Genomic DNA, 72089 nt, shown 5'->3' with positions numbered 1-72089 from the left:
ATCAAGCAAACCGTCTTCCTAGAGTCTCCATGTTGAATAAATTTAAAGGAATTGGTTAAGAATAAACTGCATTTTCTGTGAAAGTCCAGCTTATAACTCACATGTGTTCGGTTCTAAACTCTGGAAGAAAACACTTCCTTTTTCTTGCCCTTAAAGCAAATCAACTGGCTAGAGCATTTTTTTTATTGGTAAGAGCCACCTGAAGCAGTGCTCCAAGATTCCTGGATGCTTTCTGAAATGCTTTCTAAGATGGGAAATACTGGTAACTTTAAAAAAAATTCAATTGCGCACACAGCTACTCTTTTAACACCATTCATTATTGCTTCTAATTGTTTGGTTAGACAAAAAAAAAGTGAATAACCATCTTCAAAGGCTATAGAGAAAAGTTATATCATCTTCAAACTATTTTATGCTAACTAGAAAGCTGAATAAATATCACTAAACTTGAACTCATTTAAGTTATAACTCTCTCTCTCTCTCTCTCTCTCTCTCTCTCTCTCTCTCTCTCTCTCTCTCTCTCTCTCTCTCTCTCTCTCTCTCTCTCTCTCTCTCTCTCTCTCTCTCTCTCTCTTCTTTTCTTTTCTGTTTTTTTCTTTTCTTTTTATGTTTAATTCGTTAATAGCTGAATTACTTTTTTTTTGTGATTGACCCTTAATGTATTTTCGGCAGAGTTTGAATCTAGTTCTAGTGTAGTCTACCAATGCTCTTTCGTAAATTATTATTTTACTTAGGGAATTGTCTGATGTAACCAGAGACGGTGCACTATCCCTTGAAGAATTCCTGGTTGCTATGCACCTTGTCGTTCTGAGACGAAATAATATTCCTGTACCTGAAATTCTCCCCCCATGTCTCACCATTCCTGTCCATAATTCTGGCATCACTCTGTCAGAGAGAATATCCAGCGAAGTACTTATACCAGATCTTGAACCTGTTCCTATTAACTTAGAACCAAAATATAGAGAACCTCTTGTTAAAAGTCAGGTAAGTTTAACACAAGAAGGTAGTATAGGGGGCTTAAACTCTCCGAAAATTCAAGTTGAACTTAGTTTTTCTGAATCTTCTTTTCAAGATCTGTTTGTTTTCTATTCAAGTTGTCCTATTTTTTGTGGGGTAAAGGGCTCAATATTTTTTATATGAATGTCAGTAGAAATTGTAGAATATAAAAATTTACAGATATCAAGGGGTCACCTTTTCGCCCCATTATTTCTTCTAGTCTATCCTTCTATCAATGACCCTCTTCACTTTTAAAACACCTACTGCTGATTTCTGATTTTGTAGTATGAACTTTACAAGTATGCTTTTTCGGTAAGTATAAGTCTACTGTGCACAGCATTTGACATGTACTTATAGACAAAATCAATTGCACTTCTATGAGAATCCAAGTCACAGAGGTTAATTGCTCATTTCCTGACCTGAGAGCGAAATTATCTTGTTCCGTAAAAAAACAAACTTTTGGAGGTCTTTTGCAATGTAGCACGATTTTTCCCGCTCCTTCAAATGGCCTATGTGGGGCTCTGTACAACCCTCTGTTGCTTTATTAAACAGAAAATTTATTTTTATCCTAATCGACATGTCAGTCCTTTTTCTGAGGAGAAAGCTATCCTATGAGCAAAATTATTCCATCTCATTTATTTGTTTTCACTCATTACTGGCGAAAGAAAAATTAAGCTGATAGAAATTTATTTGGTAGACAATGAAGCGTTCGTTATATTTAATCGCTTTTTTACTCGAATAAGTTTTCGAGCAGAAGGACATTTTCACTCTCAGGTTTTGACCGATTAGTTAAAAAATAATAATTCTTAATGGCCTGAAAAAAATTAAGCTCCCTATTTATTTTGAACTAACTGTTCAAATAAAAATTAATAGGAATTTCAGTATTGATTAAAAATAGGCAGCTTCAGAATAACTACTTTGCCTTAACAACTTATTAGCATAGCCATTCATCAGGAAGCGTTTGCACCTGGTGCTTGTACTTAGAAACGTATTGCTAATCTCTCCTGGAAACTGATGATTATTTTTTTCTGGTAGTCCTACTGAGTATGCTTAAAGGTCTATCAGCTATTATTGAGGGTGTCAAAACCTTCTCCCATTTTTTTTTCTTTTTATGCTCCGAGTTTAATCCTACTGAGTATGCTTAAAGGTATATGCAGCAATTTTTATGGGGTGTCAAAACTTTTTCCCGTTTTTTTTTTCTTTTTATGCTGCGAGTTTAGTCCTACTGAGTATGCTTAAAGGTCTATGCAGCCATTAAAGTGGGGTGTCAAAATTTTTTCCCATCTTTTTTTCTTTTTATGCTGCGAGTTTAGTCCTAATACTCTGTATGCTTAAAGGTTTATGCAACTATTATTGTGGGGTGTCAAAACTTTTTCCCTTTTTTTTTTATATCCTCTGAGTTTATTCCTACTGAGTATGCTTAGAGGTCTAGGATACTATTCTTTTTCCTCTTGTGTTTCTCTGCTCAGACGGTGACAGAGAGGTCAAATGTTTAAATTGTTTGCCTAGGATATGTTGTATATTTCAAATCTTATATAAACAAAATTAAATTCTTATGTATTTTTTTGGAACTGCTGAAGTTTTTTTGCCATTTAATCGGTGGTTGCATTTTTGTAGGTGAGAAATCGGTGTATTTTCCTTGTATGAGGAAGGTAGGCCAGCCTTGAGTCGTAAAAAAATGTTTTAGTGCCTTCAGTCTCAAATGTCCTAGTTTAAATCTTCGAAGACAAAATTAGCGTGTGAAAAGCTTCAAAATGCTGTTTTCCCTTTCATGTAAACTTATGAAAACCTGAGCTGCATTTTTTTTTTTTTTTTTTTTTTTTTTTTTTTTTTTTTTTTTTTAGGGAATAGTACATCGATTATAGATTAAATAGCTTAAAATCGTGACAGCTTAAATGAGCCGAAATTACCCATCGTTAGAGGGGTTTCCTGTCATCTTTAACAAAAAAAAACTTCCCTGCGACTTATGTGCAGGTGTCATTAGATGAAGTGTCACTTAGATGAAGAGTCCGAGGGAGGTACTATCACCGGTATCTTTTAGATCTTACCTATTAAAAACTCATCTATTTTCATAAAAATCAATCAATTATATTTTTTCATTTCGTAGTTTTTATTTCAATGCTGTGTTTTAGATTTTATTTCCTAATAGGACTGGCAGGGGGACTGTACAAAAGAAAGGGTGTCTCTGTAGATCTTCGGTTAAGGGTTTTCAACAACAGAGAATACAATTGTAATTTGTTATGCTCCCCAGTCTTAAAACTTCAAAATGGCATTGAAGAGTACCAATTTTGGCGTACATGGCTCTTGACGATGAAGCTGTTAAGACGAATTGACAATACAGTCTAAAGAAACACGGAGTAGTAGCTTTCAAATCAGCCATTAAACATCACTTGCGGTTGTGATGTTTGCATCACATGCATAAAATTATATTTCTTCTTTCAATATAGTGGGGGAAGGGAATATACCTTTGGTTTATGGTTTATAACTAGAAAAAATCGATTGCCTATCTTAGAATTGGGGTAACGGCGACAAACTTTGCTTTTCAAGACAGTAGAATCAAAACCTTAGGTCTATGTTTTAGACCTAAAAAAAATTCATTTGTTAGAAGTTGTTGCATCTCGTATTTTGATCTCTTTGGGACAAAATTGATGTTCTGTGGCACAATATGGCAGAAAACGCCAATTTATTGTGCTGTCGTCTTTTTTGTTGCTAAAAAAGATCTAAATATTGCGGTTTTCGTTCAGATGAACTCTCCCAATATTTTATGACCACTGGTTTGATACAATCACCCCTGAAAAAATAGACACTTCATTGCTACGCATACAAAAAAAAAATTGGTTTTTGCTTGTTTTTCAAGATGAGAAATGTGATTTTCTAGTGTAGGATTTTGACAATGTAGGTGATCCCAATGTTATACTTTTAATTACAATGCATTGCCATTTTGATGGGTATCAAGCTCTTTTTCAAATTCCTTTCAACTTTGTGTGAAGTTAAATCAGTGTTATAATTATCTTCACTGAATCGCCTTTAAAGAGTAAATTTTCTAACTAGAGATTTTTTTTTGGGGGGGGGTGATTTTAGTTAAATAGTTTTTGTCGTTTGGTTACTATGGGCTGTGGTTTGCTCTTTACTAGGTTGTAGCTATTGTTTTTTTTCTTTGTTTTACAGATAATTTATGTTTCGTGTTGTAAAGTTTGAACATACTATAGGTATAGCAACTGAGTTCTATTTGCAATTGCTTATATTAAGCCCCAATAGGGTACTCTTCAGTTTTGAATGATTTCTATTCTTGATCCCAAAGCTGTTGGTTACCCTGAAAATCCTTAAAACCTGGTTTTGTCTCCTTTTAAAATTATGAATAATTAAGGAAATTTTTATTCCTTAAATAATTATTTAAATTTTAGGAAATTATTAAGGAAGTTTTATCACATCATTATCATAATCGCATTATTTTATTTAGTTGTTCTAAATCACGAATTCTAACTTAATTTTCTCAGTTCAAGACCCATTTGTGTTGCATGTTGTTTGCAGATTTTTTGCCGATGTGGAATATCTTGTTATTTCAAAATGGAATTCTATACATCTGCATAAATCTTGCCCAGTGTTCTTGCAACTGCTTTTCCGTGATAGAAATGCAACTTCTGCACCCTAATACTAACAGTTTTATTTTTGTGATGTTGTGATGTTGTCTAATAATTTATATTTTATGGTTGTCTAGTGGACGAAATTTGTGGAATCGCCGACAACAGAAAGTATTTCTTCTCCTGGACCAAAGCCAGTCAACTTTGACTTTCAGAAAATTGCCATTGAACAGGTAATAGTTAGACACATTGATGATGGTTAGTGTTGGTTAAACCCCATTTTTTCAATGAGGTTGAGCTAAAACACCGAGACTTAACCTAACACCAAACCCATTCATTAAACGGTTTAGTTAAATTCTGAACTACCTAAACCCGTAAACGAAATTAAATTTGTCTGAATGTCTTGGCATATAGCTAAGGCCAGCTAATCAGAAACTTTTTTTTTTATAAGTTCTTCCCTGCATAGGAAAACTGCTTATGTATTTAACCACACGGTGAGTGTTCTAGTGGCTCAGTGGGTTTGATCGGTGCTTGATAATGCTGGATCCATTGCTCGAACTCGGTTGTAGCGGCACACTGTTGGACTGGGAATTTGATTTCGTTGATGAGATTGTGTGTCTCCATATTAATCCAAATGAGAAAGAAGAACCGCATGCTGAACGCTGTGGTGGTACAATGGGATTGATCTCTACTTGGTAAAGCGGGACTCGGAATTCGTACTCGGATACCCCAGGGTCCGATATCTTATTGAAATTAGGGGTTAATTTTCCAAATAATTAAATGAGAAGAAGAAGAACCGTTTGATGAACATTCCTTGTCTTATCTAGTTTTAATTAATCAGCGAGATCAGTCCTAATGTGAATGGGTCTGATGTTGGCTGAAGTGTGGGAGTTTAGTAAATCTTGGCATTAGTTAAATCTCATTATGAATGATACTTTAATCATCAACAGGTGGTGGTTATCTCAGCTAAAGAGCTTATATTACTATACTGGCTGAAAGCTGCTGCGTCTAAGTATCTATTGAATTTCCAGATCGCCTGCCGATCACGAAAATAAAAGACAAATTTATGCGACTGGCTCCTTAACCGATCTCCAGCATGATCTTATTAAAAAGATTTATTCGCTGCGTATGTGGTACGTAGGAAGTCGCTTGTATGAGGGAACTAAAACTGCTTTTCGCATGCTGACCAATGGTCTGCGTAGCAGATTTATTGAACTCCTGATTGTCTGCCTTCGGTCGGGAGTGCAATGCGTTGTTGGGGGCAAATTATCCTACGCTTCTCCTGTTTTTACCTAAGATTTTCCTGGGTACCCATTAAAAACTGGGTCCACTGTGCCTGAGCTTAGAGAGCCACACCGCTGACTCCTGATCCAAACCAAATAACCAGCGACACCAGGACTCGAAACCCTGTCCTCACGGATACAGGATTTCAAGTCTTACGCGCTAATAGCTTGAATAGGAGCCCTCATTCGGCTTCGATGAGGAAATAATGAAATTATTCAGTTAACAATTCTAACGGGTTTGTATGTACTCATTTTAGTATAGAAATGAAGTTTCCTTTGTTATTTAGAGACGGAATATTATGGATAGGAATCTTCTCGTTATAACCAGGGCATCTGGCATGAAAAACTATTGAATGTGCTTAAAAGCTTATATTTGCTGAAACCATACTAATCAAGGTGTGAATGCAATAGCTGTGCCCATAGATAGCCTTCAAAGGAAGCTATGCTCAACTGCTTTCGAATGGCAGCAACTACTGAAAGGGTAGGGGGGAAGCAACCTGCTTCCTAATACAAAAATAAAACAACTCTAAATTCTCAGTTGTAGATAAGGTGGATTCCCTATTGAATATGTTACCTCTGTTCCAAAGTGGTCAGGTGGGGATCTAACTTCAGTCTACTATCAGATTTCCAGAGGATTTTAGTGTCAAAGCGTTATGTTCACAACTTAATGCGGTCAGAATGACATTCCCAAAGAAATAGTGAACTTAAATTCCAAAATGTGAATTCTGATTCAAAAAAAGAATTCTAATTCAAAAATTCAATTTCAAAAAGTGAATTCAAATTCAAAGAGGAATAGTGAATAAAATATAATTGAACACCGGATACTTTTTCTAAAGCTACTTTGACCTAGTTTATTCCAAAAATTAAACTTAAAAACATTCCCTGTACTCAAAAAACAGATACACACCAAAGAATTTAGTTGATTTTTCTATAATTTGATGGGTGTACCGAAATGAAAAGAAACTCCCTTCCCTTCTTTTTGCTCTAATATAAGGAATCTTGAAGTTTAACATGGTGTTTATTCTACATAAGACAGCTGATTTTTCTTCGAAAATTTATTTTTTTGCCCTTCATTAATTGTGTTCGATTTTGTCGTTTAAAATATAATTTTCAAATAAATTATAGAATTTGACAAGTCTTTTTGAAGTTCTGTTCTGTTTTTTTCTTTTTTATTTATTCTGATTGCCACAATGATAAGTGCACTTTTCATAAAACAGTTTATAATACCGGGGGCACATCAAATACTTCATGCACCGCCATTCTTTGCCTAGTTCTAGCATTCAATTGAACCGTTCTGGTGGGATATATGGATCAGAGAGAGGATTTAATATAAATTTGAACTGCCAAGTTTTTCTGCTATTTCTGGAAGTCCTAAGTGCGCCTTTCTGCATATAATTAGTTTTGCAAGGTCTTGCAGCCTTAAAAGGGTGACACAAAAAAAGAAAACTTCTATGGAGGAGCGTTCATGCCCTAAAACATGGGTCAATCGTAAAGACTTGCGTTAGTATTGTAGCCCTAATAATCCCAGAAAGATACAAAAAGGCTTCTGTGTTGGAACTTTCATATCCTAAAACACGGGTCAGTTGTAAAGACATGGGTCAGTCTTATAGCCCTAATAGGCCCTAAAAAGACACAAAAAAAGAAAGCTTCTGTGGAGGAGCTTTCATACCCTAAAATATGGGTCAATCGTAAAGTCATGGGTTAATCTTGTAGCCCTAATAAGCACAAAAAAAGAAAGCTTCTGTGGAGGAGCTTTCATACCCTAGAACATGGGTGAGTTGTAAAGACATGGGTCATTCTTGTAGTCCTAATAGGCCCTAAAAAGACAAACAAAAAGGAAATTTCTGTGGAGGTGCTTTCACACCCTGAAACGTGGGTCAGTCGTAAATACATGGGTCAATCTTGTAGCCTTATTAAACCCTATAAAGACACAAAAAAAGAAAGCTTCTGTGGAGGAGCTTTCATACCCTAAAACGTGGGTGAGGCGTAAAAATGAGTTATTTTTTACCCTAATATCAGGTGCCATTTTTTGCACGTGTATCGTAAAATGCTGCTTGTTAAATAGTGATGTACATTTGGAGGAACCTGTAGTTGGAATTGTTAAAAAAAAATTTTTAATGCCGTCTTAGAATGACTTAGTTAATATTTGTATGCAACGCCATGTTTTTTAGGATCCGAGAATTGTGCATCCCATACCAAGACGATTAACTCCTGAAATGCAGTTAGAAAATTCATCAAAGCAACTTCGCCAAGAATTCAGACAACCTTCAGGTTTTTTTCTTTTTTTAATTTTCCTGTTTTCCTTTTTTTTTTTCTTTGTGCTCCTTTCTCTGACTTTGCTATTTGGATTATCACTTGTTAGGTTTTGTAATTGTACTGCGTGTGCTTAAATGTTCTAGAAAATGTAGTTAAACAAACTTTTCATGTGGACCTATATCAGTATTTATCTTTTAGTGTAGATAACCCCAACCCCCACCTACCCAATTACAAACAAACAAATAACCATCTACAACAAGCACAAAATTTTTATCTCATAAGGAAAAGAGTGAAGTAGTTAACGATAAAATACTAACTATAACTTGAACGAATGTCCAATCTGATGCCTAAACCTCAATCTTAAATCTCCTGTCTGAATTTTAAAAGAAAAAGAAAGAAAAAAAGTAAAGTCAAAGTTTTAAATAAACTACTAGCTGTAATTTGAGCGAAATTACAATCTGAATCTTAAATCTCCAGTCTGAATCTTAAAAAAAAAGTAAAGTCAAAAGTTTTAAGTAAACTACTAGCTGTAATCTGAGCGAAATTAGAATCTTAAATCTCCAGTCTGAATTTAAAAAAAAGTAAAGTCAAAGTTTTAAGTAAGCTACTAGCTGTAATTTGAGCGAAATTACAATCTGAATCTTAAATCTCCAGACTGAATCTTAAAAAAAAAGACGCAATGTTAAAGGTAAAGCTAAACTACCAACTATAATTTAATCAAATCTCCAATCTGAATCTCGAAGAAAGTCAAGGGTTAAGGTAAATTACCAACTATAGTTTGAGCGAATCTCGAATCTGAATCCTAAATATAAATATTAAACCTCCAGTCTGAATCTAAAAAAAAAGGTAATGTTAAGGCCTAGCGGAAGTCCAAGCATTTTACTCCCTAGTCAATTCTTTTTCAGGGGCGGCAACTACGTCAAAGACAAAGTTGTCAGTTTTCTTCGTCGTTTCAACTAGATAAACATGAGAAGGTTGAAGGGGTTTCTCACTCAGAATTACTATTAGGTGCAGGTTATCCTCAGCAATTCTTATTGTAATTATTTACAATATAATTTTATTATATATATTTATTAACTGGCAGTTTGGTGTCTGCATGCTACTTATTCTCCAGACTCTGTTTAAACCGATTACAACTAACTAATACTTCACTGAATCGCTCAAGAACAATCCGAGTGGTTAGTCCCTTGGTCTAATTTATGCATTCTCACGCGCTCCGATTTCAGCTGCATCTAGTCTTTTGAGGGGAATTTTTTACTTCGGAACACAAATATGTAAAGTATTTGAGGGGGCTGCAGGCAGCAAGTATACATTATAAAAATAAGTTTCTAATTGTTGAATAGAATATTTTTCTCTCTATTTTTTGATACCCCATAACAACAGTGTCAAGTGTAGCAATCTAGAATGCAAACCCGAACAGTTTCTATAATTATTTTAGAATAATAAAAATAATAATTGTCGGCTTTAAGACTTGATTAGATCAAAAACTCACCAGATTTTTTATATCTGTTAAAATAAAAACCGCCGAAATCACTGATTCAGGAACGTCAGGCAAACTTCAAAATGGGAGGTATAGGAAGATTCCTTAAGAGCCCGTCCGGCCTTAAAAGGTAAAGATAAACAACCAACTATATTTTGATCAAACGTCGAATCTGATAACCTTCTCTAATCCTGGTTAAAGGCATTCTTAACTATTCTGTCGCTAGGGATGGTACTGTTGATATTAATAGAAACCTACAAACATCAGGTATTATTTATACATTAACGGTTGGCTAGGCAGTTGAACTATCAAGTGAGAAAAAATGGAGTGAACACGTTGAAAAATGAAAGCAGAATTAAAATGGGACGTTATATTTTTGATTAATTAAGCAGAAGCAATGTATTTCATTGAGATGAAATGTCAGCAGAGAAGGTGGCTCGAAATGTGTGTACACAGAACAATATTTTCAGTGAGAGCGTGATAATAGTATTTAACTCTAAAAAGGGGGTGTCACAATACAACAAAAAACTGCTTTTGCACAGCTCGTTTACAGCAAACAATGCTGTTATCTGTGAAACTCAAATGAGCAAATACATTGCGTCTCGAACAAAATCTCATTTTACATTTGTATAACAGTTCTAATCATTCCTCGCAGTTTTTATAGTAACGTAAGCCAAAAGGTGTATTTTTAGATATGCTAATAAAGTGTTAAATTTAATTTTTGACCTTAGGGAGATTCGAAATATTAAAGGATCATCCTATTTCGTCCATTATAAGCTTTTTTTTCATTTGTGTTGCCGATTTATCTAGAATTAATTAGACACTCTTACAATAACTTGTAGAGCTTGTTTATGAGATCCGAAAAAACGCGATTAAACTAAAAAGCTGACACCTACTTTTCCTGAAATCTTAGAAAAAAAACATTTATTTGATCCCGTTTTGTGCCGGAGATCGAAATATGCAATTTCAATGAAACTTCCGCCATTAGAGATCGTGATTTTTTTTTTTTTTTTTTTTTTTTGCTTAAACGGAGCAGAATAAGTTCGGGGAATGGCAGTCCATAAAAATGTTCTAATATGCCTGCTAGGAAAACGCTGCAAATATATTCCACGAAAATATTATTTGGGCAAATTGGTGGTTCCAATGGTGCTACCCACTGTGGTTGGAAACACCGCTGACCAAGGGGGGCGTAAAATGCTATTGTCTTTCTAATTAAATTTCATTTTCAAGCCACCGATTCTTAATAACTGTCAATGGTGGCTAGTCGCATGGGAGAATTTACTAATGTGCCTTTTGTCTTTGGGACGGTCAGCCGACGTGGAGGCTCGAAAAATGATCTTAAGCCATCGAGTCCCCTTAAAAAGAAAACTTGTTGTTTTTTCCTTATTTGTCTTACTCTGTGCACATGTCTCTCAATTGGATAGAAGGTCCGAACCCAACCTAGATAGCTAATTACGAAAAACAAGGCAGTCAAGTGAGAACAGGCAACCCAACACAGACGTCTCAATACGATGTACATTCACAATTTAATGCATTAAACTGAGATACAGGCCAAAGCAGGAAATTCTGCAAAGCGTATTGGGAGTCGTATAGTGTTGGCAACGCTGTATTACAGGAGGAATGGGCTGTAAAGAATCTTAATCATTTGGTAATCATTTGAAATCATTTGATGTGGGACGGATTTACCAGCAAGAGTCTGGTTTTGCATGGTTCAATGAAATTTTTTCATTTTTTCGTTAAAAGGTAAAGATAAACAACCAACTATATTTTGAATTTTTTCATTAAAAGGTAAAGATAAACAACCAACTATATTTTGATCAAACGTCGAATCTGATAACCTTCTCTAATCCTGGTTAAAGGCATTCATGACTATTCTGTCGCTAGGGATGGTACCGTTGATATTATTAGAAACCTACAAACATCAGGTATTATTTATACATTAACGGTTGTCTAGGCAGTTGAAATATAAAGTGAAAAAAAATGAAGTGAACACGTTGAAAAATGAAAGCAGAATTAAACAAAAACACACAAAAACATAAAACAAAAACAGTAGAAAACCTTATAAAGCGGTCGTGTTCTTTTGATGGTCACATAAATAACACGAAAATTTACACGCAGTTAAATAACACGAAAATCTACAGAGGCAGTGCTGCCTCTAATAATTTAACAGCATCTGTTCTGCATCTTTGCATTTCTGTGGGACGCATTTACCAGCTAGAGTCTGGTTTTGCATGGTTCAATGAAATCAGTGAGCGTTGCAAAATTTGTTTGATTACTAAATCGTGTTCAGATTCAGTATAAACTTTTCTGAGAAATGCTCGAATTACCAAAAAACTCAAGTCAGTAAGCTCAAAATACGAAACCCAACTTAAATAGCTAATCACGAGAAACAAGGTAGTCAAGTCGAAACAGGCAACCCAGCACAGACGTCTCAGTACGATGCAGATTCACAATTTAACGCATTAAACTAAGACACAGGTTGAAGCAGGGAATTTTGAAAAGCGTATTGGCAGTCCTATAGTGTTGGCAACGTTGTATTACAGGATGAATAGGATTTGAAGTTTTTCAATCATTTGGTAATTATCTGATATTCATTTAGAATAATTTGGTAATTATGGATGAGTGGAACGGACATCCCAGCAAGAGTGTGGCGTTACACGGTGCAATGAAATCAATTGCAGCGTTGCAAAATTTGTTTGGTAACTAAACCATGTTAAGATTTAGTGATATTCCCTGGCTCCCAAGATTACCAGACATGTCCGTTTGTGATGTTTTGTTGTGTTCCTACCTTTAGAGTCGGGTCTTCATGGCTCATCTAGCTCAGATCCGAGAATGGAAACAAAAGATTCAAGACGATTTTCATGGCACCTAACTTGATATTTTATAGCTATCAATGTGATACCGTGACAGGAGACTAGACAACTGTATTCATAGAGCGGGGTGCCATCTGCATAAAATAATTCTCCAGATGCTGACAAGTAGGAGAATTATCTTTAAAATGCAAGGTGTTGTTGTTCAGTTGATGTCAACAAAATATTTTGTTGGACTACTTCTAATTTATTGTTTTTCAAGAGTTCTTGTTTTTTTGTATCACCCTGTATTTTGTACTTTTGCTAGGCAAATATTATTAACCCATTTTGAAGAAAATTTACCAAGATCTTACACTTTCTGCTTGTTCTTTCGTAGGAATCAATTTCAACGGGAGAAGAAAATACAAAAAAAAAATTAGAAATAAAAGAAATGTATAAAATATTACTTATAAATCATGGGAAGGTCATGGTAATATTGAAAACTACTGGTGATAGGCTAAGTGCCCGAAAAGCATGTGTATTAATGCTTTTTATGTGTATAAAATGTGTTTATGTGTTAATGTGTATAAAAATACTATATTGTCTTCATAGATGAAACTGCTCGCTATAGTCTTTTTTGGTAGATTTATCAGACGTAGACTGTGTTCTAATTTACAACATATAAACGAGAACAAGGGAAGTATCTTGCTCCAGGAATAAAGATTCGATAGCCTAACTCTTACTATATACTATATTTTTTGCACTTTAGTTTATTATATTAATAGTAAATGTGGTATAGTAGTTATATTAAGTAGTATAGAAGTTGACGTAATAAATTCTTATTAACGTAGTATAGTAATTATTTTAACTAGATAATTTGCAGTATAGTTTTTTCGTCTAGAACAGTTGTTTTGGTTTCCTGTAAAAATGCTTTTGATTTGTTCCACAATTAATATTTTTGTTTGTTTCTAGCCAGTTTTGCATGCGGTGATGAATCGCAAGGACCCACAAGTCTTCCATTCTCAAACCGGAAAGATCCACCCCCACCTCCACCTCCTCCTAGACCAACAAAAGGACATGCAAGAAGTGCCTCTTTGGATTTGAACAGCCTTGGAGCGCCAACGAGAGCCTCCGCCGCTCATGCAGCCCCTTTGAAACCAATTATACCTCCAAGAGTGTCCCCTAGCCTGACGCCTAGAAGAATAAAACAAACAAGCTTAGATGTTAACGTAAGTAGCCTTAATACCTTAGAATATTTGAAGTAAAAAGCGTCATAGGTTTCCGGATTATTTAAATGCGTAGAACAAATTTGTGATGTGGTGGGTAATGCCTAAGCAATATTAGATATACTGCATTAGCAATTGACATTGGATCAATTGACTGCAATTATTGACAATTTATTGAATCACCAATTCATCTGAGGCTTGGTGCTGCACAGCACCAAGCACCGTCTAATGTATGTTGCCAGAGCTCCTCACGTTCATTTTCCATACTATTCAGTTCAAGGATTTACCCTTAGCTCCTTTCTGCAAAGTTTCTACTTCCTTCCTGCAGCTTACAGTTTGATTTATTGTCATTCAAACCAGTGGCGGCTATGGTCTCTCTTGCGCCCGGGAGACAATTTTGATGAGCCCCCCCCCCCTCTCCTCCCTGTCTCACAAAATTCATTGGCGAAATTTTTACAAAAATGGCGTTAATGAATATTTTCTTTATTATTTTTTAATTTTTTATTTAAATTATTTAAGTGTTATTTATTTAGTTAATTAATAACTTATTAGCTATTTTCATTTATTAACTGCGTCCTTTACTTTATTCTAATAAAAATAAGCTTTTACTTTTGGCTTTTATAAACTAAAAATAAACATAAACTTTCACAAATCACCAAGTGAATTTAACCGTTAGATTATTTATTTGAAATTATGTACCCATAAAATTTCTGTGCCTGGAGCCAGTGCCCCCTCTGGCTCCACAGAAAAAAGACAATTTTGATATTATCTCATAGATACCAATCAGCTCTATTCGCTCACCGAATTATATTTTTAAAATTCGGCGTATGTGGTGTCTTAGTTCGTTATCTTCCCCAATCAAAAGTTCAAACTATGTTATAATTCTGGCTCAGTGATTGGATAGACCTGAGACTAAAGATTTCAGTGATATAAATATTTGATCCTTTTTGTGCAAGTTACAGATGTAGGATTGTCATAAGATCGCTTGTATCTGGGGGAATAAATGCCCTAGACAATGTAATCTTTGGCCTATATTATTCATATTTTACGGGTACTATATATATGGTCTTTAAACAAGTTATTTATTGATAAAATTAAAACCACAATAACATTTTAAGAAAACTATTTTAAGAACAAATTCACTACTCCCATTCCTCTTTTGACCCGTTTACAGACCAACTAGCGGACCTCTATCTTATTTGGAATGTATTAGAGAGAGAGAAAAATTTATTCATTAAACAGATAATAAACAAAATATGGCTACTTAGAGGAGGTATCCTCTAAAAAGCAAAGCTTGTCTGAGAGGGAAATAGAGAAAACAAAATACATAAAATAAAAGAACACTAGGCCACCGACACCACTAATACCACCACACTCAACTATAAATATAAAAAAAAAATATCATTACTTTACTTTTCCTCTGGAACTGCATATCATCATAACCCCCACAATAAATAAAATAAACGAATGAATCAAAACTCATCTAAAAAAAAAAAGAAGTTCCTTAATGGTTTTTCGAAATATAACAGGGTCTCCAATACTCTTTATATTACTCGTCAAACTATTCCATTTCTGTGTACCTCTACATAAAACAGAAAAACATGAACGGGAAGAAATGCCTCTAGGTACACTTAAATCAACACTACCCCTTGGATCGTGTGAATGAAGAAAAGACCTAACGCATAATAAATCACTAAAACAGCGTGGTTGAGTAGCCTGCAGTAATCCAAAAAGAAACCACAATACATAAAATTCACGGAGGCTCGCAGCTGGCAAAATTTTTAAGGTTGGATAAAATTCCCGAACAGATTGACGAGGTTTTTGACGAGATTGACGTGATTTTCTAGAACTCTTATTGGTTTAAGGATAGATGGAAAAGTGGAGAGCCAGATACTTGAACAATAAAGTATATACGGTTGTATAAGAGAAAAATAAAGATGGTGGAGAACAGATTTAGGAAAAAAATGTTTGAGTTTCTTCATTATACCTAGATTTCTTGCCAGAATTTTACTAGTTAAAGTTACATGCTGCTTAAAAGATAAAGTTTCATCAATTACAATCCCGAGGTATTTAAAAGAAACAGTCCGTTTTATAACTTAATTAGACGTATTTAACTCCTTCATCCATGGGTAAAAATTCAGCGATCGTGAGAAAATGACAAAATTAGAGTTGCTTATATTTATACTTAGTTTATTTACCCTCAGCCATGTTTCAGTTTTATCAACTGATTCCCTCATTGACTTCTCAAGCAGCTGCACTGTCTTAGCTGTGGTAATTGTTGTTGTGTCATCAGCAAAAAGCAAAACATGCATTTTAACATGGAAGGTTTGATTAAGTCTTCTCACATCGTATATGGTTTTTTGTTCTGTGAAATCGAGTGCTAGGGAGCCATTAATAGGGACTTATCTTCAGAAACCATACTTTTAAAGCCCCTGTTTGCTTTTTCATACCATTACCCGCTGTTTGAAAATATTCAAGTGGTTTGGCAACTAAATCTGGATGTTTTGATAGCAAGTGAATTTTAGATTTTGACGGTTTCATCGTGTTATTTTTGACGGTTTGACGGTTAGCTTTTGATGGTTTCATCGGTAAACTTTCATGACAAATAACACAAAGTGGCCTTGGGTCCATCTCACTTCCAGGCTCTTGAATAAATCCAAATTTCAAATAGTTGGAATCCTACTCTCTTGTATTTTGTGTTTTTTGTGGGTTTTTTTTTTTTTTTAATTTTTATCCTTTTTATGTTCATGAAATATAAAAAGGGATTATATGATGGGCTTTTTCAACGTGGGCCACCTAAACAATTTCTTGGACCACCATTGGTCCATGGACCACAGGCTGGCGACTGGTGTTCTCTAGTGGATTAGATATGTCTGTAATTATTTATTCTATTAGTATACATTATTTGTATTCCTGTATCCAGTAGTTTAGAGAGAAAGGGGTAGGGACAGCTACTCACATAAGTAATGAGGGAAGACTTATTAAGATAGCACTGGCATTAAAGGATCTGGTGACCTTGGATATCATGATAACCTTGAAGGGGAAGGTCCCAAATTTCACCTTAATCGCTTTTGGATTTTTCTATCTAATGTGGAATTGTGTATATTTTGTCGAATACATATTTTGTCAATTCTGAATTCTTCATGAACACAGTTTTGGTTTCTTCTTTTAGTATTTGTAGCGGGAAGTCAGAAGAAGGGCTATTACATTTAGACTCATATTTATTCAATCTTCAGACTTACTCCCCCTCTCTTGATAAAACACGAGAAGAGGTTCCTAATCCAGAAGAACCTTTAAAGTTATATCTATGCCCTTTTTTTTGGTAAGCTATGTTAAATGAATGCAAAAAAGACACATATGTTGGCATTTCCTTCGAGGAAGTGCCATGCTGATCAAAATAACAGTAAAAAAAAGGAAGTAAGATTTACATGGAAATTGAAAAAAAAAATAATCAAAATTTCTGGCATGGTGGATTGGGGGGGGGCTGCCCCTCTTCATTTCTTGGATGCATTGTCATGCATATTTATAGCTGTATTTGTACGGTCTTTTCCCACTCCCTCCCAGAACTTGCGTCGAGCCCTATCTTCTGCAGTTTTAATTTACGTTTAAACGAGTCTGGAAATTAGAAAAGAAAAGAAAAGTGATCTTTATAGATGAAGTTATCAATCCCCCCTTACATATTCGTAAAATCTTGACTTTGATGGTGTAATTTGGACGAAGGGGTGATTGATTTTGACCCTTACTTGCCCCATTACTCCCTCTCTTTGCAAACATGAGACTCTGTTCGAACAGAAGCACTTTTTTCATACTTTTGCCCCATCCCTTTGAACAAGGGGAAGCTTCCTCCCCTTGAATTATTTCTCTGGGTATGTTTGGTCACTACTATGTCTATTAGAAGAAGAAGATGTATGATCACTTGTTTTATTCAAAATCAAAAAATAAATAAATAGATGACATATTGCCGCTTGAACGTTGTAAAGGAGTCATTGAGGCTTAAATACGAACGAAAGATAAATAAGACAATTCGTGCTCTTAATCTAGCACTTGTAAAGGAATAAAACAAATATTTTGTTTGTATACATGTCTAACTTATCTGGGCGCAAGAATGAAATATCCGGGCTTCAATTATGCTCATATCAGCTGTGCCCTTGTTATGCTAATATTTTGAAATAAAATCTGTCTTTTAATTAAGAAAGGGGAAACTAGGTTATCTTCCAATAGAATAGAGTAAAAAAAAAGTTGTCTACAGCTTCTGGCCTTGTCTTATTTCTTCTATTTGTTTTTTTTTTAGGGTGAAAATTCTCAATCTTCAGCCATAGTTTCATCTAGTGACATGGTTCAGAATGAGGTTGTTCGACCGGGAGCTTTTGAAGTGTACCGGAAAACAGAAGTCATTGAAAACATCCCTTTCGCTAATGAAGCGTTGTCTAGTCACCCTTTAAAAGTTAATAATCCAAGGTAAGTTTCCTCTGCTATTATTTCCAATTTTTCAGTATTATTTTATTCTAGATTATCCTGAAAAGGTATTCTAGGTATGGACTTTTTTAAATTTAGCTATTCGTCTAAAAAAAAAAGTCAAATTCGAAACTGTTTATTGAGGCCAAGTTTCTATACGAAATCAAAGTGTTTGTTCCTACAAATATTTTCGGCCATAACGATGTGCTCTCAGTAATTTTCTTCAGAAGGAGGAGGGGATTGTCCTTTCTTAAGGAGAGTTTGCGTCAAAAGACCAGTCATTGAGGAAGTGTCTTGTTTGTGAAACAAATTATTTGACACTACGTTCTTGCTACTAGAAGTGAGTTAAAACCACTTCTTTAGAGCACTTCAGGGAGGGGGGGAGGAAGGAAAAATTATTAAAAACTGGGAAATAGCAGGGGAATTGTACTAGGATCTGTCTTAAGGAGAATATTTCAAAAGACCATTTATTCAGGCAACGTTTTCTATGTAAACGATTAAGATCTTATATTTAATATATTCTGCTTGCTAGAATTACTTTAAACCGCCATCTAGAAACACCCCAGAAAATGGAGTGAAAGCAAAAGAATAAGTAACTTGTATGAAAAATGGGACATTGGGGGGGGGTGAAAATCTCAAAGTTCCGTATCTTAGAGTTGCACTGGTTCCACGGGCTCTGTCTGCAGACGTCTCTCAACTATGGTAGTACAACATCTAACGTGAAAAACGAAGGATTGTTTAGTAAATGCTATGCACCCAACTGTATGTAACATCTTTGCTAGTATACTTTCTTTAGCAATTTGTATTTATTTTTCTATTATAAAATTATTTGAAATGAAATTTAAACATATACAGGGAGAGAGAGCGAAAGAGAGAGAGAGAGAGAGATATGAATAGAAGGAATGAGAGAAAGGGATAGAGAGAGGAAGTTTGAGGGAGAATGTTTGAGACAGCAAGATTGACAAAAAGAGAAATATCTTTTTTATATATAACGTTATCTATATGATTAGGGATCAGGTACCCCATGGGCCACAAGTGTTTTTCTGAGTTTGATCTACCCAGGTAAATAAAGCTATCCACGTAGTCGATTCACCCCTTACCTAACATCATCTCTACGTCCTCGTTAATTTCTAGTCTAAGCAAATTGGTCTTCTTTAACAAGACATAATCGCTTAAACGCTTGATCCTATTTTCAATAAACCCTGGGTCCTCAAAACCTCCAAAGATTCGTTTATTTGACTTGTTAAGTCAAATCATCTGCATAATCTAAATCGAGGAGAACTTACCTTCTCAAATCATGCCCTGTTCTCTTACCCTGTCACACCATATACCCCTTGGTATTAAAAGACAGCAAAGCATCTTTTACTTTTTTCCATGGGACATAAGTATTTACAGTAAGCCACATAAACGGGAATTAGATACAACCCTATTTAATTTATAATTCTACGCCTAAGCAATTACTAACATTACTTCTTGCCATAAACCGCACCAATATTATTTTCATTCATAGCAGTAAACACTTTCGTATGCTTATCTGGTAGACCCCAAAGAATTCGACAACTTTTTTTCGGCTGAATTTTTTTGTTCATAATCTATAAAACTGAGGATTAAAGGGCTCTGATCTTACAGATATTTCTCAATTATTAGTCTAAGTTTGAAAATCTGATCAATGCTAATTTCCTTCCTATAATAATCAAGCTAATTTCTATTATTACTAATTTCTAACCTCTCGAATTTCTATTCTTACACTTATAGCTGAAACAAAAATGTTCATAAAGCGCTATCAATACATTAATCATTAGTTTACTTTCAGTACTGTTTGTCAGTTAATACCACAACATCTATGGCACGTAAACATTTGGTGAATAGGGATTTATAAAAAGGGTATTTAAAACTGCATACAAATCGATTTCTTCTTACCGGTAGTTTACAGAAAAAAAAAAATTGTCCAATTTCCATGGCGTGAAACTTTATATAGGTAAAAATAAGTTCTGGAAACGTAATTTAAGACAGGTTGAGCAGCAGGTGGGACTTAGAAAACACAACTCGTTTGAGGGAAGCAGAATTTCATTTTGTTGAAGTGTAAGGAAATAGAGAAATAAAGCTAGTAAGTCTACTTCAATATCGTAAGTCACTAAGTCAGTTTATACCGCTTAAGCACCGTGTTCTTGGGCTGCTGTATTAGTCTTGGTTAACGATGGGCATGGCAGTGTTGCCGTGACAAAGTAACAAGAGAGGGTTTCGAATGTATCCTAAACAGAACCCGAACTTGTTCTAACTCTGGTATATCCAGCGTATGAATATAACACATACTATCAGGCTAGCCATGAAGATATCAATGTGTTTGTTCTCTTTCTTAGGTTTTTAACCGCTTAAGCACTGTGTTCTTGGGCTGCTGTATTAGTCTTGGTTAACGATGGGCATGGCAGTGTTGCCGTGACAAAGTAACAAGAGAGGGTTTCGAATGTATCCTAAACAGAACCCGAACTTGTTCTAACTCTGGTATATCCAGCGTATGAATATAACACATACTATCAGGCTAGCCATGAAGATATCAATGTGTTTGTTCTCTTTCTTAGGTTTTTAACCGCTTAAGCACCGTGTTCTTGGGCTGCTGTATTAGTCTTGGTTAACGATGGGCATGGCAGTGTTGCCGTGACAAAGTAACAAGAGAGGGTTTCGAATGTATCCTAAACAGAACCCGAACTTGTTCTAACTCTGGTATGTCCAGCGTATGAATATAACACATACTATCAGGCTAGCCATGAAGATATCAATGTGTTTGTTCTCTTTCTTAGGTTTTTAACCGCTTAAGCACTGTGTTCTTGGGCTGCTGTATTAGTCTTGGTTAACGATGGGCATGGCAGTGTTGCCGTGACAAAGTAACAAGAGAGGGCTTCGAATGTATCCTAAACAGAACCCGAACTTGTTCTAACTCTGGTATATCCAGCGTATGAATATAACACATACTATCAGGCTAGCCATGAAGATATCAATGTGTTTGTTCTCTTTCTTAGGTTTTTAACCGCTTAAGCACTGTGTTCTTGGGCTGCTGTATTAGTCTTGGTTAACGATGGGCATGGCAGTGTTGCCGTGACAAAGTAACAAGAGAGGGTTTCGAATGTATCCTAAACAGAACCCGAACTTGTTCTAACTCTGGTATATCCAGCGTATGAATATAACACATACTATCAGGCTAGCCATGAAGATATCAATGTGTTTGTTCTCTTTCTTAGGTTTTTAACCGCTTAAGCACTGTGTTCTTGGGCTGCTGTATTAGTCTTGGTTAACGATGGGCATGGCAGTGTTGCCGTGACAAAGTAACAAGAGAGGGCTTCGAATGTATCCTAAACAGAACCCGAACTTGTTCTAACTCTGGTATATCCAGCGTATGAATATAACACATACTATCAGGCTAGCCATGAAGATATCAATGTGTTTGTTCTCTTTCTTAGGTTTTTAACCTCAGAGTCCTTCATTGAATCCTAACTTTTGGACTAATACAAAAACACATGGAAGGGATAGATTAATTAGAAAAATTATAGAAACATTTTTATTATAACTTAATATTATAAAGATTATAATATTTTAAAAGGACACATAATATTTTTTCTTTTTTGTTTGGAAGAATATTGAGCGGACAAGTAGAATACATTAATTGAAATTTTATTTTCTCAAACACAAAACCAAGCAAAAAAAAAAAACCCTGAAGTTTTTTCCACCATATGAATCTCTGAAGAAACCCCACATTTGTTGGAAGAAAGGAGCCTCACTTTTCAATCTACTGTTTCTGGGCCTAATTTGAAAATGGTAAATGTCATTCAAGAACTCGTATGCATTTTAGAGTAAAAAAGATACGTGATAACAATGTAATAAAATCATGCATTGTACTAAAAGTATTTTGTGCAGATAATATCTTTAGTTAGTATAAAATATGGCTAGAGGACAATCCGCAAAAAAAGCGAGGAAATGGCCTTTTAAGCTTCCTTCAGCTAAATACACATAAAATTTTGAATAAAAAAAAATTAATATCACGGGGGGGGGCATAAGGATCTTAGAAATGCCTTTGGGGTATGGACCAAATTTGGTTGGGAACCACAGCGGTAGAGAAAGTTTTAAGAGAAGAATAGTGTTACTTTGGAAAAGGGGGAGGATGCTTTAATCAAATTTTGACTCTTGGATTAATAAATAAGAAGTGCTGAAGTCATCAAACCCCCTTAGTCTCCCTTAGTCCCAAGACTTCAAACTCCCTTAGTCCCCAGTTTAATAGATTATGAGCAATTATTTGATTCACCTGATAAGGGAACTTAAACAAATGTCGTATGCTTGTATGCTATACCAGATAAATACATTAAAGTTAATAATGCTGTGCATGAAAAAAATATTGCTGCAGTTAGTGTATGTAATGAGGTTAATAGCCACCTTTGTATCAAATCAGGAATTAAGCCGGGTTATGTTCTATCCCTAGTTATATAGAACATTTTATTGGTCTTTGTCTTAAGGAGTAAAGCAAAGGCAATGAGAGGACACGGAATTAATCGATGCGGGGGGAGGACAACCAACCAAGGGAAAAAGTTTATTTTAGCAATCAATTCTTGGAAAACTGTCTAATTTTGAGGTAATTTCTTGCTTTTCAAGAGTGGTGGGGGACCTTGTATCTCCTGTTGTTAAAGTTTTATGTGTTGCCTTACTTCGCCCCAAGTGACTTCTAACTGTCAAGAATACATGATTTTTTTTTTCTTTAGCTGAACTTGGAAGATATGAGTTTAAACACCAATATTAAAGTTTGACAACTTTAAAATAAATGCCTAATTTCCTTCCCTGTAGTAACAAACTTTATGACAGATGTATTAAAGGGAAGAAGAGATATTTGAGAAGTTTCTTACGTATTTAAATTCAGTTAAAATATTAATCAACCAAAATCACTATTCTTTTTTTACAGTTGAGGGCAGATTGAACTTATTATTAATCCTTTATGAGGTTATTTAAATTATTTTATCATATAAAGTTTACTTAACAAGAACCCCATTAATCGGAATCAAATAGCCAATAAAGTTTTATCTAGACAACACGGAAAAACAAAAAATGAAGGAGTTCAGTATTGAAAATAAACAGCAACTTTAAAACTCAAAACAAACGGAAATTATTCTGTATATGAGGGGCTCTGCCCTCCTCAATCCTCTGCCTTTTATTCTAATTTTATAATGCTTAACTGGAAGTATTTACAAGTATAGGAAATGTAGTTAATGGGTGATTGCAATTGTCTTTCTTACCGATTACCTTTAGAAACATTTCAACTGAAATTTTTATTGTTTTAAGCAAATGCAAAACAAAAAGCTCTTCCATTCTTGATCCATTGTAAAAGATACATTTTATTCCATTCCAGTTGCCTTTGTGTGTTGAGTATTTATTGCTCAACGATTTCTACTGTACCCCAGGTACTTCAAATATGAGAAGGGCTACTGCCCCATCAAACCCACTTTTTACATCAAAGTTTTGACTTCCTGCAAAATAATGCTTTGAGAAAAATGATTTGTTATAAAAATGTTTACTCTCTATCTCTCAAAGTAAAGGAGTCTTAAGATCTGCTTAACAGCTTTTAATATCTCCAAGTCCCAAAACAGCAGAACAAAACAGATCGGGTTTATTAACATTATTTCATGCTTTTTAATATACTAATTTAATACATCTATATGCCATTTAAATAGTTCCTCTCTTACGACGGTACTGGAATAATGGGGAATGGTAGGACAAATGTTAAAATGGGGACATTTATAAAATACTCTCCCCTTTTCAAGTGAAACGTACCAGAAAATCAAGGATCCAAAACTATTCGAGACACGGCGTCTGTGTTACATTGGATTTCCCAGGAGGAGCCTAGATTTCAAAATAGAATTGATGCTTCTCAGCTGACCATCTTGCTAGTTGTCGGTCCGTTGACTTGACGCTGTTGAGCCATTTTAGAGGACGATGACCCTTTTGTACCAAGAAACACCTTCAAGGCAGTATTCAAGTTTTTCTACTGCCCACTTTCTCCATCTTGCTGAAGTTGCGCTCCTTGGTTGCAACTTCCGTGAAGACGGGGTGCTCGCCGTTGGCAAGATCTTTCGAAAGAACGGCTCCTTGCGAAAGAACGAAATCACTTGCATCTGTTTGGAGTTTGAACAGTCTTGAATTATCTAGACTGTGGAGTATTAGTTGTGAGAAAAGTACCATCTTCAATTCGTTGAAAGCCTGTTGGTCATGTGACTGCCAGGGAATCCTGTCCGGGATATCCTTTCTAGTGAGATCTGACAATGGCTGGGCTAAAGATGCGTAATTCTTGCTGAACTTCTGGTAATAGTCAGTAAGACCAAAGAACAATCTCAGTTGTGACTTCATTTTCGGTTTCCGGGAAGATTTCACGGCCTCGACCTTGGTAAACAAAGGTTCAAGACGTCCAGAACCAACGATATGCCCCAAATACTGTACTACTTCACCAGGAACCTTGGCCTTGCCTGGTCCAACGGTAGTGCCATGCTTCCTTAGTCTCTCAAGAACTGCGCAGGGATGATCAGGATGTTCACCAAGTGACATATAGAAGATGCAAATGTCGTCAAAAAACGCTCTCACGAATTCGGATCTATCAATCAATATCTTTATTGTCCAAAAATTCACTCAAGCGTTCAATATGAAGTAGATGAAAATACAAAAGAAATAGAGAGAAAAAAACACAAGAAAGAAGGACACACTCACAAAGAAGACTATATTACCGAGAATAGATTCAAATATTTATACTAACACATAGCAGGATAGAGGCTGTTTGTTCTATCAAGCGTAGAAAAATAGCGGCCGCGACGCTGCTCAGCCACTGTTAGTGGCTCAGTTAACCCGTATCCTTTAACATTTCCTCCGTGATTTTTGAAATGAAAACGGTGCATTTTCAGCCCAGATGGTAAGACTGTTCATTCAGACAATTCAACGGGTGTAATCAATGCATACTTCACTCTTTCTTGTTTGATTAGTTTTATTTGACACTATCCGCACCTGCAGTCGAATATCGTAATTTATTGATAACCTATAACTTTCTGTGTCAACTCATCTTCTCTTGTCATTGAATAAATCTCATCTTTAGTTATTGAGTTGAGTTCTCTTCTGTCCGCACACAATCGAGTTTCTCTTGCTGAAAGGAAATTCTGGTCCTGATCTGTGAGGATCTTCCCTGATCTGTGAGGATCTTATGAGGCAAACCATATCTGCTGACATACTTGACCAATTCATCTGCAATATTCCTGGCTGTAACGGTACGGAAGGGAATCGCCTTATGGTAACGTGTACTGTTGTCGACGATCACCAAGTTGAAACGATGTCCCGCTTTGGGCTTCTCGAGTGGCCCTATTACGTCCATGGCGATACGTTCGAACGGTTGCTTGATGACTGGGATATCGATCATAGGAACTTTGTCAAAAGTGCGGCGTCTGGAGGTAATTTGGAAACTTTACATGATTTACAGAACTGAGCAATGTCTGAATTGCTGTGTGGCCAGAAGAAGAGTCCGGATATGTGGTCAAGAGTACCATTTACTCCCAGATGGTCACTCAATGGAGAGGAATGCCTTAACTCGAGGATCAACGAACGGGACTGCTCGGGCACCAAGACCTGGAAGAAAGGTTCTTTCAATTTGAGTGTCCTGCAATGTTAACCATCTCGTCACAAGATCTGTGCGGTTTGCTGACTTCTTGTACTTCTTCTTCATCTTCCATAAGCCGAAAGAGCGTCATATCGACTTGCTGTAGCGTAGCAAACTCCTCGCGCTTGACACCAAAAATACTGGAGGCATCATAAATCACGTCTGACTCTTATGAACTCCTGCTGGAGACCCCATTTGTGATGGCATGTGAAGTTGTCAAATTCACCAGAACATCACCGGTAGCTGAATCATCGAAACGCTGCACAACAGGTTTCAGTTCACGTTTTGATTGGGGGGATGGAACATCAGCTACTTATGAGAGGCTGTCTTTGAAGTTTCCGAAGTGAGGTTCGGAATAGTCAGTTTCGACTTAAGATTCATGCTGCTTGATCTGCCCTGGATGCTGGATCAGATGTTTTACCGACTGTTATAAAGTGGATGGGTTTGGCAAAAGCCTCAAAATCATACCCAAGAACGATATCTACCAGCAAATGTTTCACGGTGCTAACATCCGTTACTTGAGTGACTGTAGAACCTTATGAGAAGTGAGCTCGATCTCCACAGCTGCATTCGGGGCTCGATGCTTGTCATCAAAGGCACAGTCGAAACTACATATGCTCTTGAGGGCACAGGCCTCTGTGGGAAGCAGATCGGCTTGAACCAATGTTACATCACTGACGGAATCAATGATGATTTAAACAGGATAACCGTTCAGTCTGTATCTGACTTTACGGTTTTCCTTGTTGTGAGGACAAGCCTTCTCTGGACTTCGGTCTAGACTGCTAAACTATTTTGCCGGACTTGGGGTTGTGTGTCTGCTTCAGGCATGCAATATTGCTGTTTGAATCTGATGTAGCTCCTTTCACACCAGACTTCTTCGGGTAATTGGCAATGCGATGATCCTTCATTTGACAGAAAAAGCACTCAGTTGACGAAAGTTCTTTTATTGATCGTGGGCTTGTGCTGCGTGGCTTGTCCTATGTTCTGTCATTTGATAAATTTTCAGATGAAGACTGCTTTGGCTTCTCCTCACCCTTGTCATTTTTGGCACAAACACATTGCGGAAAATCTTTGATCGTTGTATGTCTTCTTCTATTTTCTTGACTACTTCTTTGAGGTGTTTTTCTTATTTAGTTCTTTCCTTTAAGCTATTTACTTTTTAATATGAATATCCAGTTAATGCTGATTTCTGTTCTGACAAAAGAAACATGAGAGATTTTAAGAGGCACTAATGCAAAGATCACTAAGACTAACATATTCTTTTTCTTTGCCCTGAGTGATAAATTAACAACTAAAAATTTCCATCATATAACCAATTTGTAGATATTTCAAATATTGTCAAGCCGCCTTTCCGGTTTTTTTTTTCTATTGGTTATTGGTTCTATAAGATTATTTTCCTTGATGTAGACTATTTTCTGTCTATAATACTTTTTTTAATTCTTGTTAAATCGTCAGCATCAACACTTAATATATAATCCTGACGAGGATAGGCTGGTTATAAAAGGTCGAAGCTATACTGCTGTTTTGAGACAGTTTTGGATTTCTACTTTATCATAAGCTCTTTTCTTCATTCCTGTCCTTGTCAGAGATATCCTGCTGTGTGGCCTCATGGCATCCGGGTGGATCTTTCACGAGCTATACTAACAAAAACTGTGACTGCTAAGAGTGATCCTGGGTGAACTTGAGGAGTGGCGTCCTTTGAGGAAATTATAGCCTAGTAAACGACACAGCATTTGCACTAAATTCTGATTAATGGATAATTCTTCTGGGTTCGGTCTGTTTTGACATGCTTATTTCGGCTGAGAAACTTCTTCCTACCTAAGCTATCTATTATAGGTTGCCTCCCCATAGTAATATAATAAGTTGGAGGTAATAAACTTGAGATCGCATGTGCAGGATTTTGACTCTTGTTGATAGAAGAGCATCACCAAGTATGGAAAACCATATTGTGACCAAGATGTGCCCAGGATTGCACCCAGCCTCCATTCATAGTGGAAGTTCCAGGACTTCTTAATTTTCAGTTCTAATCCAGCTTAAGTGCTTTGTGTAGACTTTGTGTAGAAGATGTGTTAGTCCCCGTCCTGCACTGGTTCTGGGACTATTGCTTTTCTTGAGGCCATAAACATTTCAAATGACTTAAAGGTATGAAAATTGCAACTGAAAATGTTACAACGTTAAAATATATATATCAAATTCAGAAGCTTCAACCTGGACTTCCTGGACTTCTGGACTTCCTGGACTTCCTGGATTGTTCTTCCGCAAATAAATAGCTGTATAAACTAATTTTTCAGATATTTTTTCCTTTAATATTGGCTGAATAGCTTCTTCCACAAATTCTCATGTTAGCCATTGTTTTTGACGTGATGGCTACGTTAAAGACCAAATGCTAAACCAAACATTTCTATGCTTCATAGGGGGATTAAAAGTTGGAACCATATTGATCAGAATATTAAAAAATATTAGTGATGTTTCTTGTTTCAAGATAAAAATTGGAGAAATCCTTATTAGTAAACGTGAATTTTATTTGATTTTTTGCGGGGGGGGGGTTTAAACAAATGAGTTTGACCTGTTGGAGTATCATTATAATAGTAAATTTAGAATCTTTGTGCCCAAGGTTTGTGGTGCCCATTAGGATGTGCGATTTGTGTTAGTTGTTTATTATTTATTTTGTCTTGTAATATTTCAGTGTATGTTTGCCACACCCTCGGACAAGTTTTTTACTTCTCGAGGTGGTTGTCAATACTGATGCTGTTGCTCGGTGGAATAAATGTCTCTGTCTCTAAAATGAAACTAAATAAAAACCAATTGAAGTATCTCTAGTTTCGGATTGAAATTATTTATTGAAATTTGGAAGTGACCCTACTTATATGAAATAAGAAGAATCTCCTTTTTCTTCGTTAAGTTTGGTGTTCATTACAATCAAAATTTATGATCGAAGACCTATTAAATTGAAAAATGTTTTTTTAGGACGAAGCGAAGTTCTCTGGCCGCCATTATTGAACAGCATCAAACTAGGAGCGAGGCATTACGGCGTCAACATAAAGAGCTACTTAGCGACTTGGCAACACTCATGGAGGAAAAATCGATTCTAGAAGTGCGATTAAATAAACAAAATAATGGCTAACCCTCGTTTTATTAGAACAAACAAATTTTTAAATGTCAGTATTAATTTCTGCCGGCCATCTCTTCTTTTCTTGTTTTTAATGGACTATTGATTGATTTCTTTTGTTTTAATTTGAGCTTGTAATATAGAGGTGCGCGATATCAATGAATATTTCTCTATAGATATTGCTTAATTCGATATTTGACACGTTTTCAGTGATGTATTTGCTATGAGGTCTGTTTGAACTTTAAATACATAATGTGGAATAGATTATCAGTATAGATATCTGGAACAGAATTATAGAAAGTATAATTTAGAATATAGCTCATTCGGAAGTATTTTGATTAACCAGAGAAAAAACAAATACCGTCAAAAGCTCTCCCGGGCTACTATTAAACTCAATCCAAAGTACTTTTATTACTGGAACTTCTTTTCTGTCATTCTTCAATGAGATATATACCTATCGTTCCCAAAATATTTTTATGGGGACTCTTTTGGCTTTATCTCAACCCAGAGTGTATTGGCCCTGCCCCGTTATAAAATAGAAATTTTAATTGTCTCAGAATTCAAAGCTGACGCTTGATGAGGGTTGACGGTTGACGATAAAACCAAATCCATAAAATATTGTCAAAAAGTTTCATCAGTGAAAGGATCAAATGAACAATAAAATTAAACTAGGTGGAAAGAAAATCTCTGCTGGTAGCTTCTGAGAGCTTTTTGCATAATATAACAGTATGCCCACTTCTTAGGTCTGTAATGCTAGAAGGGTTTATATGGTTACAGATTAACAGTTAAAGGATGACAGACTGCCAAAGATTGGGCTTTTTGGACATACATATGTAACCAATCAAAAAGTATATTGTCCTCGAATACAGTTGGAAGGGGACGTAAGGAAAGTTCTAATGGAAATCGGAACTTTATGGGAGGAGTTTAAGAGAAAAGCTTTGAATAGATTGGGGTAGAGGAGGAGTTTGTGCACCTGTTTTGGCCTTAAGGAGCTTAGGACAGCAGTGAGTTGTTAGTAGTATTAAAAGTAAACATAGCTACCATCAGGATTTTTCCCAAGCATTTATTTCCATTGGGTTATTTCTCAAACATTTATTTTTAGACCATTGTTACTTCTAGATCTATGAGAAAAATGGCTTTTTCGTCTTCCCTCTAGAGCTTAAGTGGAGATGAATGATCGTTTGTGACAGTTTTGGTGATATTTAGCTAAGGGGCTCTTTAAAGCCAGTTTTTCAAGCTGCGTCGGAAGGCTGATGATTCAAAATTTTCATAAATCTGTAGAAAAATCATTAAGGAAATAATAGCAAAGGAAAGCCACATTTTTTTAAAGTTTTATAAGTATATGACCCGTTGTGCAAGTCTTCTAAAAATTGTCTTTTTTTTCTATTAATCATTAAATTGAAGAATTCTTGAACATAATTTACAATTTCTCCATACATTAATTATATTTCTGATTAATAGACTTGTCTTCAAATAATCTTATCCATCTTTGAAAGGCCTATGTTTTTCTATACACTATATACATAGCATAATCACGGAAGTACCGCGTTTTTTTATATTCGTGCTCATAGCAGATACAGAGTCGACGCCAGGACCTTTGTAGTCAAGAGGCGTCGTTAATCCGACGTAATGCAGCAATGTTTTCTAAACTAATAAAATATTCATTAGTGTATAACAACAGACAACTTCAGTAAATAGACAAATAAATTTTTTGGGAGCAGAATTGTTTTGAAAACCAAGTTGTTGCAATCTATAGATTAGGAAAAGTATATTGCCTTTCTTTACTAAGGACTGACTTTGAAGAAGCTTACCTCCATACAAGTGGCGGTAAATTAGAGGGTCCATTTTTTATTATATTATTATTGTGTTATATATGAATCTCGTTCCATAGCTTAGTTCAATATGTGTATTCGGTTCCAGAGACCTCTCTAATTTGCTCTAACCTCTTGTGTTTTCTTTATCTGCAAAATCTTTTGGCAGTGATTTTTTCAGTCTTTATTTATTCGTTTGGTTTTTCGAGTGAAGTTATTTCTTATGTTTTGCCGACATTTTTTAGATTTTGTTTCATCATCAGAAATCTCCATCTCTAGTTTCAGTTTTGAATTCTGCTTTAAGGTGATAGACAGGAGTGATGTGAAAAAGAACACAGAAAAACTGATCTGCCCAAGCTCATTTCATATTCAAAATAAATATTCTCTTCATTCAGTGTGAATATCATTTGCACTCTTATCTACATTCAACCACGATAAGCACGGAAAAGAATTTCTGTGTTTTAATTTTTGGACAAGAATGGATCCTTCTGGGCTAATTTTGGCGGGATCCTGTCCTATTCCCTCCCCCTATACTTTTATGCTGTAAGACTTAAACTTAAGAAAATGTGATATATAGTTAGCTACTCCTATTCATTTCAGAATCTGACAAAAATCAGAAAATAAGAATAAAAAGAAAAAATAGTTAAGGAAGAGGACGAGCAACTGAAGATCAAAGACGAAAATGTAGGCGTTCATAGGGAAAACAAAAAGACTAGTGTAAAGATTTTAGGAAATACAACGAAATACGACAAAAACTAAGATAAATGGAATATATAGTTAGTTATTGCCCCTGATCAATTCAAAATTTAGCTGATTTATTGGACAGATCATTAGTGTATCAGCCCAGTTTTAAAGACAAGTCTCTTATTCATTTCAAATTGTTCTTTCTGTTTTTCAACACTGTATTGCTGAACCGATAGCTTGTTTAGTAATGTTAATCAACCCCTTTATTGAGAAACTTGTGCTGTAAAAATTGATTATTTTTGAAATTGTGTTTTTTTTTTAAACTTGGCAATTTTGTTAGGGCTGGAAAATGGAGAATATAAGCAGTGATTTTATTTGAACAAGAGATAAGCAGGCTCAGATTTACCAGTAGGCCCCAGCCTAGATGTACACAATGCCAGGGGGGGGCTATAAATTATTACCGAGGGATTTTTTTTTCTTAACAAAACCGGAATGACGTGATTTATTGTGAAGTTGCATTCTGCCGTCGCGCTGCCTTTTCACTGAAAAGTGATTTTAAAATAATACAGTTTTTCTCTCAAGAATGGCAGCTGAGAGCTTGGTATCACCTCTCTCTTTCATTACTTTTGGGTCTTAAGCTGTGTTCTGTTCAGTGTTTCCATTATCACGAAATTTTCGGAGATTTTCCACGAAATTCTTGCAAAAACGGGGTGGTAAAAATGCTTGGGTCTTAAAGCTTTAAATCCGGCCCTGGAGACAGGATTAACTCAAACTACAAAGCTACTTCAAGCATCACAAGCTAACACCTATAACTGCAGTCTTGGTCGGTCAGACCCTTTCAGCGAGTGTAGAACTGGCAATTAATAAGTGCAGACAAGTCCAAGGGATATTTACTTTGAACAAAAATATAAGTTTCTTTGCTAAATCTATGTTTTGGTTTAGGGTAAACCATCACCTTCAACACAAACTTCCTTTGATATTAAAAAAAAAAATGAAAAATAATAATTGTAGCCAGGTGAATGAGACTTTCAGGATCTAGGTTATTGACTCAGCTGCTTAACTTTAAACTATTACTTCTAACGCCGCTTTTTTTCCTTGAAATTCCTTTTGTGGAAAACATTTTTGAGATTTATAAAAATAAACGAAGTGACGAAACAATTGCTCCACCCCCTCCCTTCCATCACCAAAAAAAATATTTGCATACATACATGTATATATATATATATATATATATATATATATATATATATATATATATATATATATATATATATATATATATATATATATATATATATATATATATATATATATATATATTTAAATTGTTTCAAGATGACTTAATCCAAATTACTATCATTTGATTTTTCGGGAAAACAAACTTATTGGAGAAAATAGTAAATTCTATTCCTACAGCAAAGAGGAACTGATTAAAATTCTCAAAATATGTTAAAGCTGATTGTATTGAGAGATAATTGTTAATCCAAGTTATACATATATACATGTATATTTTTTGGGGGAAAATAATTATTTGAGAAAACAGTAGTTCCATAAATAAAATCCTCAAACAATCTTAAAGCTCATTGTGTTTGTAGATAATAGTTTATCCAAATTACCATCATTTGTTTTTTAGTGAAAACAAACTTATTGGAGAAAATAGTAAATTCTATTCCTACCGCAAAGAGGAACTGAATAAAATTCTCAAAATATCTTAAAGCTGATTGTATTGTTTTTGGAAAAACAAATTTGTTCCAGAAAACAGTAATTTCCATTCGTACCGCAAAAAAATCCGAATAAAAGCTCATTTTGTTTGAAGGTAAAAGTTAATGCAAATTACCATCATTTGGTTTTTGGGGAAAACAAACTTATTGGAGAAAATAGTAAATTCTATTTTTACCGCAAAAAGGAACTGAGTAAAATTCTCAAAATATCTTAAAGCTGATTGTTTTGTGTTTGGAAAAACAAGTTTATTTCAGAAAACAGTAATTTCCATTCGTACCGCAAAAAAAGCTGAATAAAATCCTCAAAAAATCTTAAAGCTCATTGTGTTTGAAGATAACAGTTAATCCAACTTACCATCATTTGGTTTTGGGGGAAAAAAACTTATTGGAGAAAACAGAAAATTCTATTCTTACCACAAAGAGGAAACAAATAAATCCTCAAAAAATCTTAAATCTAATTGTATTTGGAGATAGCAATTAATCCAATTTATCCCCATATTGCTTTTAAAAAAGGAATTGTTGGAATAAACAGTAAATTTTATTCTTACCGCAGAAAAACCGAATAAATCTTCAAAAAAATCTTAAAGCTTTTCGTATTTGAAAATAACAGTTAATCCAAATTACGATCCTTTGGCTTTTGGGGAAAACAAACTTATTAGAGGAAATAGTAAATTCTATTCCTACCGCAAAGAGGAACTGAGTAAAATTCTCAAAATATCTTAAAGCCGATTGTATTGTTTTTGGAAAAACAAATTTATTTCAGAAAACAGTAATTTCCATTCGTACCGCAAAAAAAGCTGAACAAAATCCTCAAAAAAATCTTAAAGCTCATTGTGTTTGAAGATAATAGTTAATCCAAATTACCATCATTTGGTTTTGGGGGAAAACAGGCTTATTGGAGATAACAGAAAATTATGTTTTTACCAAAAAGAGAAACCAAATAAATCCTCAAAAAATCTTAAATCTAATTGTATATGAAGATAGCAATTAATCCAAGTTACCCCCATATTGTTTTAAAAAAAAAAACTATTGGAATAAACAGTAAATTGTATTCTTACCGCAAAGAAGAACCGAATAAATCTTTAAAAATCTTACATCTAATTGTATTTGGAGATAGCACTTGATCCAAGTTATCCCCATACTGTTTTCGAAAAAAAAACAAATTTATTGCAGTTAACACTAAATTCCATCTTTACTGCAAAGAGGAACCGAATAAATCCTCAAAAAATCTTGAATCTAATTGTTTTTGGAAATAGTAATTAATCCAAGTTACTAACAGCTCAATTTTCTAGAGGCCAGTTTTATCAAGAAAGCTTCCTGTAAGTTCATTCCTCAATTTTTACGCTTTATTAGGGAATAATGTTAGTTTTAGTTAAATAAAAAGTTGCAAGCAAATGTTTCTTGTTTTATTAGGGAATGATTCCTTATCTGTCTAGCCTAGTTAAGTCTAGCTAAGAAATGGTATGCTACTGTAGCAACGATGATGTTAATAAAAATAAAGCCATTTCTTAACAAAACGTAGAAGGTGAGGAACGAACTGGTATTAGGCTTTTTTTAATAAAACAGAGCTTATGAAAGCAAGGTCTCCTATATTGTTCATTATATTGACTGATTTAACGAAATTTAAGTTTCAATTATATTTCATTTCAAATTAATTGTTCAATTCCCTGTGGAGGTCTTTTGCTTTTCGATGAAATCGTCACAAGCCACACTATTGGTGCCAGTGGTTTTGCATCCCTATCCTCACATATTGTGACTTGATTCTCTCAATTAATAGTTTTTCTCGTGATGAATTCAGATCCCCTTTAAAGTGGGTTTTCAGAGTCAAAACATTCATTGGTACTCGGTATCGTGTTCGAAATTTTAAAACAAAATGGAGTGCTCCATAAAAGAACAGTGATTTCAAGTTTTGTTTAATACCCTGGGTTTGTTTACAGCTGTTACCATCATTTCTTTTACCTTGGTGTGCTTTCATATACGTAGAAATAGTCTTCATTAGTGCAAAAATAGGACTCTCAGAGTCTGGAAAATGTGTTGTAGTTGAATATAATGGTATACATAATGGTAAATAAACTGATAAATGAATTTAAATGAAATAGTAAAAAAATTGAACATAATTTTAGAAAAGTTTTATAGTAAACAATAATGTTTGTCCAGGCTCATCATGGGCTTTGTGATTTTCTAAAGTAGTCGCATGGCATCGTTTAATCAATCTTTTTTGTTTGTATCGACACAATAGTACTAAAAAAATAACGAAGAACAATCCTCCCCCTCCTCAAAAAATGGATTAAAAAAGAGTAGCGAACAATTGCATGGAACTGGCGCTGTGAATGGACTAGAAAATGGACATGTAGACCTGTTGCAATTAAAAGGGTTGAGTCTTAGCAACTATTAACTCAAAGTTGATATATTAATAAGTTATTTGTTTCATTCATGTGATCGACTTAAAATTTGTTATAACTGTTTTATTAGTTGAAAATAAAACATGGCTTGAGATTTAGTTAAATGCCAAGATGAAGTGCAAAAAAAGTCTGAAGTTTGTTGCTTTTAGGTAGCTTAGTGTATATAATGTATCACATGACATTTAAGTTCTTGTGACTAGGTTTGTCACCGTTCAGAAATCCCCGCAGCAAATAGTTTGAACTTCTGGGCACCAGGGATAACCGTATCAAACATGTGGTCGTATAACTTTGAAAGAGGTCCCAATCTATTCAAAGCCTCTCTCTTTACACCCTCCCTGGAGGCTCCCATTTCCTTTAAATCTTTTCCTACGACATCCTCCCACCCCAACCGAGGACATTTTCATTCTACTGAGTAAATTTCCAAAGACTGTTTGCCGAGTCGTTTGTTCTCAAAGGGAAGATCAGCCAGATAAAATAAATTAGGAGGATAAAAGTGTCATTGAAAATAAAATGACCTGCATGGGCACATACAAGGGGGGGCCAGCCTGAATAACGCAGCCTTATATTTGTATATTTCTGTTCTGTGATTTCTACTATACAGCACTGGAAGTGTCGTTTCGACCAGGTAAGCCCCCTCCCCCTAAAATTCAGCTTATGGGTGCCCATGATGACCTGCATATCCTTTCTTTCAGAACAGGCTTGCAAAGGCAATTATATTAGTAGTGTAAAACGTTGGATAAAACGTGATAAGGACATTACGCAAATCGCAAATTTTGATGGAATTTGGATAGTACAGATGCTATATCTTAAACGGATTTAGCGAAGCTTTCTTTATGAAAATGCCATATTCTAGCTTTAGGAACTAAGTGAAAAAGCTTCGGAGAAATGTAGGGTTTTCAGAGTTTTGGAGAAAGGTGGGCATTTCGAATAGAACCGACAGACGTATAATGTGAGAAGAGAACTTCTGAGTCATAATATGTTCTTTATGAATCTGAAGTGACATGGAAGGGGGATGTGATAAAAAGGTCCATTTTACCTTATCGGCCTTTGGGGAAAAATGTAATATGAGATTAAAAGGCATATTATTCCGATAAGACTTTAGATCTTCATGTGCCTCCAGAGGCACCCAAGGCGTCTAAAAAGAGTCTCCAATTGTTTCTGCAACTGGCGGCAGCGACAATGTCTTCCCACTCTGGTTGTAGGGAGGCATGAAGTTGGCCCAGGTCGCTGTTGAAAGTACGACGGAGTGTGTTTTTGGGTCATCCACTGCGGCGAGTGCCTTCGGGTAATCAAAAGAATGCTTGCTTGGGGATTGTGGTGTCGGTCCATGACCTAGGTAGCCCCATCTGCGTCTTCATATGGTTTCGGTGAAGGATGACTGACCCATGATGTTTCTTATATGAGCGTTTGTGATTCCGATAAGAAGATAGAAATGTAAAGAAACATATTATGGTGGAAAACAGCGTCCTGTCTACGTTGGGAAGGGGGGGGGGCAGTAACCCTCAAACCCCAACTTTTACTCAAAAGTTGAATTTATTTCTACAAACACTTCAAGAATAAATATTCTATTGCAAGAAAAATATGTTTTCTTCTTAATTCCTCGATATCATTTGCTGTATACAATATGATTTTCAGTCTGATTGGAACAATCCATTATTTTCTTTTGGGAGTAAATCGTTTGTGAAGACTTTTCTTTGTATGTTCAACAGACATGACTGTCTTGATTCCTGTGTCTTTCCTGGTACGCTCAACGCAGGTAACACCTGGGGTCTAAATAATAATTTGACTTTTTCCTGTATTCTAAAAACACCCTATCCCACTTATACTAGGGACAGTGACATTTTACTTTTCAGGGATTGCAGTGGTAAGCGAAAAATTACCTAGAGCTCTACACATTGCCTTTTAGGGTTAATGACATTCTTCTAGGCATGTGGCTGACACTATTCTGTTGCTTTCATTTATATTGTTGCCCTTTTCGAGGTTGTACTATTCATGTGCTCAAAGCTGGCAACTCCCTCCTTGTGGATTTAGGACCTCCTTCAGATAGTGGGAGTATCCAAAATGCTTTCCTACATAAATTATACCTTTTTGGTCTCTTCACTAAGACTATAAAGGTTTTTTTTATTGTAATTCTATTAAAAGGACCTGATCATCGAATTTCCATGGTGCCAACTTCACGCATTTTTAATGAGATTTTATTTTTGTGGTTCTCAAAATCTAAATTGTCGGTATCAAGGAGGAACATGGAAGCTATCTGCTCCATTTGTTCACAATGTAATGGGGAGTTGATCTAAGAGGGTACATATTTCACTGGTCGCTCCTGGGGAACACGTGGTAATTAGGGCTGCTTGAAAAAGGGATACCCCTAGTTTTCATCATTTCAAGGATGGCCGGTTCACACTTTTTCAGAATTACTAATTTATAACTCAATTTTTTTTTACAATGCATACCTTTTCTCCCAGTTCAGTATCAGTGCCTGAAAAAGTCGGTTTATGGAACTAGGAATCTTCTGTTTTACTCAGAGGCTTCTCCAGAACACGAAAGAAGACTCAGTGGATTTAGTACTCTGCTACTTCAACAGAAACCTAACGATTTTCTTATCTATCCTAGTCCTCTGAGTGAATTATGAAAAGATGTTAAAAAGTTGCGTTTGTGGCAAGACGCTGCGAAAGGGACAATCGCCCTAATTAAATTTCTAATAATCTTCATTAAAAGCATACACGAAGTAAAAGGTACTGGGATGCACAGCCGGACTAGATCGGTCAAGCCGTAAAATATATTCGTAATTCAGTTGTGAAGAATAAAATATGTCCATAAGCCAAGCTGAAGATAATCGAGAGCTGTCTAATTACTGCGAAACAATAAAGAAGGTATGAAAATGTCACATGGCAAAAAAAAAAAAATTCGGAAGAAGTTTTTGATCGCTACTGATCTATCAGCTAATAATATTGAAGTTGTCATGATTCGTTCAACTTACACACACAGTGAAACAAAAATTTTGAATCCTTGCAGATTGAAGATTTAAACGGGATTATCCTTTAACTAGTTATTTCCCTAGAAAAGTTTTTACCGTAACAGAGAAAGATAAAAGCCATTCCCTTTTTGGAATCTTTTCTAGGTTTTGACTTTTGAGCAAATAAAAGGCCATAGGACAATTTGTTTCAGTAGTCATTTAAATGGTTTTCCTTATAAGATTAGGTCTTGTTATTTTTTAGTCGTAACACTCCAAATTTTTCAGCAAAAGCACGGTTCGCCATCATTCAAAGAATCAACAAGATAACACAGTAATAACTAGTATTTAAGATGGGCCTGAACAAATTCTTTTTTTATAGATCGCCCAACTGAACAATTAATGAAACGACTACTAATAACTCACTCTCCTCCACCACAATCTTTTCAAAGCTTCACTTTTTACCCTCTCCCGAGAAGTCTCAATTCTCTTTAAATGCTTCCTTATGAACTCTTTATAGTTTAGTATCAGATGGATGGCACAAACGATGGAAAGGCCTCAATTTTGAGTTTCACGCCATATTATTACATTCAAATAACTATTAAACAATTTCATTTCTGCATACACAGACCAATAATTGGAGCCTTAGACACAGTACTGTTATTTCTTGATTAGTCTAATCTAACAGAATACTTTTAATGACTTCAATTGATATAGCAGGAAAACCAACCTCGACGGTGAACTTAACTCAAAAACATTTACAATGGAGATGAAAGTTCTGATTTTCTGGCCATAGGACATTTACACACAAAAATGTCCTTAGAAAGTTTAAAGACATTGGTATAAAGCATTATTCAAAATACAGATTCCTTGCAAATGATGAGGTTGGGACTCCAGGATATTCAAGAATATATATTGAAGTGACAAAAATTTGAATTCCGACAAAAAGAGTGGAAATTCGACCAGCATTACGATAATATTGAATGTCTAAGGTAATTCCTTTTCGTGGTGCTATCAACTTTGTCCGTTCTGTGTTCTAAATTTCCCATATGGATAACGTTTATGAAGTCAGATGAACCACATTGAGCTAAATAGTCTTGAAAAAGGCTTTACTTTCTGTAAAACAATTAAAATACAAAAAATGACTAATTACTTAACATACATTTTGAAATCAGTAATTCAGACATAAATGTCAAGATTTGAAAGGCACAGTGAAGGCATTTTGGGTCTCACAACAGTGGTGAGGAACTCCACGTAACGAGATGTTTTCCAGCATTTAGTTGAAATTTGTACTCAGTGATTCCTTGGAAATTTCCATTAGAACAGTTTTTCTACGATCACTAGCACTAGATTGACGTGTATTATGTGACATACGAATATGTTTTTACATTACAATGGAATTACCCAAGTGAATAATTTGGATTAAAACTTATGAAGTGAGTAAAATAGTTTGAATTTGCTTTCTTACAGTTGGATGCTATATTCTATAACTTGAAGCTGTTACGAGTTTGAAATCATGGGCGCTTTCCAGCTTTTACATCATATAATTTTGGCGAACATGGTAACTTTTAAAATGGCTCTCCTAATATCGTGAAAAATTTCATCCTAAAGGTTCTTAGCTGAGTTATTTTTTTTTTCACGAAATTATGAGATATATACATAAGTATATCGCTTTTTATCGTGATTTTACATCGTAATAAATTAATCATGGGCGTTGTCACTTCTAAAATGGAGCTCCACATGGAGAAACATTTCGCCCAAAAGTTCGGTATTTTGTATTTTCCAAAGTTGGGAGATAAATGTAACATCAAATAGGTTCTTTTTGTGACAATATTCAGTGGCTGGAAGAGCGAAAAATTGAATAGCGTTAAGTCATAAATTAGTTACCATGGCAAAAGGTGATGAGGTTATTGTTGGGAATCTGAGGATGCAAGCTCTAACTAGCCTGCCCATTGACAGTGAGATTTTATTAATACCAAGATTTAGCTAGCGCTAGTTCTCCGTCAATCAGATTCTTATGTTCTGATTAGCTGAAAAACTCTGATTGGTTTAAATTGGCGCTAGTTAAATCCTGATATTAGAAAAATCATTGTGAATGGGTCGTTAACAATTCATCATTTGTCTATTATAAGGAACTAGTTCCTTAAACAGAATTTATTTCGTTAGTTCGTGTTAAGGCAAAATATTTTCGTTGGTCCATGATATTCACATTTAAGTACAACCGAACAAAAAATCTTATTCTATACATTATTTGATTAGATCATGTTCTCAAAACCTTGAGAAAAATTCCAGATAACTTTTTTTTTATGAGATAAACATTGCATAGCTTTTAGGCGATGCTTTCTATTATCTTCTTCTTATTAACAGAGAAAACACTTCATCCTTTTCAACCATAGACAATGTACATTTTTAAGGGTGTTTTCATCATAGATAAATACATCGAAAACATTTAAAAATAAATAAACAAGCAATGTTAAAATTAAAAAACAAAAAATTACTCCGGAGGAGAGGAACTGTCAGCGTTTCTTTATTGCTTTACTAAAAACCCAAGTCCTTGAAGATAGGTTTAAAACTGTTTTTATGAAAGTAAACTTCAGGTCTTGCCTATCCTGTTTCAAGAAGCGCACGGTTATCTAGGCTCAGGTCTCGGAGAAGAAAATTCAAGCTAAACTTATGTCTTTGAAGTTAACATAGGAATAGGACACCTATCTTCATGGGACCCTCCAAAACGCATAAGGAGGAACTAAAAGGAAGTAATTCCTTGCTCATGAACTAATTTGGCCTACAAATCTACGCTCAGAAACTTCAACAGCCTAGGACAACTAAATCTTGATTAGTCAATGAATGCCTAACTTTACAAAAGTATTCACCTCTATAGCTCTAGTTATTTGATTTATAAATTCTAAAGAAACTAAGCTTTTTCTAACCACATCTTTAGAATAACGAGTCGATTACAATCAGAATTGGCCTTTTTTTCTTCTTTTTTTTTTACAAAATTGATCTTGGATTACAGTAACAAATTGGTAAATAAAATTGACATTCAAATTATTCGTCATCTTTGTCCGAGTCAGCTTGTCCGTTCGGAGATACGGCTGGTGCCATCTTAAACCTCTTCCTTAATGGAACGTCAGTCCTCTTTGTTTCACAATAGTCAGTCGGCCTAGCCTCTTGTTTAAGAGGCTCTTTCATAGCCTCTAACTCAGGAGTAGCAGTCCGTTTTCCAGATGAAACTTCATCCACTATAGAGGGTACACCATGCAAGGTATCATCGCTACTAGAAATCTCGTGAAATGTCACTTTCATTGCAGAATCTGTATCAACATATGTTAATCGTGAACTACACCCATTCTCAGCTAGGCTTAATAATGCCTCTGCTGTAGTCCGTTCTTCTTGCTTTATGTGATTGTGTTTCAAACTCTCTAGCGTATCACTGTCATAGCCTTGATTCTCTCCACGAAGTCTATCAATCTCTTTTTGCAGTTCAGAAACTTTGCTTTTGGATTCTTTGAGCTGCTGCTGCAAAAAATAAATGGTCGACTGCATTCCCTCCACATCTTCATCAAGTTCTTGCAAATATTCATCCAATTCTGAAAATAAAAAGCATGGTTAGGTGCTATGACAAAGAGAAATGAAATACATCAAATCAATAGTTGCACGATCTAAAACCCATTGAGCTGAAAAAATAGCCATTTCATTATGGTTGTAGGAAGCTTAATTGCACATAAGGGTAAAGGAAATCTATCACGAACCCAGAGGAACGGATAAACTGAACCCCTTGTAATAAAACACTTGATCTTACTGCTCCTCCCTTCCAAGGGTCAGACCAGAGTGTATCAACGGTAGCAATAGTTTTCCTTATTTATCTTTAAGTATCCGATCTTTTTTTGTATGAAATTAAGTATCATATGTTCACAACTAGGTTGTCACCAACATCGATTGGAATATCACACATCTGTAAGAGGTGTTTGTATACACCCTGGACAACTGTTTGAATCATCATCTTTGATATTTGCTTCTTTTTTTTTACTTTGAATCTGAGGAAATTCACCTTTCCCCCAATTCAATTTTCGACTCTGAACTTAAATGAATTTCCCTATTAAGAGGAAGGGGGGTGGTTCCCGTTTAATTCAAGTTTAATTTTTGGGGAGTTTTCATTGAACAAGTAAAAACGTTACCCCTTTCATTCTAAAACAAGTTTTGCGCAACCCCTTCATTACAAAAATACGTTTTGCCCCTCCCCCTCCTCTTTCACATTTTCATGAATAGACGTCCCTATTGCTAGTATGGTAATATGCCTAAACGTTCTGCAATACAGTTTGACTGTGAAGTGCAAATCTCCAAATTGAAGCGCGAATTTTTCAAAGTTGACAAGAAACCATTCGATCATTATCAATGACAATAGGAATTAAGATTCAGGATAAATTATTCTCGAGGGATACTTATGATGGCACTTGGTTCTTCTGACATACTGCATTTTTTGAATCAACATGGGTATAAAGATTCTTGGGGGGGGGGGGGGAAGCTGAAATTTTCAAAACTGAAAAGATGCCAAATGATTATTATGATAGTCGTATTTCTTTCCTGTGGACAGGAACGAAGATTCTAAACAGATTATTCTTAAAGATAACTAACTGTGGTTTCTCTGCAGGCAAACATGAGTACAAAATGGCAAAAGTTATAAGGCTTTAAATAGGTTTTTGTAGGGGGAATGCTTCGGAATTCTGTGGAGCCATTAATTATTCAATTTTTAAGAATTAAAGAAAACTAAAAATAAATGATTAAAAAGACAAGATATTCTACTTTAAAATTGTCTCAGGATCCCTCCTCCCCACCAATAGTCAGTTTTGAAGATAAAATTTAACATCTGCGGCAACACGAGAGTTAGAGCAAGTCCAAAATTTTTAATTATGACGTTTTAATTTATAATTAAAGCATGTTGACCTTGAGCTTGTAACAATTTGCCTTGGCGTCATGGCTATTATTAAATTTTCACTACTGAATATCCTTCTATTTTTCTGGATTCTAGATCCTGTGCCAGCAACCAAAATCAGACCTTGAACTAGCCAGATTCACAACATTAAGGTGAACAGCTATTGCTGTGGAGCAATGTTTGCTTTTATATCACATTTAAAATATGTGTATATTCATTCTTATCTTTTCAGATACCTTACGTTTTTTCCTGTAATTTAAGACTTGTTGCAGCATGGATGGAGTGAGACAAACAGCTGACAAATACTCTTTTCTCAAACCACTGCAAGATGTTCTCTGCATTAAAAATTACAAAATGAGTGGAGTAAGACCTTTGTAAATAGATTTTATTCGTTTCAATTTGAAATAGTTTAAAACTAGACAACGCATAGAGACACGTTCAAATCCCATATTTCTGGAGAAATCTCAATAGCATGGAATTTACTTTTAGGGAAAGCTAAAGAAAAACGGAAGAATAAAGTATGGAAATTTTCAATTTAAATATTTATATGGAAAATAGATGCTCTACATACACGATATTTATTTATGTGAAAAGTAACTTGGTTTTAATAAAAAATTTATTTATGATGTTATCACCATAAAAGACCCTACAAACGACACTCCCAAGGGGAGCTATAGCACAGTCCCACAGCTCTATGGGACAGACAGACCCAAAGACTATGCCTAGGGATGGGGCGGTTAGCAGTCAAACAAAAAGATATGATCATCGCCAGTTGGCAGATCAGGGATTATCAGGTATCAATTATTCTGTACCAAAGTTCGATTTATGGATATTGATTACCATCTGATGATGATATCGAGCAGATGTTGCCATCTATCGAGATTGATTTGCCATCTATCGAGCAAAGAAATGCTCATTCTTGACTGACAGGTCAAGGATTATCAGACACCAATTATCGTATATCAACAATGGAATGATGCGTGCCACGACATAGTTTGTAATTTTTGTAAAATAACAATTGCTGGTATCAATATAGTTCGAGAAATATAGACAACCTTGTGAATAAGAACATGCAGAGTACTGGGACAGCCGTGTTGCTAGTTATTACAAATTGGAACCAAGGGTTTGGAATGTGCTTCTAGCCAGTATTAAGGTCATTTGATACCTTATAGAAATTCCTATCTCGTCCATTAAAACCTTTTTTGTGGTCAAACGATTCGGCGGTCTTGCCATAACTAACAGCTTGCATAAAAAATCTGAATAGCGACAGAAAACTAAAAACTGACCCCTATTTTACCACAAATCTTGGAAAAACCATTCAACTCCCTCTGCTTTGTGTGCAGATAGAGATATCCAGTTTTAAATTTACATCATCAGCAAGTGTATATTTTGTTTTTAGATTAAGTGGCGTAGAATTTTCTTTTTAAAGCTCAGGAAAGGACAGTCCATAGAAAAATTCTAGCATACCTGTTCAGAAAACGCTAAAAATCTGTTCAAAGGAATAATCATCTGAGTAAATTGGCTGCTTTGATTGAAAAACATATCGATAAAAGCGGGGTAGATTTCATTGTCTTTTTAGTCAAATTTCACAGTTAAACTACAAGTTCTTGACAGCTTTCGATAATAGCTAGTCCCTGGGAGAATTCACTAATGGACCCTTTGTCTTTGAGATAGTCTGTCGACGCTGAGGCTCACAAAATGACTCTTAAGTTATCGTATGCCCTTAAGGTTGATGAACGTCTAGCGCAATAAATGAATAGATTGAAGTATGGAGGGGGGGAGAGGAGGATAATGAAGCATAGTTTGTTCGATTTTTTAGAACGAAAAGATGTTTGATTTTAATTATTATTATCATTGAGTTTTTAGTTGAATTTATGGACATTGATTGTTGTAGTTATCTGTTTTCAGAGCTTTGATTCTTCTTGGACGGTTACTTGTTAAATGATTAAAGATGTACTGTTTTAAACAAAATTCAATTTTTTTCTGGCTCTGTGTTTTCTCAGGGAAATAAAATTCTGGTCATCAGCTGATATGCAGATAGAAAATAATGCACGAAATGAGGTATAGAAAAATGCTATTTTCACCGTTAATTGATACAAATAACGAGTCCAAACTACCTGATTGTGATTTCTTCATTTCTTCAGTGAGGTTTCTCTGTAGAGCCAGGTCGCTTTCTAGCTTGGCAAGTCTACCTGAGGCAATCATTTTACCTAATTCTTCATTTTCTTGATACAGTAGTCGACACTTGGCCATTAACCGCTTACCAGTATTGCTGTAATATAAATGGAAATCAACGCCCATTTAAGCTTTGATATAACACGAAATTTACTTGCAAGTAAATATGTTCGTTTGTCCATTTTTGCGAGAATTCAGAGACTCTTTCGATTTACTTTATTAGTTCAATAACAAGTGGGCTTTACTTCTTTTTTTCCTGTAATTCTTAGCTAACTTAGAATGTTTTTTTTCTTCTGCCGAACCAGATTCTTAGTAAACTATAAAGTTAACTACAAAACTACTATTAAGAATTCTTTGTTCTTAGATATCAACAAAGTATTTCTAGCAAGAAATTCGAACTCGACAGCACATGCTTGCTCCCATGGTCAAAGGCTTACAAACTATGATGATTCATTTTTCTAATGCTAGATGAATTCGGTCTATTTGATTGTTTTGACATTTTCAATCCTCACCTTCCCAAACCTGATGATCTGTTTCTAATTTCTTGTATGGTTCACCTTAGAGCAACTTCAAATTTTTTGCCATGTTTTCCGTTCTATTTGTGAAAGCCTGGTGAATTTCTGGCAAATAGAATGCAAAAAAACAAAATAGTAGACTTGTTAGTTAACTAAATTCCCTTAAATCGAATGCAACTCTAAATAAGGAAATTTTCAGAAAGGGTATGCCCTAAATATTTGTTTGACAGAGAACGCTTAAACAGACGTTACTTCCAGACAAATCTAGAAAAATAAAGTTCCACAAAAAAGAAGCTTTGCTTCCCACTTTTCCCTTCCATTAGGATTTTAACAGTAGCTAAATCCCCCCCCCCTAAGAATTTATGCATTTGAACCAGAACTTTTGCTTATTCTAGGTATCATTGAGTGATCTAGGCATCCGTTATCTTCTAGGAATCCAAAGATATCACAAATGTTTTCGACGCAGAAAAAAAACAATATGTAACCACAGTAACATCAGTAGCCCAATAGCGTTTTAAAATGATTCTCAAACAGAGGGATTATTTGTTCTTTTTTTTTTTTTTTTTTACAAGACATATTAATGTACTGGGCAAATGGCGAAAATCCACTGGTTGGTAGTCTCTTTGCCCAGCTGAATCACTAGGTTTTATGTATTAGCTCAATCTTTACTTAAAGTAATCAACAGTTGCCTGTGATGGGAAAATTCCACTTGGCAGTCGGTTTCACACAGGTATGTTTCCCTGAGCAAAGCTATGAATTTTCTAGACATTTCTTCTTTCGGGTATCAGACGCATTGTTTGTATGAAAAGTGACCCCAACCCAACCAATTTAAATGTAGACAAAAAAAAGAACAAACAACATTGTCACTAATTTCGACATACAACTATAACTGAAAAAGCAGTGCTTAGTTGTCGGATACTGGCAAGCCTCTCCCTCGCTTTGACGTTGTTGAACTCGTGCTTTTACCATGCCACTGCAAAGTCATTTTTCAATGTCCATTTATCTGCTATAAAATTCAAATCTACTATCTTCGTTGAAAGAAGTAAATTTACCACCATAAATAAGAAAATAGAGCCAATCTACGTCTTCGGTAGAATTATTTCCAATGAGCACTTAATCTAGATACTTTACTTAATAATACTTAATGTAAATTATGATAATCGCTATCTATGCATTACACAAAACACATATTGAAACAACTATGTTGAATCTATACATTTTTCTGTAGATTGCAACTGGAGGTTTTATAAATTCTATGCACATGTTCCCCAGCAAGACAGTGCCCCTTCTTTTTTGTAATCGTGATTATAGGGCGATTCGTAATTAAAGAGTGATCTACGGCGACTTGAGCACAAATCGCCCTAGAACAACGTGCTTAGTTAATTCTTACAATAGATCACGATCATGTCAATTTTAAGCCTTAAAACTTCAAGTTTCGCAATACAAAAATTGCAAACATTTAAAGAACAAACAATAAAACATACTATAGTCGCTAGCACTTTAAAATGGAACTAAACAGTTTATTTGTGGCCATAATTCCTGAATTGAAGAACTAAAATAGAAAGAGTAAATCAATTTTAGCATCTGGACAACAAACAGTAAAAACTAATACCAAACAATCAAGCAAACTGATCAAATATTTGACAACACTGAATTTAGACAATGACGCTCTCAATCTATATACTAGATTCTGCAACAGAAAAATGCATATTACCAGTACTTCTCAAATCTTTTCCATATCTTGGCTAGACACAATCACCATGAACGGGATGATAAAAAAAAAAACCTTTTAAAACCATATTAGCTTGATTCTTTTTTTTATCTAAGAAGATTTTTATTCTGCCTCATTATACAGCCAAACTTAGCAATGATTCAGTTTGGTAATACTATTTACTCTTCTGTCTCAAGCTATATCTTACTCTAAAAAAAGAAGAAAGAATAAAAAGAAAAAGAAAGAAAGAAGTGATGGCAAGATAAAGGCAATTACCTAATAAAATTAAAAGAAGATTTAGTTTTGCAGCTATTTTTTTGAACCTAGCTCAAGGAACCCAAAAGGCGAGAAATACCTATCTTAACATCTGACTCTGTTTTAATGTTTGGTATATGCTTATTTTTTTTTCTTCCTGGTGATGATAATCAGAGCCTCCCCCTCCCACTCTCTCTACACTTAAGAATGTTTGGATTATGGAACAAATTAGAAGCAAATAAAAATTCTAACCTGTCAGGGGTGAATTTCCAGGCACTAAGCTCATTTTGAGTTTCTTCAAGACGAGCGCGAGCATATTCAAGTTCCTTTCTCAGTTTTTGTACAAGAATATTGATGGCTGGATCTAGAAGAGCTGATCGAAGTGCAGCTGCACCTGGAGTTTGACTAGCTTTTAGTTCTTGAATCTGGGACTAAAAAAATTAAAATATATAAAATAAGTTAAAAAAGAAAAACAAACATTTGAGAAATAAAAAAAAATCCGTGGCTAAAAGAAAAAGTAAATAAATATTATCAATATATGGTCAATATACCCTGCATATCGGGAACAAACACACATAAAACAGAACTTTAAGTGTCAAAACCTAGTGAATGATAATTATCTAGTTCAAAACTAATGTTACCAATTCCAAAACCTAGCTCATTCATCTATAAGATGTTTCAAAGAGAAGAAAAAAGAATCTATTTTTATTTATTCAAGAGTTTATTTGAAGTTTTTTAAATATTTTTACTCAATTCTACCTTGGAGAAAGGGAAGGGGAGTTCAAGTTGTGGATTGTGTCAGAAAGACCTTTCTAAAGCTCACCAAACGATATTTACTCAAAGCCAATACACGTACGCCTTTTCACTTAGCACAAGTTGAGTATGTTGCTTCAGTAACATAGGTCTGATAAAGTAGAGAAAACAGGTCCTCTACGGTTGGGGTGGAAGTGTCGTAAAGAAAGATTTAATGAACATGGGGACTTCTAGGAAGGGTGTAAAGAGGGAGGCTTTGAATAGATGGGGATTGAGGAGTGTGCGTAGCTGTGTCGGCCTCAGGCAGCTTTGTGCTGCAGTGAGTAGTGGCAGCAATATTTTAGGTTCTCTATTTGATGTATTTGCCCTCCATTATGTTCTTTTTTCCTCTCTTATATGTTGTCATTTTAGAATTTGCAATTATTATCAACTTCCATTTGTTATCAAAATTTCATAAATTTCTAATTTAAATTTAGGTCAAAGTGTCAATTCGTATTCATAAATCTTATCAAATTCGTTTTAGTAACACTGAACTAATACATACAGTTAAAATTAATGAGCCACTGAATAGCTAAGACTGAAATTAATTAGTTTTACTGTACATCTAAAGAATTCTCTCTATTCACAAACCTTTTCCCATTTCCTAGAACGCAAAGTTATTGAGATGTTTTTATTTCTCATTACTTTTGTCTTATGAATTATATTCAGTTGTTTTTCTAGGTCCATTACTTCGTATTCATAAATAGGTGCTTTGAGCGTTTTTGTAATTTTATTTAGTTATCTCTAAGCTCAAGTTTGAGTGAAATAAATACAACCTGTGCAGAGACAAATCTGAAGAAGCAGGGGCAGGGCTATTTCGCACCCCACAAACCCTAGATGTTACCGATTTTCAGAGCATTTCTAGTTCAAAGTATTAAGTTTTTTTTTATAACTACCCCTCTTCCCCTCAAAATTTCGTGTTCATATCTAATCTAAGGCAGCTTCTCCAAAAAATCATACAATACAAATTACTATTAAAAAAGTGGACTGCATTTATTGAGTCTTTTATGAAAGTTATGAAGGTACTCCCTCAAATTTTCTTTTGCTATAATTCTCCAAATTTCTGTGTTTACTTGAACTGATGTTGTCATCGAAATAAATTGACCCTCTATAGAAAAACGATAATTATAAAAACTTACTGCTATATCTTGCACTTCGTGTTCTTTATTTGCCAGTCTCATTACCAGTACATTTTCTCTGCGGGTTGCTTCATTTATTTGCAGACGTAATTTCTCTTCTGTCTCCTTCAAAGTTGACAGCTCTACATAAAAAAAGCAAATATATACATGTTTTTCATTTAATTTGATATGGATTTTACAACAAATGTATGAAATAATAAGCTCAATATTTTACACTATCAGGAAACTTGGCTACCAATAAGGCTTAAGTTCTAGGGCCATTACAAAATGGAAATTTAACCTATTTTTTTATTTCATCAGGTGGAATACTTATTATACAATAATAATAGGCTAAAACAGGGTGGGCCAAAAGTCACTGACCCCTTTTGTTTTTCAATATCTTTTTTATTTCTTAATATTTTTATTTTTTTCAGATCCTGGAAATTAATTATGGAAAAATTCAGTACCATACATCGTAGGATATACGTACGTGATAGAAAATCAATCTCCATCGCCTTGATTTTATGATACTAAAGATGCATGCACATAACTGTTAAAATAAGAAAGTTGTTTAAAATTGAAATGAGTCAGTGACTTTTGGCCCATCCTCTACTATGCTCATTGACCAAGGCCGTATCCAGGGGAGGGAGGGGACAGTTAAGGGGTTTAACCCCCCCCCCCCAAAAAAAAAAAACGTTTGTTCGACTCGTAAAAACGTAATAACGCTGTTTCTATCAACATAATCGTAAAAAAGCTGTCTGACACTGCCTAAGTAAGATTTTTTTATTCCAATTTGTAGTACAGGCCAAAACTCCAACCTCTATTAATAGCGTCTTATCCAACTTAAAAGCTTGTAGAAAATCTTTGGAACAGATAGTAGCTCTTTAAGGCTATTGATCTATTCAAACATAACACTAGTGTCTGGGTCCTGACAGAAAAACTTGAATCCCTTGATTGTCACAATTTTTCTTCCCAGATCACATTTATCAGCACTAGCTATACCCATTCCATTTGAATGAGCAAAGAACCTCAATAGTTGCATCCATGATAGACCACTCGTTAGTGTGAAGTAAAAGCTCACTGATCTCAGCATCACAATTGTTTTGGTTGATTGAGTTGTCCAATGGCTCTTTTCAGGTAAAACACACATCATAGCTAGAGGAGATTCATGTTCTTTAGGATGCATTGACTATAATTTTAGGTTAAACTGATCATTGGATTTGCAAGATAATTTCAGAATTGTAACCAGTTTTCTTAAATCTGTTCAATACCTTAGTGAATCGTCCTATCTCATCCGAACTATTCAGAACTGATTGGGCGGTCTTGCCATTCCAAATAAACAACAAAACTGAATGTCAACATCTACTTTCCCAGAAATCCTAGAAAAGCATTTTGCTCCTCCTGTTTTGAGCCAGAGATAGAGGCATTCAGATTGAATGAAACTTACCTCATTAGAGAGCATACATTTTTATTGTCTTTGTTTAATGGATAAGAATTTTCTTTTTGCAGTTCAAGAAAGGGCAGTTCCTAAAAATATTTTCGTATGCCTGCTAACGGATCAGAATTTTCATTTTACAGTTCAAGAAAGGGCAGTCACTAAAAATAGTTTCGTATGAGAAAAATTAAAAATCAGCTCAAAAGAAGTATCATTGAATAATGCAACAGCTTTGAAAGTTTTCCACTATGTTAACTGCTTTGCTCTAAATCTTTGCAGACTGTGCAGGATAATAATGTGCAGGATGCACATTATTTATGATGCGTGTACTCCGATTAGACAGTGTTTAGCTTCGAAAATAGTAAGAAATTATAGGGTTTTTGTTTCAAACTAGCCTCTGGTTCGCTTTTCTACGTGCATTTCAGATCCCTTATCAATTCTTACTGAAATAAATTTGGACCCTGTGGTGCTGATAAAATTTAGTAATGGGGCCCTTGTCCATGAGACTGTCAGCCGATGCTAAGACTTGTAAAATAAAATTTACGGTATCGAGCGTCCTCGATGCCCCTTCACAATTATATTTTACTAAGACCAAGATTTAGTTGGCTCTAATTTCACAAGACAGGTGAAATCAAATCCGTTTATAATAGAAATATAGTAAGCAACCAGAAATGAATCCACCTAACACTGAAGCTTAATTGGTTTGTACTTGGTTAAGGCCAATCCTTTCAGAATTCTTCATAAAATTTTTTGATCAACTAATACCCAAATCATGCTTAAAAAATTCCACAAAAAAGAAATATGATAAAATGTAAAAGTAGAATCAAACAGAAGTGAAAGATTGGGAAGAGTTGAGGGGGCTTGTCAGAGCTCAAGAATGTTTGTACAGCAAGAAAAATAATGACTACATGATATAAAGACAAATAGATAGAGTAAAAACAGCATTCTTTGATTTTAGCATTCAAAATATTAATTGAAAATGACAAAATCTGATCACAAGCATCAACTAGTACTTGGTTTTGGAGCAGGCTCAATTTTAATATTAGCGAAATTTCACTGTGAATGGTACTTTAATTTTACCTTTGCTACACCCAGTGTCAAAGGCCTCTTCACTGGAAAAGCCTCTTTACTCAGGTCCCGAGCTCTCACTATCACTGTGGAGATATGGATGTCAAGTCCAAGCTATGGTATTCTTCACCATTACTGCAGTCAGTGTAACCAGTTTCTTCGACGTCATCGGATTGGTAATTCAAATGGGCAGCAGTCATTGACCTAGTTTCTGCACTCTAACACCATACAGACATTTGTAACACCACTATCCCGTTTTTTTTTTGCGAATAAAGTGCTTTGTATAATGCTATCATCTCAGACAGAATTTATTGTGTTAGCCCCTGAATCAGTTATAGTAAACTAAATTTTTAGTAGAATTCTGAAACTCTAGACTAGAGGCTACTACATTGGTAAAAAATGTTGGCAACAGTGTGAGCATCTTTTAGTGTCTTGAAAACAAGGATTCAATATCCCAAAGTGGTCTTGCTGTCAATGATTTTCATCATGTAATGAGCTGCAATGCCTACAAAATCACATCATATTCTTGAAATCCAGTAGGTCGCCGCCTCTCTTTAGAGTAATCCTGGAGTTTATCTTTAATCCGCTTGTCCCTTCTTTTCTTTGCTCTAACTTAGATGTTCTGCAATAGTACAAGCTGAGGGGTTGATAATGCTTCCTGAAACTTTAAAAATGAAAGCTATTGCTCCTAACTTTTCAAATATAAAAAAATTTACAGCTTTTTAATGCAAGTCATTTTACTATACAGCTTGTTCAGCTTCAGCTGCATTATGGACTTAAATGTAAAAAAAACTGACTGCTTTGTTGCATCTCATTTCTACTCTTTTAATTCAAATCTACAGACATTCATCTGACTCTAATAGTCTAGCCTCAAAGAATCTCAAAAAGGAGAAAAAAAGAAACAATTCTGTTAAAACATCCCTTTTTCTGGTATCATCACCAGAATGATCTTTTTTGCTAAAGTTCCCTCATGAAGGCATTAAAATACATAAACTTTTACAAGAAGAGGCATGCTCAAAGATTGGTTTTAAGAATCCTTCATCTGCTAAGAAAAAAATCCTTCAAACACAAAAGGATTCGTTTTAAGAATAAAATTATTTCGAAATATATTTTTTTCTATCTGTCCTTAAGACTGGATGGAAAATTTCACTTCATAAAAAAAAATAATTGAAGAATTTGTTTTATTCTTATCAGTATTCTCTACATTTTCAATGCCCAGCTCTTTATTGTGTTGCGAGAGCAACACTTTAGTTTTGTCCCGGTTTTTTTTTTCCTATGCTGCCGATGTCGGCTTATTCCTGGAAACAGGTAAGGGTCTAACCTGTGCGGTTTTTACGGAAAGTGTGGACCTCTTACATTTTGGAAAGCTCTGCAGAACTCTTGCCTGGGGGCTAAAAAGGATGTTTTTTGCTTGTCCAGGAGCCAGAGCCTAAGGTGTGCGAAGTGAAGTGGAGTTATGTAGCCTATGTCAGAGAGGAGTATCTGAAGTTGTGCAGCCAAGCTTTCGTTTCATCAAACCATGTTTCTGCTTTCGAGTGGAAAGCTCCGTTCTAGCAGGCAAGCAGGCAGGCACCACTTTCAAATTGAAGATGGATTAAAATCTACAAGTCTTAAATATATGCGGCAGTTACCCGGCTCCACAGCCAATATATCTTCTTTGAGTGATAAATAGAAAAATTTACAGAAGCAAAAAAGCGGCATTTCCCCACGGGTCCGAAAGTGCTGCCGTGATTTCGGCTGGGTTTATCATTTTTGTTTTCGGACTTGGGATTGAGGTAGAGAAATGTTACCAGACGTACCTCTTAAACTTTAAAGTTCTGTCATTGCTAAAGAAATTGGAGCTTATCCTTTGCTCCTTTCTAAGTGGTGATGTTAGAAAGTTGGCCTACGGCAAAAAAATCAACTTTTGAACTAACACAGAAAAAAAAAATTCCGACGGCAATCGATTGCTCTTGACGAGCTGATCAAGTATATGTCATCCATTTGATATAAAAATTCCTTCATGAGATATACTAGTTTGAAAGTTTCAAGGGGTTGACAACTTCAGTAGTAGGGAGAACACTGAAACCAAGAATAAGCCGATACCAATTGTGAGACATGTAGGGACTTGTAAGGAAAGGTCAGATGTTAGCTCGTAGTCATTTTTGGCAGTGAGGGGTTTACAAATTTTGCTATTTGGTGTACCTATTATTTGTTTCCAGTGTATTTGATGATAAGACTGAGTTGGTTCCAGTGGTAAGACATGTAGGGGACTTGTAAGTAATAATCGTCTGTTAGGCTACAATCATCTTTAGTGAAGAAGGGTTTGTAACTTTTGCTAGTTGGTGTAGCCTACCCATACTCACTGTAACCTAGAATTAAGTTTTTACGCAACGGGTACAAACGATAACGTAAAACAACGAGGCAGTTTCGTAATAACTAATAGAGTGTCATCTATGGTATTTTGATCTTGAAAAGTTATGGATAGCTTTATAATACCAACTAGATTATATAAGATATTGTTCCAAGTCTTGATCCGTCACGATGTCTACGATTGAAAAGGATAAATTTCAACTGGCTGCAAAGTCAATTTAATCCCTTCTTTCAATATTCTTTTGTTATTGTTGTTTTTACAACGCTGAGGAATAGCCTTTGATCATGTGATTACTGATCGCGTTCTTCTTTGAACATAACGTTTTAAAAGCTTTGATAGGCTAACAACTTCAGCGTTTAACCAATAGCAAAGAAACAAAACCAAAGTGTTGCTCTCGCAACACTTTATTCGGCGAAGCCGGACAAAGGTTGCCGCAACACTTCACGTTGCTCAGGCAACGTAGGTCTAATTTTTCCTTGTATAAGCCATAAAATGTCTGGTTGCACAGCACCGGTAATAAGTGTCTGGTATGCACAAAATAACCCAACCAGATAGTTTTAATAAGGAGAAGACTGAAAAGTAAAATTGGACAAATCTCTATATGTGGAAAAAATTAATTGTCTTAAAAAACAAGAATGCATATTCATATGCTTACTTAAAACAATAAAATTACCTTTATATATTAATCTTAATTCGCTTAAGATAGACAATTTAAGCTCATCCTCCTTATCAAGAAATTAAATGCTGTCCCAAACATTCAATGAATTAAGGTAGCAAAAGCAAAGAACCAAATCGAAAAACCCATAGCATGAAAACATAAGCGTGTACATAGCATAGTTAAATAAAGTAAGATCATATAAGCGAAAACAATAATTATAAAACAATCTTACCAACTGCAGTAGCAGCATGTTTACTTTCAAGCCAGTCAATGTATCTTTCCTGATTTTTCCATTGCTCTTTTAGATCAGTAATACTTATTCTACTGAAATCATCATGAGGCAGTAATATTCGACAAGGCGCCGTTTCTGATTCAAGCATCTGGAATATTAAAAGAAAAAATGGTTTGAACAACAACAAAAAAAAAAGGTTTATCAAAAAGTCTTTCCATGTGGAACTGTTTTCTAAAGATTTTTTAAAATTATGTTTTACATTTAAACTGTGTTTAAAAATACGGTATTTAATTGAACAGTAGAGAGGTGCATCAGCATACATGGAAATAAAAACACAATTTTCTTAATATTTGTCAAAGGATCATAAAGTTTTAAATTTGAATTTTTGTCCTTCCAGCAAAACTAGTATTAGAAATATTACACTTTCTTTGAAAATAAACAAATAACCCCCAAAAAAAAGACACATGACCTGACATACTATTTTAAGGATGCTATTCATCAACATTTGCTTCAACCCACTTTAAACTAAGGATGAAAGATAATACACAAATCATTGTCTCAGAGAAAAACTATTACTTGCTCTTCTTTTCTTTGGTAAATATGTTGCTAATATTCTTTCCAGTGATATAAATTTGAGAAAATGTACGGAGAGCCTTTCTAAATAAAGAGACAAAAATGATACTAATTATCTCCTATTTAAAAAAAGATCTTTGTTTTAAAATAAACAATAATAATTTAAGTCATAGCATTAAATCTTGGAGCAGTTTAAAGTTTGTCAGCATCAAGACTAAATCAAACAATATCAGAGTATAAAAATTGAAAAAAGTGATTATATAAGTCATATCCTTTTGTCACGGTCAAACCAGTAAGAACATATTATATACAAGGACTGAATAAGAAACAAATCACAAAATAATGACCCCTCCTCAGTGCAAAGATAAAACAACAAAGACTACCATATTTAGAAATGACCTTCAGATTGGATTAAAATGAAACCGAAATATACAACGTTAGCTTGTCATTATTCTATTTTTTTTTCTTTAGTAAACTATGCACATAAAATGCTTTCCTCTAGAATAAGCAACAATCACTCATCTCCACTACAAGCTAAGTAAAGCACTAAATGAATGTTTGAAAACTAACACATTTAAGGTTTAGTGCTGGCAATCCACGAATCAGTTGTGGCTGGGCCTTGTATATGATCAATAGTCTGATTCTTGCTGTACATAAAAATATTGGCTAATGTTTATACAAAACTAAGAGTAATTGATTTTCCTATGTAAATGAGTTGACCCAGGCTTTAAAAATCGAAATTTCATGCATTTGCAGATGTTGGAAAAATTAAAAACAAAAGAGTAAGCCAGTATTGTTTATGTTATTTAATGGACATGTCAAACTGGTCGTTTCTGCCACGTTTTAAGACTGATTTGTCAACTGAACCAACAGTTTTTCAATTATAAAGTGACATTTATTACTTTTTAGAGTTTAAAATTTTGTTTTGTTACCAATGAGTGAATTTATCTTTTTTTAAGTCTTTCTTCTTAAATTCATTTAAAACATGTGAAAATTTATAGGAGCATATTCAGATACCTTAAAAATGATCATATTTTCATTTTGCCGACTGTCTGAACTTTTAACCAGGTTCTCATCTAACCATCAAAATAACTTTATATGTGCATCCTTGTTGTTCAAGTGATTTGCATAACAAATGGAAAATCAAGAATCTTCTTAGTCAGTTCAATTTCTAGAAGAATCCCCAATTATTGACTATTCACCTCAAGAGTGATACATAATTTTTAGCCCAATAAGAAACAAAAAAAAATTCATATTAAGACACAAATAGAAAGAAAAGGCAGCAACAAAGAATAGACACTTAAAGGGTTTGAAATTTATAACTGTTTCTGTTTGATAAGATGTATAATATTTGCTTCTTTTATGCAAGGAAAAAAGAAAAGAAAATTCATACATAAAATTTGACCACTTTTTTTTTATTTGACCTTGACATCTAATTCAGCAATATTGAAGCATAGACATACACAGATTTAACATTTAGGGGGGAGGGCTGGGTGATGTGAAAAAGGAAAAAAATGCACTCACATGCAAAAATCTTCCCAAAGGGAATCAGAGGATATTTTGAAGGAATGGACAAAAACATATTTGAAGTATCTTTAAACAGCATATTTTACACAGATCTGACCCCCCCCCCCCCTCTGTGGGGAGGCATACCTAAATACCAATGTTTATTTACAGTGTTATAAGGTTTTGTTCATTTTTAAGGCTTTGTTGATATCTTTTCTAGTACAAATTATACAAAAGAGTTTTTCTTCTCACAAAATATTTAGAAAATGATTTTTGTGCATTGATCTTCAACTGATCTTTGCAATCTTCATTGTTACTAACACTGTTTTTTTGTGTGTGTGTGTGTATCACAAGGGGATGTAAAGTGCATTAAAGTCATTTTTTTTACAAACATGATAATGAAAACTACTGGGAAACAAAATTTTCTAAAAAGCAAGCTCATCAGGGAAAAATTTCCCCTCCCCATCTCTATGCTCTGATACCTAGCCTACAGGTAGAAAATATAAACAGGACGAAAAACATCACTAAACATACCAGCATACAGGATCTGTAGGACTCTTCACCACAAGAATAAAGTTTAAAATCATATTATTTCTCCATCAGGAACAAATATAACATCCCTCCCTATTATGTATTCAACACTTTGCAGCTCAAAATAAAGGTTAGCTCATACTTGGACAATATAAATTTTTAGCACAAGAGCCACAAGATCCCAACAGATTTTCTCAAATCTATACACATTAAAAGGCTGTCAAAAGTCTGCTTCCAGATAGCCAATTCAATACTGCATTTTCTTGAAATTTATCACATTCTCCATATATCTCATAAATAGGTTTAATCTCTTATGCTTAGTTTTAGAGCACAATTTTTTGGGAATTATCTTCTTTCACTTTCAAGACACCTGTCCTGAGATTTTCTTGACCACTCAGTTACATCTGCACTGGAATAATAATTTCATCTTGTATTTAAGGAGGATGGAGTCAAGATAGAAGAATATATTGAAAAAGCACTAGGCCAATGTCATCAAGGGGTGCAATGCAAAATATATGTACCAACAATTGACGCTGATAGAATAATGCACACAGCAAACAATATCCACAATGGACAAGAAATAACCAAAGAAGGCTTACTCCACACCAAGGCACTTTTTTTTAACAAAACCAAATTATTAAGCTTCTTTATTCACTTTTTTGTCTTTATGGTCAACATGGCCAAATTCATCTCTTCTAGGTCTTTATAGGTTATAACTTATCAAAATCATGTTCTCTTTATTTCACTGACTTCCACAAAAAGAATACTTTAAAATTCTGCAGAGGATTTTTTTAAGAAGTTTCAAAGCAAACTATAGCTAAATCGTTTTCCTCTTTTGTTTCTACTTCAATGTTAGGAATGCAGAAAATTTGCTGTTGGGCTGAATGCCTCTCATCAATGGTACTCATTTTTGTAGAATAACTGTATCAGCAGGAACATTAGAAACTTATATTCATTCAGCACATATTCAAAATCTAATTTCATTTCTAATGCTAAAGGATACAATTGGTGATGATATGACTTTCATAAATTGCTTGATAATACAAACACAATTTTTGGTGACACTAAACAATGGCTTTAGGTTCCTCTGTTAAAAGTGCATAAACATACATTTTTGGGCACTTGTATGATAAACGCCCTACCTAATGTTGTTCATTCGCTGACACATTATAGAACCTTTTTTTGTTAGTTTCTTTCAGCTTAGCATGAGATAAGAAAAGGAGAAGTGACAGAAAAGATAGAAAATATTTATTTTCGGCCATATATTTGCACACTGAAGGAGGGGGGGGGTGTTTGAGTATTTGGACAGTGTGAAGCTAGAATTTTTTTTACTACATAATATGCAGAATAGTTGTACATAACACATTAGGCAAGAAGACCCGCTATACTTAACCCCCATCCCTAATGTGCAAATATGTAGCCCGAATTTGTTTCTAAAGTATTACATTTTTATCTTACTTTGGTATATTTCATTAGGATTGAGCGTCAGAAAAACATATTAGAAGAACTCTGAGTTTGATTAAATGAAGCTAACCCATGCTGCTCGTTCCAGTTCAAAAATTTTGAATACAAGGTATAAAAACTACCAATTAGTCCTTTCACCCCTTTGACCCTCCAAAAAGTATAATTGGATATTCAGAAATATATTGTCCTCCTATGTAACCAAGTCTTCTTATCAATTAAAAACCAATCATCCCAATTAAAGTTCTTGATCCTAATAAGGGTTGTGGGAATTGCAGGTACTTGGGTTAGCTATCCCCAACAGTTTAAGACCTATAGATTGATCAGTACCAATACAGTTATTCACACTTACTCCTGCACTCTACAAAACAAATAATCAATAACCCCCATTTTTCAATGACTTCATTGTGCATTAATGATCACCAATCAACGTGTCTCTTCTTTAAGATATCAATAGATGCCTTAAAAAATCTTTCTATAGTGCATTAATGGTCACCAATCAATTTGTCTCTTCTTTAAGATAAAAAAAGATGCCTTAAAAATATTTCTTTCCACATGCCAAGGCAGGTTAGAATTCAGGATAGCAGTGTAGGTATTTGGAATATTAGTCATGTAGCAGAGGTTTTTAAGAGAAATAGTCTCAACATTCAGTGGCTGACAATCAAATAGGACATGCTGGATGGTTTCATTGGTTCACTCAAAGTTTGAAAAAAAAATCAATTGTTGGCCAAGAAGCTGATATATTGAGCCATAATTCCATGACGGTAAATAATAAAAACCCACTTAATACCTCAGATGAAAACCAATATTGTTCTTCAAAATTCATATTCTATACAAAATTGTGGTTATTTTAAGTCAATCCGAATTACGACAGTCTAGCCACAAAAACGTGACCTGGTACCACTAGGAGTGCACTTCGTTATAAATATTTTTTTGTTTAAAGCACGAATATAATAAAAAAAAGTAATACCGATAAATCTACTGACATTTTTATTTTAAAATATACAAGTCAGGTACATAATACACACAAAACCGACCCGAAAATGATCCAGACATAGTACAATCATGATTGATAATTTTAGTTTGTTTTTCTTTTCTAAGGCTTTTGTTAAAGTGGTTTTTGAAACGTCAGGATGTAATACTCAGCATTTGCTTACAACTTGGGGGACATATTGCTTTTGGCCTTTATCTTTTGCCATAAGGTTGTTAATATTGTTAATTAATTTAACACCACACTCAGCCAGATCATTAACTACTTTTATTTTTTGGCAGTTTTCAATCCACCTGGGAAATCATTATTTTGAGGCCAGGTGTTTGGATATTGTCTTAGAAAATCTGTTTTTATATTAAACTGTTTGAAGAATGTAGACGTTTCTTTGGTTAGTAAATTTACCAACCCTCCTTCAACTACCTGTTTTAATTTTTCTTTCCTGACTTTTGGGTTTACAACCCTGGTGTTCTCTGATGGTTTACAAGTACTACCAAGCAATTTATTAGCCATAAACAACTTTTCGTCGTTTGTAATGGTGGGACCGAAAAAGATAAATCCCACCAAGTCTGCAGTCAAATACCACAAAGGGTTCAAAAATTTGGCCAGGCTATTTCTGTAATGTTGTTGTCATTTTCTTTATAGTCTAACAGACCATACAAATTACATAAATCTTGCTTTGGTGCAAGATGAGCTTTTGAAGCATTGAACCAAGCTTTACAATAGATTTTAACTAGAAAAACAAATATTGCATGCACAGAACTTTCTTCTTCCTCAGACATATTAGATTGATGGGAAAAATAAACATTGTAAAGCAGTAAATAGTCTTTGTCAGATTGTCACCCACCTAGCGTGATGAATTTTTCCTGGAGTTCTAAAACCCACAAAATTGCCATATAAAGATCCAATAAATACAAGAGCCAACTGTAAATACTCCTTAGTTATCCCTGGATGACTCTTAGTTAATTTGGTTTCGAATTCAGCTGCAACATTTGTAATTACTTATGGAGTTAGCTGCTTTTATACTAGATTGTCAATGATACCTGTGTTTTATTTTTCTTTGTCTATTTTGGGCCATGGAGTGAGAAATGTTTTAAAAATGTCTGGATGAGTCCCAGGAGTTGATCTTATTTTTGTGTGAAATATGCCTCTTCATAGAATTTCCAAGATATGATGATGGAAAGCTAGGTATAACAAAGTATGAAAGCACATCGCCTTGACAGTGTTGGAAAGACCCCTTTCATATACAGCTATGACTTGCTCCTCTCCAGAGCTGTTACAGGAACTCCCAACAACTGTTCCTTTTTGCCATGTGAAATTGCAACAGCTATTCACTCACATTGTTCATTTTTTAAACACCAAGTAAAAGTTTACTGTCCCAATTGACAACCAGGGGTTCTTTTTCAGGAATATTTACTTTAATTTTTTTTATATTATTCTCTGAATATTTGCCTTCTATGTTTAGCAAAGTTTTTCAAGACCTTGTACTCGAAGAGGGTTAAGATTTAGTGCTTCTAGAGTAGCTATTAAAATTTGTGTGGCATTTCTGTTGGATACCTTATGTTCATCTAACAAACTGGACAGTTTCATGTTTTAAATGCTTTTAAAACCCCTTGCAAATGAAACTTTCATCCTCTTGCTTTCAAATGGTCCTGGATCTTCTACAGCTTCTTCAGAGACATTTATTTCCTCCAAGATCCCAATTTCCTGGTAGATGTTGTCTACCTGGTTCAGTATTTATGCTGTGTTTCCTTTTCCTGTCAAACAGAACTTTCTTTGGTAAAATAGTCACGTAATCCCCATAGAATAAAAGATTAAATTTGAACAAAAGGCTCATTATGTTTGCAAATTGAGTTTCAAAATACTTTTTAATATAAAAATGTTAATTCCAAGACAGATCATGCAAAACCTGTTAAATTCTTAGAATACCCAAACTGGCTCCAAAAGGTACCAGGTCACATTATTGGGACTAAAGACTGTTGTACCTCTGTTTTCCTTAAAAAGAGAACAATTATGTTCAGAATGTAAAGTTTCAAGAACAACATTGGCTTTCTTTTGAGACATTAAGTGTATTTTTATCATTTACCATTCTGGAGTTATGGCTCCCTGCATCAGCTTTTTGGCCAAAAATTTGAACTTTTTCAAACTTTGAGTGACCAGCAGCATGGGTTAACATTGCTTAACTGAGCTCAAAACCCAGACATCTCAATATATGGAAAGGGGAATGTTTTCTGGGGTTGAGACAAACAAATTCTGACAGTGATTTTTTGCAATCACACTATATATATATATATATATATATATATATATATATATATATATATATATATATATATATATATATATATATATATATATATATATATATATATATATATATATATATATATATATATATATATATATATATATTACAGTACATAGATTGCAGATATAGTTGAATATTAAACATAAGAACACATTTCTCTAATTATGCTGTTAAGAAATATTAAATGACAAAATCAATTCTGAAAAGAAGAAAAAAATAGATTGTCTGCTATCTTCTATAAAAAATAAAGATACCAGATAAAGTTGCATTAATTAGTTGTTGCATGTATACACAAATCTAAACACAAGGGTAAAAAAACCCACTAAACATATAACACAAAAATGTTCTCAAGCTATCAAACCAAACTTTTGAAACAAGCTATATTTTGGAGGGATTAGCTGGCAGAGGTGGGAGAGAAGGTCCTTTGAATCAACACTAAGGGCGATTCTCCCCATCCACAGAAATGGACAGACACATGCTGGTAATCATAACTCCTTCTAACCTTAATTCAGGCAATAATGATCAACATTACAGGGGCAATAGTACATTTATTCTTATGATTTCCAGTCAACCAGTATTAGTTTCCAGTCAACCAGCCCAGCCAACGTACCCATCATCTTCACAATTTCCTGGAGAAAAAGGCTTTGCATAGAAGACTTGCTTTGCACAAAAGGAAACCAACTTTATCAATATGGTGGTTATTTCCCCAGCATCACAAACATACCCTTTGTTTTTGTTTTAATGGGCTTAAATTGTTTGGCCAGTTTATATGCAGACTTCCAAAAAGGTTCAAAAATGTTCTTCATTGAAAAGAAGTAGCACAATTTTCATCTCCCTGATAGCTAAGCCTCTGTAGTCCTTCAGACCAGAGCTTTGCACAATTAGGTGATTTGAATTCTTCACTTAGGAGGATTGTGTTTCTCTCCCACCCTCAAAAGAGAAAATCACCCTTGCAGCTGATTGATATGATAACCAAGCAGGAAATAACTCTCTTAACATAAACAAGCAGCCCTTGTTGTACTGTAAGTGTGCCAAGAGCAAATCCATCACAACGAGAATTATTATCTTCTATGAGGAATGATTCACTGAGTCTCAACAACATTAGACAATATCTTCATCTCCAAAACAAAACACAGTGGGGCTTCCAAAAAGTTATCTACTATACACCATTGGAAGTATTGTAAAACTCAAATTAGAAAATACAGAACTTATAAGCTTCACTGGCATCAAACAAAACAACAAGCTTGAAGATGGCTTAAAATTATCTAATCAGAATTGGCTGATTCAAGTGATGTCTTCTCAACAAGGTTATTGTTATAACCATAGCAAGTACCTAAACAGGCAAGACATGCAGGGCATGGGGGGGGGGTCCTCTAGAAAATTGAAAAATAATGGCCAAAAATTGTAATGAGTTTTTTTGCCCCCTTTCCCTTCTAATGTACTATCTTCAGCATTCGTTGACAGTGAAATTTAAATACATTAAAAAAATATCAATAATAAAATTGATTTTAAAACATCTATAAATGCAGCAAAACCACAATTAAATAAGATAGATCAAAAATCTCTTTTTTTACCTATTAGTAATTTTCTACAAATAATAATCCTTACTAAAAATGATCACAAAGCAAAAACAAAAACAACAAAAATTGTTTCAACATAACTAAATGTTACATGTAACAAGATAAAAAAAAAATTAAAGTCAGTAATGTAGTAGACAAAAAAAAAGCTTTTTTTTCTATAATCAGATCAATACAAAAACCTAAGATAGACAAACTTAAACATCAATTTCTATATCAATATGCACTTTAATGATAGCATTATTCTAGTACCAATGTTGTAATCTTGTTGATTTATTTTAAATTGCCCCCTAATTTTCAGTTAGTTTATTTAGTTACACTTAGAAAATCACTGAGGAGAGGCCTAATCTTTTTACCATCTTATAAATAAACTTACCATTTATGATACATTCTTATTGGTTTGAACAGCTTTTTTACAGCTAAAAAAACTATAAACAGTGATTTAAAAACCTTCTTAAAAGCATACCATCAGACATGAAGCAAGTATTCCAACTGCAAGAATCCAATGAAGTAATAAGACAGACCAATTGCTGCAATTTACCATACTCACTTGCACATAAATAAAAACACCACATTAATAATAAAGTAAGATATCTATATGCTTTCCTCATTAGCAGATTTTACCATTTTAGAAGAAATTTATAGTGTAGAGATGAGCTGCATCTTTTTTTCTACATCTACATTATTTCTGCACTTTACACCATTCTGATGTCTTCCAATTTTCTAATTTAACTTTTCCTGAATCCAAACCCACAGAAGACCCTCAGTTTCCAGTTGAGCTACTTTAAATCACTCCATAGCTTGTTGGAAACAAAGCTCTATCTAGAAAACTAAAAAACAATGAACCTTATCTTGGCATAAAATTTTTGATTCAAAGCTTTACACAGCTCTAAATATTTAAGACAACTTCCACCAATAGATCACCAGCCTTATGTCGCTTCTAAATCAAGGCATATCAGGTTTGTGCCTAAGATGATATGATTCATACCAGACTTATTCTTCATTTTCGTGTAGGTAATATAAAATCAGAATTTGTTTGATAATATAGAACTGACATTTCTATAATAGGCCAATTCTTGAAATTTCCATTGTGATAGCAGCATTCAAGCAACAATAACATTCAAACAGAAACAGCAATAAAACACTAGCTTTTCCATTCCTTTTTCAGAATAATGTATGAAACTATGAAAACACTGCATCTATCAGAAAGGTAAATTCTGCTTTTTTGTTTCATCAAATGGCAGTATTATGCTATTAGCTGCCTTCTGTTCATCAAATGATAATCCAGATGATCTGCTACATAATATATGTCCATCTTCAGAACAAGGTTTTTTATACTTTGACTATTCCAACTTAAATATATATTGACTTCACTATGCAGAGCCTTTCACTTTCAAGGTATAATTAGATCTGCTTTAACCAAATTCACTTAACTAGAGCTTTCAACTTTTCTAGGATGTATACACTCAGAAAATTTTATTCATAAAGCATATATTGCCAAATAATGAAAAGCAGAATTTTTCTCCAGAATTCCTTCAGTTTGATTCCAAGTTGAAATACTTTTGTCAGGTATATACTCTTCATGCCATACTTCAGGAATTTTATTCATTGGCAAGAGTTTTGAGAAAATTATGTGAAAAAACCAAACAAGTGATTACCTTATTCACATTAAGTAATATCATCATTTTTCTCTTTAATTGCAAGATTTTTAAAATCTCCAAACAAAGTAATTGAGGGCACTCTTGGGCCCACTGTAATGACTGGATGTAGACAGAATTCCATCGCAGGTTTTCTGTTAGAGACAAAACATTAATAAAGATTAACATCCTATTCTAAAGGAATAACTATCACAATTATTCATTTATTTATGGAAGAATGGCTTGATTATATAAGTTAAAGATACTTATGCTTATAAACAAGAAATTCTTTGAAAAATAATGACATACAAACACAGTTTTTTTTTCAATTGTTAGCATTAAGGAGTTATGCAAAATTTGTTGCTACTACTATCCAGTTTAGCCTAACCAATTGTTGGGTATAACTTCTTAGAAATCTTACTCTTTTTTTAACACTAATTAAAAAAAAATATTTCATTTCACTTTGGAGGTTAAGAATACTTTATATTAGATTTAGATACACAACTTTGTGGATTTGCATTAAGATTTTGACTTCAAAAAACCTCTAGACTCCCAGGCATATACTCCTCAACCACTAATGAGGAGGACCAAAGGATTGAGGGGCAGCAAAATACATAAGGATTAAGCTTCAGAAGACCTTAGTTCCAGATTTGTTTTTCTTGTACAAATTGTTGCTGTTTTTTCATACTAAACTCATAATCAAGCTATCTTCTGTTGGTTTGTTTTCCACTCTATAGAACATTGGAAATCAAAAGGGCATTACTGTTAAGATGTTTTAGACTATTTACTCCAATAAAAAAGCCTGATAATGTAATTACAGAAGAAAGAGAGGAAAAAGCATGGCAAATTGCAGGTTAAGGACATTTGGCCAGCTATAATAATAAAACCTTCAGAAATTAATCCATAAATAAATTAAAATTTGAATAAGTGTAAGTTCAGAGTCCACCTATAACCTACTTTAGGGCTCTAAAGATTATAAGAACATAGGTTATACACATCTAACTTTGACAAATTTTTTTGTAATTTAGCTATAGTGTACTTCTCTTAGACTGAGTGCCTTGGACAAGTAGGTCTAAGGATTTGAGCTGGGATCAATTACCAAATTTGATTTTTTGTTTTAAGTTAGAAGTCAAGCTTCTAGAATCTTACAAATCTTATAGGTAGGGAAGTAAATGTATAAGGCTGAAAGTACCTCCTCAGACCCTTATATGGGATTTTGATCCATTCCAGTTTCATTTACCCAACACTAAGGTAATACACCTGTTACTACAGAACTAATGTCACTGTCTCTTGTTAGCTACCACTTCATCAGAACTGTCACATTTTTTTTTTCTGAACAGACCATCAGGTCAATAGTTTAGATTTCAGATCAATTTTATACAGCTTTTTAGTGTTTTCAATATTCACTGTGAGATAACTAAAAACCAGGTGGGGCAGGTCAAACTTAGCTTTAAAAAAAATATAATTTCCTGTCTTGGAGGTAGGGATGATACTTAAAATATCTTATAACATAGACTGCAGAACCATTTCTGAATATCATTTGGCTAAAGCAAATCCTTGCTTTGCAGCCATGATTTTGTTATAGCCAAAGTGCCAACACTTCAGACTGTACCCAAAATTGGTTTCATGGTACCATTTACAATATAATCACATTTCAGTCAGCATGGAAAAAGAGTTTCAGACAAAGGATAATGAGATCTACACACAAGTTTAAAAAGAGTTGTTCAATGTGGACTAATGTATTTACCAAATATGACACACATAATATATGGAAATTAGTTTAAAGCTTTTAACTAAATTCTCCTTCTGCCTTAGAAGCTCCACTCTAAAACAAAAACAATTTACATTAGTAGGGGGAACAGCAAAGAAGATATTAACATATTAATTTGTCCCAAGCCAATGTGAGGTAAAATATTTCAAACAGTTTTATAAAATTTAATTATTTCTTTATTTGGTATGATCCCCATCTGTGCTAAATATAAATAGTTTTTACTAATATATATCACATTCGCCAGTTTGGTTCTATAGTCTGAAGTAGGCACTTTGTCACGTGCTGGTAAATTCACCAATCCACAGTGTTGGAGGTGAAAAATGTACCACTTTAGTGGATACTATAGATTGTGGTACTGAATACAGATATTTTGTTCTACTCATTTCTCTTCCCCTAAGAACAGATGTTTATGACAAATAAACATCTGTTACAAGTTTGTGATCAAGTTTCAGTGTGCATCCTTGATTTGGCTCTACTGTAAACTATTAGTGCATTTAAAATTGTTAGTTTTGTATAAAATTAAAAAAACAACTAATAACAAAAAAACGGTTAAAGAAGAGGATTTTACTGTCAAACATGACTCTGATATTGGGAAAAACAGAAGCTTAAAGTAAGAAATTAAATGGTAGCCTAGCCTACTACTCCTACTTCATTAGCATACTCCACTTTAAAGTGGTCTTGTACTAGAACTTCATCAGTTTTTGCCTCCTTTAAATGTGGTCAGTTAATTATAATCTAAAAACTGAAAAAACAACTAGTCTAGTTTTACTTAATAGGCTATTTACAAATCGAATCATCTTACAGATAAGGATAGAGTAGACCCCACAGCCACACAAGCTTAAAACTTCTAATAGCCTATGCTAGCCAAAGGATTCTGTGAACTTGGATAGCAGATCCATTTTGGAATGCTTTACCCAGCTGGAAAACAAGCGTCCAAGTTGAATAAGCCAGAATTTAAATGAAAACAATTTAGCAGATGAAAATACACCTATGAAAATGATGTTGAAAAACTGGCCTAAAATAAGTTATCTATGATAAAAAAAACTTTATAGATTAAAGCTAAGGCAATATAAAATAAGTAAAATGGTTTTTCTCACGTTTTCTATTAATTTAGAGAAAAAGGGATCACTAGGCTAACTTTATTCCTCTTAATCTTGGGTCCTACCTTTAGAAAATAAAATGGAGGCGTTTTGTTTGGGCTATGATGAAAACGAAATATTCCCCGTGTTCGTTTCAGGGCTTACACTTCAAAATTGTCAAAAACATATTATCATAGCCAAAAAACATGAGAAAACATGAGAACGTTGAAACCTGAAAAACATGAGATTTCGCATGAGAATTTTCTTTTGTTTATATTTTGAATTCAGTGTTCAAACGAAACCCACAGATCATTATATCACTCATTTCTATCAAAAGTCAGCTTTCAACTAATAGGCACGTATTCTGCGCTCCTATTAGTGTCTGGTTTTTACTCATTGGGGTTTGGTGTTGCACCTTCAAGGGAGATTCTTGTTCTCACCTATTTACCATATCCCACTTACTTCTTACTAGAACCTGACTGCCAAACAAATTTTGGGGAGTCTACAACGATGAGGAAAAACTAGCCACTAATGAGCCCGAAAATGGGTAAAAGAAGTCACCAGCGAATTAAAAAAGCATATATAAGAAAAAAACAGAGTATCATCAGTTAGTTCGCTCGTTACTAAGGAACACTGCTAATATCAACTTCCAACTAAGATAATAAAAATAAATCATCGGACTAAGGTTTCATAATTGGCATTCCCCTACATTCTTTAGAAGTTGTACTGGCTTTTACCATTTTAAGGCTCTTCCACAATGAGGATTATCCGCCACTGATGGTCCAACCCTCTTGAAACCCCTCTGAGATTGCAGAAATGCACCTAAAGATTCAGATGACAGAGAGTTTCTATTGTCTGTCTTAATGTTTTATAGAGTGCTGAACAACCTTTCCACCACAACATTTGAAAACGGAAGTGAAAGAAGATACCTTCTGAAGGTTCTTAAATCTCAGTGACCCACAAGGCGTTTTCATTGACAAAATTTTCCGCTCGAAAAGCAGAGGACTTTCTAGTAGCTTAAACGGAATTTCTAGCGTGCTGATGCTCCTCAACACACTCTCTATTCTCTTTTTGTCCCAGTCTGGACTGCTGTAAAAGTGGAAGAACGGTATCAGCATAGAGGGTTCCATGTTTGCAGCCTTACATGGTTCAAGCATGACCAAGTTCTTAAATATAGGTGCTGAAAAATCGAACCTAATCTGCACTTGATTAATGAACTCCTGGTAGAACTCTGAGAACAATTTGGACATTAGCGTCCTCGTATGTGAGGTTCCTTCCTTCGACATACTCTTGGAGAATTGTAGCTGCCTTAAGCCAATATAGATATCCTTAATTGGCAAGTATCCAATTTCAGTACTTACATCCAAACACATTACATCAGATCCTTTGATATGATTGGATAACATGAAAGAAAAAGCGAAAGTACAAAGTAACCCTTCCGTTTCCATTTTGAGTTTGAACATAAGAGGCTCTTCGGTCAGGAAGGTCTTATTGTATTCTTGTTCTTGTATCTGGAATTTGAACCTGTCCGAAAGTATATCAAAATAATCCAAAAAAGGGGCTTTCAAACTTCCAGGTATCCGGAATTCCGGAAAAAGATAAGGGGGCTGTACCCTCCGGTCACCCGTTCCAAATTTATGCATGGCTCAATATTCCGGATTCTTCCTTCCTCCACTATCCCCACGGATATCTGACCGAGTAAAGTTTCATTTACAAGTCAGTTTGATCGGGTCCTTGATGTACCGATCCCTCCATTCTAACCGTTTTTCGAGATTTCTGGTCTCCCTAAAACAGACCAAAATAACAGACTTTGAAAAGCAAAATAATACACTTTGAACACGGTGACTTAAAATTTAAACATATCGGCAATTTAAAACAGATTTCCCCCTTTGAAAACAGATTTGGTATGGCCTGCTTTGGCCTACATCTTAAAAGCCATCCTCCTATATTGTAAAGCCAATTTTACTGGCACTCGAAATCGTTATTTTGATATAGATTAGGCTATTAGTCTGACAAATACCGAATGTCTATAAGATCCGTAAGAATAGTGAATTCGAATTTGTACTATAGAATTCTTGAACTGGCAACAGTTTAAGAACTGGTTTCAAGTTAAAACATGTTATTTTGGTAAAGAAACACATAATAGAAGTATAAAAGCCGCCTAACCCCTTAGAAGAGGCCAGTAGACTACTTCTTGGGTTGCACACGTGCAGGCATGTGTAATTGTCCAGTTCCAGTAAACTTAGTACTTACCCTAAAAAAAAACCTTTCGTGTAAGGTAAACCACGTCCTTATTCTACACAAATTATCCAGTGAACCTGATCTGGTCAGATCAGATGAAGTTATGAACTAAGAATCAAATCAACCCTTTTCGAACACAACAGTGATAAATCACGGGACAAGCTGCCAACTATGTCATTAATTAAGGTTCGAAATTCCCCTTTTACGGGCAATAAAGACATATTTTGCAGTTTGCCAGAAAATTGAGTAAGATCATAAACTTCAAGTTGGACAGAGTTCAGATCAACAGAAATCGGGAGATTATATCGAATGAAGGTAAACATGAAAAAAACCTGAATATCTCTAAAAATGTGAGAAAACCTCTAAAAACATGAGACAAATTTTTTTCCCATGAGAAAACTTCCGAAAACATGAGATCTCATGGGAAAACTTGAGATGTGGAAGCCTTGGTTCGTTTACATGTTCCATTGCATTTCCACTTATCCGGGTCTAACCCTTATGAGATAACAACAGATACTTATGCGGCAACGTGTCACTTGAAACGGTACGGGTAACATGAGCGTGTTCCAGGTGAAAAATCAAGTAACTAGAGAAGTTACTTAAATTTTACATTCACCAGGAACGGTTTTTGAAGTAACTAAGGTCTTATTCAGATAGAAAAAAAATCTTACGACCAAGATTTTGATGACCGTGTCCGAAATCTTATTTCACAAAGAATGCTGCATCCGGATGCAGGGTTAATTCTGAATACTCAGTCCGAAAGCTG

General features: G+C 34.6%; 2 protein-coding genes across 10 annotated transcripts in view; one reads left to right on the top strand and one right to left on the bottom strand.

Moving 5' to 3' along the window:
• LOC136027424 (ralBP1-associated Eps domain-containing protein 2-like) overlaps positions 1-35112 on the top strand; it is a 205828-nt gene extending 170716 nt beyond the window's left edge. For 2 of the 3 annotated variants that reach the window (XM_065704683.1, XM_065704682.1), the window contains exons 6-11: positions 732-981; positions 4712-4807; positions 8029-8128; positions 13355-13611; positions 17900-18066; positions 28700-35112. In XM_065704683.1, the coding sequence (XP_065560755.1) occupies positions 732-981; positions 4712-4807; positions 8029-8128; positions 13355-13611; positions 17900-18066; positions 28700-28856 (1027 nt within the window). In that variant the 3' untranslated portion in view covers positions 28857-35112. The remainder of the gene's footprint in view (positions 1-731; positions 982-4711; positions 4808-8028; positions 8129-13354; positions 13612-17899; positions 18067-28699) is intronic. The other variant, XM_065704684.1, reaches the window with a different exon arrangement.
• Positions 35113-41360: 6248 nt separating this feature from the next.
• On the bottom strand, positions 41361-69230 carry LOC136027421 (pre-mRNA-splicing regulator WTAP-like). 7 transcript variants are annotated; one of them, XM_065704673.1, is made up of 7 exons: positions 69169-69219; positions 66254-66387; positions 55652-55799; positions 49927-50048; positions 48248-48426; positions 45457-45611; positions 41361-41996 (listed from the first exon to the last, which is right to left on the bottom strand). In XM_065704673.1, the coding sequence occupies exons 2-7, from the start codon at positions 66278-66280 to the stop codon at positions 41455-41457; spliced, it is 1173 nt and encodes a 390-aa protein (XP_065560745.1). In that variant the 5' UTR covers positions 66281-66387; positions 69169-69219; the 3' UTR covers positions 41361-41454. The 7 variants fall into 7 exon arrangements, with proteins under 7 accessions (XP_065560745.1, XP_065560744.1, XP_065560746.1 ...); XM_065704672.1 differs by having other exon boundaries at positions 65062-66387; positions 69169-69209; XM_065704674.1 differs by having other exon boundaries at positions 69101-69181.
• Positions 69231-72089: the final 2859 nt, after the last annotated feature.

The sequence above is a fragment of the Artemia franciscana genome, chromosome 5 (genome assembly GCF_032884065.1).
Source record: "Artemia franciscana chromosome 5, ASM3288406v1, whole genome shotgun sequence".
NCBI lineage: Eukaryota > Metazoa > Arthropoda > Branchiopoda > Anostraca > Artemiidae > Artemia > Artemia franciscana.
The sequence above is the reverse complement of the archived record's forward strand: the minus strand, read 5'-3'. Positions and strand labels throughout refer to the sequence as shown.

Coding starts and splice junctions, on each gene's coding strand:
- LOC136027421 (XM_065704672.1), bottom strand. CDS start 65,139: ATGGTAAATTGCAGCAATTGGTCTGTCTTATTACTTCATTGGATTCTT. Junction 45,612..48,247: donor TGGAAATTCACCCCTGACAG/GTTAGAATTTTT, acceptor TTTATATTACAG/CAATACTGGTAAGCGGTTAA. Junction 41,997..45,456: donor AATGAAGAAATCACAATCAG/GTAGTTTGGACT, acceptor TTTTATTTTCAG/AATTGGATGAATATTTGCAA.